This window comes from Ochlerotatus camptorhynchus, unplaced genomic scaffold, assembly GCF_037179485.1.
Source record: "Ochlerotatus camptorhynchus isolate MF236.1 unplaced genomic scaffold, CSIRO-AGI_Acam_v1.1 ptg000070l, whole genome shotgun sequence".
Classification (NCBI taxonomy): domain Eukaryota; kingdom Metazoa; phylum Arthropoda; class Insecta; order Diptera; family Culicidae; genus Ochlerotatus; species Ochlerotatus camptorhynchus.
In genome coordinates, this window is record NW_027040560.1 from 8,217,348 (window position 1) to 8,289,436 (window position 72,089).

Consider the following 72,089-nt stretch of genomic DNA (forward strand, 5'->3'; position numbering starts at 1 on the left):
TTTCGCCTTAGGATTTGAAGGTTGCATTTGTTCTTTGAATTCATATGAAAATCACTTTCAAAATAGGTCCGCAGGATGAAAGGCACGACCAGATTTACCGCAACCTAAATTGGAAGAAAAAGACTCAAAGCGAAGTAATTCGAGTCAAAGCATCCGTGCCGTTTGCCCGGAATGATGCTGGGATGCTTTTCTTAACCCATCTTTCCTTAACCACGCCAACGCCAGCATTCCAAGCTAATGTAAAACCAGATTGTGTGTTTGTTACAATACCGAGCTCCACATATCGCTTCCTAAGATATGTTCAGTGCACGTGTTCCACCTATACCTGCCGGGTTGGATTGCCGCTCTGATTGCCCGATTGTCGACTTTGAAGTCATGAGAATTCTTTCCCTGGCCTTACCCGGCTCAAGTGCTCAGTTCCTCACAACTCGCATGGCCAAAGGTGGTACAGGAAAATGCTTTTAAATTCGAAACACATGTACACAGTGGATTTGTACATTTACCTTTTTCTCGTTGGAGCATCCAAGGTGACACATATGTGGTTGCCTGGGATTATATGGCACAAGATGTGGGGTAGACAACAGTAGGATTGAGAGAAACATTACCGACTATCGCCTAATTGCTGCGCCGTACGAATTTGAGAATACCCAACCGACAGCCCTGACAAATAGGTTATGTTTTAATCCTTACGACTTTCGTTGATCCATCTGACTGCGAATGGTTTTTGGTTTGATCTGTGAGATGAAACTTAATCTGACCCGTAACTGCTGTTGGTTTACGATTGACTCGCTTGTTTTCGTTCCCGAGTGCCGCCGTCGTCGTCGTCGTCGTCGTCGTCTTGGGCGGAGAAAGTAGGTGGGAAACATCTGACCCAAATCGATAATTCAATACGATTCCAGTTATGCTTAGTATCGTCTTAGGTATTTTTACTTTCTTCACCGGTGAATCACTAGGAAGATAAGTGCTGCTCGAGCGTCTGGATAAGAAATAGGATTTTATTGGATGGGAAGAGGAAATCTGCTTTGGAATGGGCCTCTGTAGAAAGCAACTAATTCTTGAACCACTTTGGATCCGGGTCGTCTTAATGGGTTTGTTGTTTTGAGCTTTGTTGATTATTCATCTGTGGTCCAATGCTTAGGATGCTTTTCGTCGGTGGTTCCAATTTATAGGCGATGTCGAAAGAATGGAAAATGTGAAAATTAAAGCAATATACCACTGAATGTATGAGAACTTTAATAAATTTCAAATTAATAAACCGGTCTGATGTTCTTTGATATGTACCACGAAATCAAAATGTATAAAAAAAGAAACAATCAATCATTCGCATCCTTACATATTTTTAAATGTTTGAATTATGTTTTCTCATGTAAATTTTGGCATGCTATAGTCAATATGTAAATTAATAACTCGGCTGTGTAAATTTTTTTGCATTTTTTTTTAATAATTCTTGTTTATACAGTCATCGGCATATTATAAAAATTCTGTTTGATTCCGCGGAATTTCGCCACTATCATTACGTTTCGCTTTCGGGATGTATTCAGAAAATCCGTTTCGTTGCGTATCGACTATAAAAAATCTTATATTGCATACCCAATTGCATGTTTATTATTTAAAATAGTAGTTATTTTCTACATTACTATTTCTTACTCTACAAGGCGTTCCCCTAATTGTAGTGTGGATAGCATAACTATCAGGCGTGAACCTTCGAAATTCAATAGGGGAATGCCCGTATATTTCCACACAGTAGGGTAGAGAACTACTTCGGCATAATCGCTCATTTTGGGCCTATCAAGCAGAAAACTTCAAATAAATTCTTGATTTCAGAGTTAATAAAGTCACAGTTTGGTACGATACTTTAGTTAATAAGCTACCAAACGAAGTCAATGAGAACGCGTGATATGAAGATTGCACCCATTATTCCCAAAAATCAAAAGAAGCGCTCCGACCGAATCATGTTTTATCTTCATCCGATAGGCCGAAGTGAATTCATTGGCGTTTCAATGCGTTAGGCTGAGTTTAGAATCCGTAGGCCGAGTATGGCGTCAAGAAGAAGTGTTAGACTTTTGACAATATCTCAACAATTGGTTTCTCTTTATCAAATCTTACGGTACATACGGAAAGGTAAATAAATTTAGAAGCCATCAGTAATAATAACATTCCGTTTGGTGCTAAACTGCGCTTGATTAAGAAAGACTAAGTGCGGGTTGTGCTTAATAGGCCGGAAATGGTGTAGTTAACCCTATTTCGAAAACAAGTTTTTGTTGGCCTTTTCAGTTTTACTAATTATACACAAATATATCAATTTTCTTTAAGCATATCAATTAATCATGTTTTGTTGTTTTTGATATCATCACATCCAGAGAGCTAGTCACTTTCGAATGTATGGGAATGGTAGGAAACCATTTGAAAATGCATGAACATTTTCAGTTTTTATTCATTACCGTCTTATGGGCAGTTTTAGATGCACAAAAATTACACGAGTACATTACTAATAGCGAATTCGTTTATTATCGGGGTTGGAACCAGTTCCAACACAGTGCGAAACCGAACTTTTTGTCAGTGCGAACCTCAACTTGAGCTGGGTTTTAAAAACAAACGATCAAACTGACGTTTGTCAGAAAACAAGCAGATCCAATCTTGATACCCGATCCAGTTTGGAACTTAATAATAAACGAATTCGCTATAAGGTTATAAGGTAAACACTCGTTTATTTGTTTCCTTCTGTGAAAGCATGTTTAGTCACAAATCGTGGATTTTTTTATATTCTTATAATGCAAAAAAAATTCCTACCACTGAAGGGGCAACATCTCTCGGATCTTCAGAAAAGCTACTACTCAAATCATATAATTAATTGTAGTACCGTGCCAATAACCTAATCAAACATATAGATGGCATTGCACTGAAATATCGATTCACTTTGTGGATTAAACGGCGATCTTCCTTAGCATGGGTATTTTGCCCCATCTCCCCTGCATAAATTCAAACAGGATTTGCGGACAAAATTGTTTGATTTTCGATATTTAAATGGATGACCAACCATGATAAAACCAGCCTTATTCAACAAATAGCAATATGCTGAAATGAATAAATATTGAGTAACCATCGTACTAATTGAACCGGCTTCGGAATATTCAAACTGCTGCAGCCTCAGATCGGACCGAAGCCAAGGTTGGTATTAATATTCCATCAAATCGAAAAGGCTCACGTGTACACTGTGCACCGGTTGCACACCAGAAGCAAGAACCTCAATCTTTGATCCTGTTCGAATGTTCTCTTCTTTTGACACCCACGTACCCTCCTATAGGCAAACAAACATCCTTCTCATGATTCCAAACACAGTTTTGTTTTATTTATGATTTATTTTCCTCTGTTTCTCACACGCTCGCTCACTCTCCAACATATCCTTCGAAGTATTTCATCTAGGATCGTTCATCATCATCATCACAGCAATATATGTTTAATAAATGTTGATTGAAAGGAATAAAATATAAAATAAAAGCAAACTGGAAAGAGCAGGGTGGCACGCGGCTATGTAGTAACAACAACAATAATAAAACCGCTGGCAAACCTGGATGATGTTGACGACGGCGGTTATCATACACACCCACACACCGTATAATCTGTGGTGAAGGTTCGCCGTTTGCCACTTTTCTCCGTTGATAAACGTAGAAAAAAAATTAGTTGTTTCGCGGAAGAAAGCCTCTCCCTCTCTGCCTCAGCTCTGTGTGTATTTGTGTGTATGGTCGGACCCCCAGTCCGATTTACGTTACACACTTGCGTCGATACGAATGACATCTCATGGAGCAGCAATCCTCCTGGCGGGAGCACTGTTGATGAAGAGAAGAAAAGAAAAGAGGCAAGTTCAGCGCAATACGACCTCAATAAGATCTGTGAGTACTTGAACCGCGAGTTCGTTCGGATGGTTCGTGCGATTTGCGGAAGAGACGGGACAACGACGTCTTTCATCCGCTTGTGGTTGGCAGCAGTGGGAGTGGGAGGATTAGGATTCGCGATGATGTACGGTGACAGGTCGATAAATGTTTGCTGGATGGGAAGCGGCACATCGGCGGCAACACGAGAGTTAATCAAATATTCATTTATATTGGTACACGTCATTTTCGATTGTAAATCACGCTGAGATAAGCGAGATGCCGGAGGGTTACTTGAGCTGTAAGCCCTTGATTGAATGCGGGGATTTTGGTGGGGGAGCAGGTTGGCGATTGCTGTGTTATGGGTGGGCTTAGGAGTATTGTTAATAGAGCTGTATATTGTTGTAAGTGTTCTGAGTTCTGTGAAACATAAATTATGATTGTGAGTCCAGCACAATTGGAAGTAGATGGTTAAGCAGAATGATTCCTAAAGTTCAAATTTTCTATTTTTACTACTCGAAAAACCCGCCTTTTGCCAAATAAGACTAATATACGACTGATATTGGGTTTCCGAGCTTTCATGTTAGCCAATTATCAGCCTTATATTTCAATAAGATGAATTAGTAGGCTTATTGGTTACTTGCATAATCTCAAACAGTTTCAAACAGGGTGATCAGGAAAATTTCATTTTGAAATTCCGGTTTGTTTTCTTAATTTCCCAAGATGAAATCTAAAAAATCTCGGTTGTTATTATTCAGCAAAAAAAAGGAAAGTAATGAAATGATTGACGTAGTATTGCGCTTCAGACGGAAGCGTGTAGCTTTCAGTGGAGACACAAGGGAAATGTTCCACCAGTTCCTGATCCGGCAGAGGGATAAGCAAACCCAGAGATTCGTTTTTCGGGAACGACAGGGACATACACCACAAATATTCGTTATGGATGTAGCTACGTTTGGAGCAGCCTGCTCACCGTGTATCGCACAGTACCTAAAAAACAAGAATGCGGAGCAGTTTCCCGAGGCTGCGAAAGCTATCATCAATAATCACTACGTAGATGACTATCTCGATAGTGTGGATACGGTTGAAGAAGCGGTGAGACTGATCGAAGACGTTAAATACGTACACTCCATGGCTGGCATGGAAATTCGGAACTTCGTATCAAATTCCACCGAGGTGCTAGAACTGATTGGTGAAAGCAGCAAAGTCCAGGAGAAGTCAATGAATATTGAAGCGAAGGTCGAAAGAGTACTTGGAATGGTGTGGGGACCTTCGGAGGATATCTTCAGCTTTGACAACAGCTTGAAGGTAGAAGTACGAAGCATCGTTGAAAGTCAGGAAGCACCTACCAAACGTCAAGTGCTACGAACGATCATGTCACTTTTCGATCCGTTAGGACTAGAATTTGGAGGACTGGATCGCTGTGGGACGAATCGATCAACTGTGAAATACTAGAAGACTGGCGCAAGTGGAGCGGACTTCTAACAAAAATTAACGAAGTTCGCGTCCCAAGATGCTTTTTTCCAAGACAAGTGCCACACCACAGGATTCCCAAATACACGTCTTCGTGGATGCGAGTGAAAATGCGTACGCTTGCGTTGCGTACCTCCGTAGCTTTTTCGACGGAGCACCTCGATGTACACTGATAGCAGCGAAGACAAAAGTAGCGCCGTTGAAGCTTATCTCAATTCCACGGCTGGAGCTACAAGCAGCCCTAATCGGTTCCCGACTGTTGGAAAGTATCTGCAAGGCGTTGGAAATACCAGTGGCTGCTAGATACCTATGGTCTGACTCTTCGACAGAGATCCGAAACTCGACGCTACCATCAGTTCGTTGGCTTCCGGGTTGGAGAGATACTGTCCACAACTGGCGAAAAGCCTAGCCACGAAATGGGGAGACGGACCCAGCTTCAATCCACAGGACTGGTGGTACACCGGACCGAAATTTTTGAGAGAATCAGATGAAACCTGGCAGACAGAAACAAGGAAGGAGTTTACCACCGAGGAGGATTTTCGCGCTGTCTTTCTTCATCATCGAACCATGCCACAGTCGCTAATAAATGTAGAACGGTTTTCCAGATGGTCTAGGCTTCATCGAACAGCCGGGTACGTAATCAGGGCGATCAAAAGAATCCGGGGACTAAAACCGGAGGGTCATTTGACGCAAGAAGAATTGAAGAAAGTGGAAGTACTGATTTGGCGACAGATGCAGATGCAGGAGTATTCGGACGAGTATGCAACGCTCATATACAACAAAACACATCCAGAAGCGGAACCGAAGCTGATTGATAGAAAATGCGCGCTTTACCGAATGTCTCCTATGCTAGACGATGACGGTGTCCTCAGAATGAATAGCCGCATTACAGCGGCACCTATGTTGGCATTAAATGCAAGGTACCCAATCTTTCTTCCAAAGGATAATCGGGTGACCAAGTTGCTCGTAAAAAGCTACCACGTTCGTTTTTTGCATGGAAACCACCAGACTGTCGTGAACGAGATCCGGCAGCGGTACTGGATTCCACAACTACGCGTAGTAGTAGCAAAAATCGCCAAGCAATGCCAATTCTGTAAAATTAGAAACGCAGCATCGCAGACTACGATCATGGCACCACTTCCAGAAATTCGGTTAACCGCGTACATACGCCCATTTACGCACACTGGGGTAGATTATTTTGGACCAACTTTCGTAAAACGGGGTCGCTGTTCACATGCCTGTCAGTCCGAGCGGTGCACCTGGAAGTTGTACGCAGCCAGTCTATCCAGTCGTGCGTAATGGACATAAGAAGATTCGTGGCGCGCAGAGGTTCACCAGCGACGTTTTACTCCGACAACGGAACTAATTTCGTCGGAGCAAACAACTTGTTGCAAGAGCAACTCCGAGTAATCTACGAACACTGTGCAGCAACGTTTACGAATTCAGACACGAGATGGCTCTTCAATCCACCACTCGTGCCCCACCTGAGAGGACCATGGGAGCGCATGGTAAGATCGGTGAAGGCAGCCATGGCAGCGTTAGCAGAGCATCCACACCATCCCAGCGATGAGGTTCTGGAGACTGTAGTGCTCGAAGCTGAATCGATAGTAAACTAGAGACTACTCACGTACATTCCGCTAGATCACGCAGAACAAGAAGCACTTACGCCAAACCACTTCCTACTCTTCCACGGAATGAAAGGCGTGAACCAGCCTCTTCGGAATTTGGCGGAAGAATCCGCAAACCGCTAGAAACTGGCGCAGCATCTGATCGACACGTTTTGGAGTCGCTGCAGTCGCGAATATCTGCCCACGTTGACACGGCGCACCAAATGGTTCAAGCCGGTGAAACCGGTGAAACCCGGTGACCTGGTGGTGGTAGTCAATGAAGGCAAGCGTAACGGATGGACTCGAGGCAAAGGACGGGCAAGTTCGACGGGCCGTGGTGAACACGTCAAGAGGAACGATCAGCCGAGCCGCTACCTTGATGCATCAGGAGGACCGGAAGTGTATGTCTCGGGCGAACCGGAACTGCACGGGCGAGGGGATGTTGGCGAACCCACTGGGCAGTCGTCACGGGCTGTCAAGTGAGTTCCGGTTCCGCCCTTTGCGTGACTCGGTAAGCAGCATGACAGATATGACAGCAAAGCATAAAATGTAAAAATGTTAAACGGAAGAAAAAGGGAGAGTGAGAAAATTGAGCTGAAGAGAAAAACAAAGAAACTATCAGAACAATTGGATAAAAGATCTAGTAGGGTCAGTATAGAAGAGTGTAATTTGGATAATTAAATTAAATACTTGAGTGAATTTGTTGGGGCAACCGAAACAGAAGCGCTGGGAACACTGCCTGCGCCATAACGTTCCATCGCTTTCCTGCTGGGCTCATCGTTGACAGCTGTGCTGTCATACGATAGACGTCATCGCCAGCATAACTGGATACCGTCCTAAATTTAGGTTGTCCTTTTGATTGTCTAGTTAACCTTTTACCACTATAGTCGCGTATTTTAATAAATGTAGTTTTTATCGTTTACGTGCGCGTTAATGTTATTTTACAGTGATCAACTATCACGGCCACCTCTGAACAACGCGTCGTAACAGTGGCGACGAGGATGGGATGCCGGAAACGTTGGTGTCAGATAATGGCACCCAATTCACAAGCTCGGAATTCGCTCAGTTCTGCAAGACGAATGGAATCGACCACGTAACAACTGCACCGTTTCACCCACAATCAAACGGCCAAGCAGAGCGATTTGTCGACACGTTCAAGCGAGCGATCAAGAAGCTTGAAGAGGGGAGAAGTTCGACCGATGAAGCCTTGGATACGTTCTTGCTGGCCTACCGAAGCACATCTAACCGGTCAGCGCCAGAAGGTCTATCCCCGTCGGAGATCATGTTCGGACGACGTTTACGCACCTGTCTCGAACTGCTACGTCCATCACCAGAACGTCCACCGACCAGAAGAAGTCCAGTATGAGGTCCTTTAGTCCAAGTGATCTCGTCTACGCCAAGATCTACACCAAGAACACCTGGAACTGGGTTCCTGGAACGGTTATTGAAAGAGTAGGACGAGTGATGTACAACGTGTTGACCGATAGTCGTCGCTTAGTCCGATCGCACCTGAACCAGCTGAGGAGTAGAACGTCAGTCTGCTCGAATCAAGGTCCTGGATCCAGCCAGTCATCGAAGCATAAGCAACTTCCGCTGCAAGCTCTATTCGATACGTGGAATCCAGCAACTACGACTGCAAGCGACATTATTCGAACACGAATTCCCAACGTTGTCTCCACCTACTAGTCCGGCTACCAGCACGGACATGTCGTCATCGTCCTCGTCTTCGAGTACCACATCTTCCAGCTTCGAATCGGCTGCTGCAAGCACACCAACGGTGCAGCCAAAAGTACAGCTACCAAGGCGTTCTTCGAGACTTAGAAGACCGCCTCAGAGTTTCAACCTGTATCATCGGTTCTAGAGGGGAGATGTTGGGGCAACCGAAACAGAAGCGCTGGGAACACTGCCTGTGCCATAACGTTCCATCGCTTTCCTGGGCTCATCGTTGACAGCTGTGCTGTCGATACGATAGCCGTCATCGCCATCATAACCGGATACCGTCCTAAATTTAGGTTGTCCTTTTGATTGTCTAGTTAACCTTTTACCACGATAGTCGCGTACTACAGTGATCAACTATCACGGCCACCTCTGAACAACGCGTCGTAACAGAATTGAAGCGAGAACTAATTTGAAGTGTGGATAATTGGAGCAAGAACGGAAGCAGACAGAGAGGAACGAAGAGGAGCGTTTCGAGCGTCAAACTGTTTTAAGGAGCTGTGTCGAGACGCTGATGCCAACCCCTGGGGCGACGCATACCGAGTCGTGATGGCGAAGATCAGAGGTCCAACGATGCCCGCTGAAATGTGTCCAGAGAAGCTGAAAGTCATCGTGGAAGGACTATTCCCGAAGCACGACCCAACGACCTGGCCACCTACACCGTACGGAGAAGGAGCGGGAGATAACGTCGAAGTCACCAACGAGGAACTCGTAGCAGTGGCGAAAGGATTGACGGTGAAGAAAGCTCCCGGTCCGGATGGAATCCCCAACGTAGCGTTGAAAGCGCCGATCCAGGCACCCCCGGACATGTTCAGGATGGTGCTGCAGAAATGCCTGGACGAGGGTCACTTCCCTGACAGGTGGAAGATACAGAAGCTGATGTTGCTGCCGAAACCAGGAAAACCGCTGGGGGATCCAGCATCGTACAGGCCTATATGCCTGCTGGATACACTCGGAAAACTCTTGGAGAGGATCATCCTAAACAGGCTGACGAAATCAACGGAGAGTGAGCACGGATTGTCGGAAAGGCAGTTCGGATTCCGGAAAGGGAGATCGACTGTGGATGCAATTCGGACAGTGGTCGAGAGAGCCGAGAAGGCGTCCAAACAGAAGCGGAAAGGAGATCGATATTGCGCCGTGATAACGATCGACGTCAAGAATGCGTTCAACAGCGCCAGCTGGGAGCCCCGAGCAAAGCTGGATATCAAATTGAAATCAAAATTTGCTGTTATGATGTAACTTATTTTGAATACTCCAGTTGATCTCATTTTGGTTGACTTAACGGATAACACAGCAAAAATGAGAGCAAAATTTTACACTGTTGACTCAAACTTAAATTAAATTTTAAACAAGACGTTAACAGCAAAACTTCAAGTTAAGTTGCTTTCATTTAAAAAGTTTTGACTGCATAATGAAAGCACAATATGATATCAGACTTATGTCGCGAGAATTGAAATCAAAATGAGTTTTCATTATGATAGGAACTGCAAACTTTAACCTCGGGAGGCCATCGCCGAAGCGCTGCATAGGATGAGAGTCCCTGATTACCTGTGCAGGATCCTGAGAAGTTTTTTTTTTCCAGAACCAGGTTCTGATCTACAAGACAGACATCGGCCAGAGATCAATTAATATCACAGCGGGAGTTCCACAAGGCTCCATCCTTGGTCCAACGCTCTGGAACGGGATGTACAACGGCGTGCTAACGCTGTAACTGCCCAAAGGAGTTGAGATCGTTGGCTTTGCGGACGACGTCGTTTTGACGGTAACAGGCGAGACGCTGGAAGAGGTGGAAGTGTTGGCGACCGAGGCGATCAACATGATTGGTAACTAGATGCAACGAGCGAAGCTGCAGATAGCCCACCACAAAACGTAAGTGTTATTGGTCAGTAACTGTAAAGCGGTACAGCGGGCAGAAATCACCGTCGGGGAGCACGCCATAGCCTCGAAGCGTATGTGGAAATACCTGGGAGTGATGATCGATGACCGCCTAATCATCAACAGCCACGTCGAATATGCCTGTGAGAAGGGTTCAAAGGCCATCAACGCGATAGCTAGAATCATGTCGAACAACGCTGGTCCCAGCAGTAGTAAGAGGCGTCTTCTGGCCAGTGTGTCGTCATCGATACTGAGGTATTGAGGTCCAACCTGGGTTGCAGCACTGGAAACGAAGCAGAACCAAAGCAAACTGAGCAGTACGTTTCGGCTCATGGCCATGCAAGTCGTGATTGCGTACAGAACCATCTCGTCGGAGGCAGTATGCGTTATCGCCGGAATGATCCCTATCGGCATCACCTTGGCGGAGGACACCGAGTGCTACAGGCGGAGGGAAGCCGGAAGAGCACGGAAAGTTGTGAGAGTGGAGTCATTGGCTAAGTGGCAACAGGAGTGGAACACGAGAGAGAACGGTAAATGGACACATATACTAATACCGATTCTTTCGACCTACAGTTTTTCAAAGTGGCCTGGGGTCAAATTGACCCCAAGGTACAGACAGACTAAGGGTTAAAGGAAATCTGACGCAAGTTCGAATGAAATTTTTTACAACTTTTGGTGATTTTTATCGAAAATTTACAAAACTTTTGAAGAAACTGGTTACAAATGAAACCATAATGTACTTTAAAAGATATTGGCCATTTGCTTAAACATAATTATTCCCAACTGTTATCGTTTTTTTTTTTTAATTAATTGAAATGTTTTGATTGTTTTCTTTTCTTTTGATTTTTAATTTTCCAGTACTCTTCATAAATTATATCAATTGTCCACCAAAAGCAAAATCAAATCAAAATGTTCAGTAATTTCAGTGAAATTATCCATCGAACATAAACAAGGATTAGTCATTTCCATTTAATTCCAGTAACTTAATTGCTTATCCTGGATAGATACACATACTTCAGTGTCCGGTACTAAAACTTGGCTCGTCCGTAGATTTAGCCGAGTATTAGAAACTGACTGCGTATTGTACACGAAATACACGTCTCTGTCTTTCTCTGTTTTTTTCTAGAGAGTAACCGAGCTTCCGTGAATAATTGCCAGGCATGAACTTCTAATTTCCATTTTCCCTGTCCCACAAGTTCTCCCAAAAAGTTCAACCCGGGAAATAACGCCATAAAAAAAAACTTTATTGCAATTAATCACCACACAGAAAACTCCCGCATCGCGTAATCAAATCTAGGCACGCAAACGATCGTTTTCCGCTTTCGGCACTCAGTTGGTCTCGCTCGACCCGCAAGTGGAAAGCGAAAGTGTGACGAAATCGTTCGGGATACAAATGACCGACCCGTTCGTTGTTACAAGGGGCAGCTAGCTGAACCTATTTCAAATTCAGGGTTCACATTTTCAAACGCTAATTTGTCCTTGTCAGCAAAATTTCGATTTAGGTTCAGTAAAACCAGATAGAATTTAGAGTATCATGCGTATGAAGACAGTTTTGAAGTAGAGTCTTATAATTACAAGTTCACTCACCCCTTCACCAACGACTGCACAGTGCTTTTCGGCTCCACTCCGCGCTCCAATGTTGGCCCGTTTCAGCGAAGCACTGGCGCTGGAATCCCTGGAAGGTGCCGGTGCCCCACCGCCGAAGCGCGTTATCAGTTCATCCAAACTGTTGACCTGCACGAACGGTCCGTTGGCGGCGGAGGGCCGTGTCAGTTCCGACTCGGGAACTCCAAGGTTGATTTGAGTCGCGCAGAATGATTTGAAGCAAGCTCCCGAGCAGCACTCTTTGCTGTGGAAGCACTGATAATGTGGGGAAGATATAATGAAAGAAAGCAAAAGAAGAATTATTAATGGAATTAACCAGAACCAGAATAACAAGTTTAGAAAAAAAAGGCATCACGGGTTTTTTTTTTCAAATGGCATGCGTCACTGGAGCAGGGGTGGATGCGCCTTTTGACGGTCAAATCGGTGATGAAGAACTTCTTGGAAAAATGCCTCGTTTCCAATTGGTGTTTACCGCATGTGGTTCGAATTGCGTTTCAATCAGCCATTGCCATCTCAATTGGCTATTATCGTATTTCAGATAATGTTTTCAAAACAACTACCAACACCCTTCCGGGATGAACACCAAACTAGTAAACATGAACTCGCGCCTAAGACACTTAGCTAGTTGCGTCTTAGCATTTTCCTAAAACTCGTCCAATCATAAAACCAACTTACGTAGTGTCCATTAGTGAGACATTGCCTGTCGCTGGTGCCGAAACGATTGGACGTGTCGATGTTATTAATGGCAGGTTGTTGAACTGGAATTCCCGACGATGTCAGCTGCTGTGTTCCTAGATTGTAGTTCTGGACGCACTTGTACGAGAAGCTCAGACAGCTCCGGGAACAGCAATCGGCTGCCGTGAGGCACTGCAGATTTTTATTCGCATCGTGAGGAGAGGGTGCAAACATGGCATGACATGAAAATAAGCAGAGAAGAAGGAATCAAATATTAATGAGTTAATACCGTCTTAAGGTCAGTTTGCCGGTTGCATCGCGAGAGGTGGGGATTTTAGCGCTGTTTGGCACGGAAAAGATTGTCGTCTGTGTAATTGAAAGCTGATGGATATAATTACATATTCGCCAACTGCGGCGCATTTCTGCGGAGGAGATGAAGACGAGTCACTGGTACCATCAAAGCGATTGGCGAACCCACCGGAATTCATAACGGTGTTTACAGGTGTTGGCCGGGGCAGTAAGAAACCCCCGGATGTTTGCAGTTGTCGATTGGTCACGCATTTGTACGAGTAGCTCAGGCACGATCCGGAGCAGCATTCGGACGAGGTTAGACACTGTTGACGAGGAAGGCAATGAGGGTATTTGTTTTGGTGATTTTGATGGATCTCTTGTTATTGCCGGGCAAAGCCACAGAGAAAGCGATTTGGGATAGAGCGTCTTGAAGTGGGTTTGGAAATTAGTGCGCGTTTGGATTTTGTATGATACAGAAAACTCTTCATGCGTGTGAAAGGATTATCAAGATTTAGAATTATTAGCAGTCTATTATTAGCTGTTAGGACATAACCATACGGAAACTAGATGATTTGGTTGCATTTTTTTTTTGCGGAACTTAAAGCCAAATTGGAATCAAATGCTTATATTGGACAAACTATGCAGAACAACTTTGTTGAAGATCGCAAATCGATTCAACATCTGTGTAAAATGTTAATCATTATTTAATTCTGGTCTAGTGCTCTGCGTGTTCCTACCAAACGTACTTTAGAACAGCGTGCTTGCGCTTGAGGTGCCCGCTAAATGATGTATGTTCTATATTTTTTTAACTTTTTTTTAACTGAAATCGAATCAATTTGTGGTTTTTGACAAAGTTGTTCTGCATAGTTTGTTTTAATCTTAATCTCAGGTATAGATTAATGTGTGTATTTTTTTTTCATTCTCCCGCAAATCCAGATGAGAACCAAATTCGTCCAAATTTGGCACAGTTGTTGAGGACCTAAATACAAATAGAAAAGCAGTGGGAAGCAGGGGGTTTTAAACTTGACCCTCTGTAATGAAGATATGTTTTTTGTATGGTTCGAATGGTTTGAACGAAAACAAGAATGTGGGTAATAGGTAATAGAGAATTGAATGGAGATGAAAATTGAAACAGATTAATTTTGATGAGTATGGTTCTTTGGCAGATTCCTATAATGAGAAAAGCTCGCTTTTTTTTTAGCAGAATAGAGTGGAGGTGATACAGAATCACAGATGTATGCAACTCAGTCCGCATCGTGCTCTCTTGCCGTGCGGATCTATTTGCTTTTTGCTGAAGGAAGTGTTACTACTACAGGGTGTCTACTCAATCCAAGGAATCAAATTCCCTGAGTTTTCCAGGTTTTTCCAGGTCGGATGAAAAAAATTCCAGGTGCATACAAATTATACACATTATTATTTTATCTATTTATCCATCTGGAATCCATTTTATGTACTTATTGATTTATGTTATTTTCGATTGTTTAAACTTGGGCGTTGGTACTTATAAGTCGGCACAGCAAAAAAGTGATTGAATATTACAGCAGAACAGATGCACATAGGTTGTTTAATATTAATTTGTACAATTTATGTTTAGTAAATGCACCAAAAGTGGAGATACGTTAGTACAATGTACTTCTATAGCGGCTTAGGGAGATTCTATAAGCCACCATAGGAACACATTGCTCTAAAGTACCTCCACTATTGGTGCATTTATCCTACACATAATTTGCGAAAAGAAATTATATCCATGGGTGTAATATTGTATTTGGTTTTTGCAATCACATTAGTTATTCAAACAGTAGCATGCATTACGTTAATCAAATATTACATTCTTTTTTGGTATTTGTGTGGTATTTTTTTTTAAATCAAGAATATAAATACAAGCTAGAAACCTGTCTATACTATTTCCATAAAACGATATATCAAAATTTGATAACAATATGCTTTCAAAAACAAAATATCATTTTGATAATATGTTTGAGTCCAACTCTGTTTGGAAGATCAAGACAGAATAAATCATGGTTTCACATGTCTAAAATCTCTTAAGATCCGTTTAGACTATCTAATTTTGACCGCCACCATAGTGAAAAATCTGCTCGAATTTACTTTTGAAACACTTTGTCGAACCCCCCTGTTTGCTGGTGTTCACACTGCTTGCACATCTATAAAGAACTGTCAATTTAGATTTTAATACAAAACTGTATCAGGAATCAAAAGTAACTACTTCCATTACCGGAAAATTGCTCTAATTTCGGCAGACGTATTTGCTTTTATTATTTTAAATAAAATGAGAAAGAGAAGATGAACTTTGTGGAGTAGGAAATGGTTGCTCAGGAGGAACATCGGCAGGGATCTGGCTCATATTGTCCATCAAGAGCTGCGATATGAAGATGAAAATGAATTTCAAAACTTCGCCAGGATGTCGATACCAACTTTAGACAAGCTAGTGGGAGAAGTTCTTCCTTGAGTTCTGAAAATTTCTGTTAACAACTCAATTCTTCAAGGTCTTCAAACCTTCTGACGTCCCTGAAGTTTTGTTTCTGTTCGCCGGTAAAATTTCTTTAAAGATCAACAATCTTTCCTGACAATCTACAAATTTCTCGGTAGTTCTACAGATTTCTTTGAAGTTCTGTGTGTTCTTCAGAAGTTCTGAAAATTTTCCTAAAGATCTACAAGGTTCCTGAATCCCTGAAGATTGAAGATCCTTGAAGATCAAAAATTATCTCTGATGTTCACAAAATTTCTAATAATCTACAAACTCCTCGAAAGTTCTGTAATTTTCTCTGTAGATTTTCATGGTTCAATTAATATCTGCAAATATCTCTGAACATCTATACAATTTTCTAAAGAATTAAAAGATTATCTAGAAATTTTTGAGCTTTCCGGAAGTTTTAGGAAGTATTCTGACGTTTTTTTTTTTTATTTTTTCTGAAGCTGTGCAAATATCTCTACAGATCAGCTAACTTACCTGAAGTTCTGTAAATGTCTTTCAAAATCCAAGAACTGCAGTAAAATTCTGAAAATTTATTAAAACATCTGCTAATTTTTGAGTAGATTTACGATCTACCCTCTGAACTTTTCTGAAGTTTCTAAAATTTATTTCAAATTCTGTAAAGGTTTTTTGAAGTACTGTATTTCTGCTCTAAAGATCTACGAACTGCCTTGAAGTTCAAAAATTTTTACAGTAGATCTTCGAACTTTTCTAAAGTTCTTTAAATTTCTTTGTGGATTCTTGATCTAAAGATCAGTGAACTTTCCCGAAGATCTGTGAATTTTGCTGAAGTTTTGCAAATTTTTCTAAAAACGTACCAACTTTCTGACGTTTTACAGACTTTTTTTTAAGGTCTACGGACTTCTCTTAAGGTCTACGGACTTCTCTTAAGGTCTACGGACTTCTCTTAAGGTCTACGGACTTCTCTGAAGTTCTTTAGATCTATCTATTTCCGACTTTCATGGAGTTCTGCAAAATATTGTACTTTTTTACTTCGCTGCGATTTGTTTTTGGAATTGAGGTGCTTTACTGACATATAACGAATTTTTCTGATGATCACACATTTGTGAGAAACTGTGAAACTTTCTGTCAAATTCCTGCAAATATCTTTAAAGTTTTGTAAATTTGTCTTAAGCTCCGTAGCTCCATTCCCAAGATCTACAAAAAAAAAAAACTTGAGGCTCAATAAATTTCTCAGTAGATCTGCAAACTTCTCTGATGTTTTGTAAATTCCTCTCGGGTTACCCTGAAGATTTAAAAATTTCCTTGAAGATTACCTAAAGTTGTCAAAATTTATCTGAAAATATTTGAGGTTCTTTGAAGTTTAAAATGTCTCTCTCAAGATCTACGAATTTTCCTGAAATTGTGTAATTTTTTTTAAGTCGCCGAACTTCCCTGAAGTTTTGCAATTTTTACTGAAGATCCATTAACATTTCTGACATTCTTGTGATTTTTTCAGATGTCCTGTAATTTTTTCTAAGTTCTGTAGCTTTGTTCTGAATATCTACGAGCTTTTCTATTGTTGAATAATGTTTTGAGGATCTCCAAACTTCTGTGAAATACTTTATATTTCACTGTAGATTCTTGAACTTGTCTGAAGTTATGCGAATTTCCCTGAAGATTTGCAAAATTTCGCTTATAGTTTTACAAACTGATTTCAATTATTTTTGCTTGCTTGAAGTTTTGAAAATTTCTTTGAACATTTATCTGAAGATCTACGACCTCTCTTGTGATTTTGTTTTTATGAATTTCTGTTAATTACTTTTAATTTGTTTGTAGTTCTGTTCTCAAGATCTACGAACTACCCTGAAGCTCAACAAATTTCTCAGTAGATCTCCGGCCTTCTCTGAAGCCCAAAAAAAATTCTCTGTAGACTCTCAGACCTGCTGTCTGGCATGCTTATTCTTATACAATATATGCGACGTATGCTTCCTTTTGACAGTTGCCAGTCTCTCTTTTTCGGCTGTTTCCTTTTTACGACGATTTTGATCCTCCACATACAAATCAGCGAAGAGCGAGCGTGACAAGACTCTCTAATGAACTTGCCTCGTTCGCACACGTTTTCTTAGCTGTCAGATGCTTGTGAAGTTCAGTCTCCTTAAGAAACGTTTCGAGAAACTGAACGAAAAACTTCTTTTGAATTACGAATGAAGTGATAATTGGAAAATTCCCTGAGTGGAACCAAAATTCCCTGAATATTCCAGGTTTTCCAGAAAAAAATAAATTCCCTGTAAATTCCCGGTTTTCCAGGTTTTGTCAGGTAGTAGACACCCTGTACTACCTAAAGCTACAACAAATTTAAACAGCACTTTTCAGTGCTCAACCTGTAAAAAAATAGTTCTACCTTGTTCAACTCTTATTCCTCTTCGATCCTTGTTTGGGCCTTACCCGTGGTAATCCTTCTTGGATATCGATTTGGAAAATTCCTCATTGATCCTTCAAATTCTTATAGTAATCTGCTTGGAGGTCAATTTGGATAAACGCAAAAGAAAGGGGTAAACTCTTGACCCCCCTTCTGATGAAATTAATTTGAGTAATCAATTTGATTTGATCACGGATGATGAGAATGATCCATCATCCAAGAAAAATTCTAGTAAACTTTCCCGGCTTAATGCCAAGAAGGAAAAGATTCCCCCTATTGTGATAACCACTTCCGATTTCCATGCTCTTCGCATGGAACTTTTGAATTTTTCACTACAAATTGGACGTCGGGGTGAATGCCGTGTATTGGCTGAAACCTTGGACGGATTTAAATGTCTTCTCAAGTATCTTACTGAGAAGCAGCACAAATGTTTTACTTACGACACCAAAACTGAACGTGTGTTCAAGGTTGTCATGAAAGGACTGCCCAGTGGTGAATCCCTGGATCAGATCAAAGATGAACTGGTAAAATTACTTGGAGTTGTGCCACTCCAAGTAATCAAAATGAAAATGTAATCCTGTCCTGGCGATTCGCACAACGAGATATCTAATGATTTTTATTTAGTCCACTTCAAGTCTAGTGAACTAAACAACCTTAAGGCCTTAGAAAAAGCTAGCCTTATGCTCCATGTCCGAGTGAAGTGGGAACACTTCAGGAAGACTGGAGGAAATTTCCAAAACCTCACTCAGTGCCGTAAGTGCCAGGCATGGGGTCACGGAACTAAAAATTGCTACATGCCAGCTAAATGCATGAATTGTGGTGATTCCTCTCACGCAAAGGACGACTGTCCTGTGAAGGAAGATCCTAAGAAATTTAAATGTTCATATTTTAGTGAAAACCACAAATCCAATTTTTGGGAATGTAAGACTCGCAAAGCGATCCTACATTCTCGTTCTAACCGTCAGGTAGGAAACGCTCCACGTTTCCGACCAGATACAAATTCCTCTGCTGTTAACAACGGTCAGCGAGGAACAAATTCTACATTCGTACCCGTAGGTACAAATATCACCCCTGCTTCAAATGTTTCATCTGTACCTACTCCCCTCGCTGCTAACAATGTTCAGCGAGTTAATGGAGCTACCTATGCTGCTATTGCAGCGGGTAGAAATCAAAATACTAACCAACGTACTAACGGAAATTTTAAAAATTTTCAAACTGGAGTAAAGTTTGCTAATAATATAGTCATGACTTTAAAATTCAGTAATGGATTTCAAAGCTTTAAATATTTTAAATTGGAATGCTCGATCTCTTAAAGATAATGAAGACGAGCTATTAAACTTTTTGAGAGTTCATAACGTGCATATTGCCGTTATAACTGAAACGTTTCTTAAACCTGACCATAAGATTAAGAAGGACGCAAATTATTTAATTTATAGAAATGATCGTCTTGACCTGTGATGGCGTTGCCATCATTGTTCATAGACGAATTAAACATAAAATTCTTTCTTCATTTGAAACCAAAGTTTTTGAAACTTTGGGAGTTTCTGTTGAAACAAAATTTAGACAACTTACGTTAATAGCTGCCTATTTGCCATTCCAATGCGTAGGCCAGCAAAAGAATTTTCTCAAGGGTGACCTCCAGAAACTTACCCGTCATAGGTCTAAATTCTTCATTATTGGTGATTTTAATGCAAAACACCGCTCATGGAATAATGCTCAAAGCAATTCCAATGGTAATATTCTGTTTGATGATTGTTCTGCAGGTTATTACACTATTCAATATCTAAACAGCCCAACATGCTTTTCTTCTGCAAGGAATCCCTCAACTATTAACTGATTCATGTCAACTTTGTAGCCAATTGGTTACCCATACTGACTTCGGTTCTGATCACCTTCCAGTAACTTTTGAAATTTCCCAAGAAATAATTTCTAATCCTAACAGCTCTACTTTCAATTACCATAGAGCTGATTGGAAGCAATATCGAACATTTATGGAATATAACTTCGATCCAAACATTCCTTTGCTAACCAAAAATGAAATTGATTATGCTCTTGAATCTCTGACTACTTCTATAGTTGAAGCAAGAGCTGCCTCAGTACCAAAATGCGAGGTTAAATTCAATTCAATTATAATAGACGACGATCTTCAGCTCTTGATCCGTCTTAAAAATGTCCGTAGGAGACAATATCAAAGAACACGCGATCCTGCCATGAAGGTTATCTGGCGGGATTTGCAAAAACAAATTAAAAAGCGATTCTCTGCCCTGAGGAACAAAAATTTTGAAAATATTGTTTCGAAATTAGACCCGAGTTCCAAACCCACTAGAGGTTAGGTTGCACAGACTGAGAACTTAAAAACACATTGGACAACAAACGACCAGTGAGGCGATTTCGTTTAACAAAAACTTCCATCGGCTGCAGCGAGAACCAAATCCATACTTCGTGACAAACACACTTTCAATACGCCTTAACGATGGGTGATGTCACCAACACTAACCGGATAATCACGAAGTCCTTAAATTTTTCCGGCTTGATTCAGCTTAGGGAGGCTCCTACCACGAAGCCCACATGTATTTAACGCTTCGTCTGTGGCAAAGAAAAACTTACGTCAATTTGATCCCAAATTCAAATTGTCTTATCTCAGCGAATGTTTTCCGCAGTGGACTTCTAGTTTTATTCATTCTAAAAATCAATTAAATTTTCTTTGTAAAACATTTTAAATTTTAAAAATCCGTCGATCACGCGCTGAGATATAGCGATTGGAATTTGGGGTAAAATTGAAATTTTAATATAGGGGAAATGGATGTAATGTCGGCCTAAATGTCCCTAATTTGGGCCCATACATAAATTCAGTAATAGACTAAACTTTCAATAGCGACAATCATCTAGATAAAATTGATAAATAGCAGATTTTAAGCGATGGGCCCAATCTTAGATCCATAGGCCAACATTAGAGCCATTTCCCCTATTATATATTATTTTAATTCTTATCAGTCTTTTTTTGGAGGGCCACATCTCTCGGAGGAGGGGTCATTGTAAAAATATACCCATGAAGTGACACATTTTGATGTTAGAGATGTTTATACCATGAAATCTCAACCATATAGAATGTTGCTTCGTTCCGCCAAGAAGCTCAGAAATACAAGGTTTTTTATGCAACTAGGCATAATTTATGACAAAACTTACTAACACTAGATGCCGTTAAAACGAAAATGATCAAGTTACGCCTTCTAAATACACATTATATAAAGCTATATACAGGTCCTGCTCATATGGCTGGTTCCCGTCTTGAGCAAAGTTGTTCAGATGGACAAGACCTGTCCTGAGGTAAAAAGTTTGGTTCAAAATTCACTCACCAGGTTGGGCTAGTGTGATATTAATTTTGAACTGTTTGCCCTAAAATAACTTCTTGACTAGATAGAAGGTTCCCGTCTTCGGAAAAGTTGTTCAGAAGGACGTAAAGAGTTCAGCTCAGCATTCACTCACCAGGTGGCGATAGTGTGACATTGATTTTGAATTGTGTACTTTATTCTGACATATGTACTAGGAAGAAGGTCCCATCTTCGGTAAAGTTGTTCAGATGGTCAAGACCAATCCTAAGTTAAATAATTTAGTTCATCCCATTGAGCAAAGTTTTTCAGATAGACAAGACCTGTCCTCAGGTAAAAAAAATAGTTCTGAATTCACTCACCAGGTTGCGTTTGAGTGACATTCATTTTGAATTGTTTGACAAACTTAATATCTTGACTAGACAGAGGATTCCCGACTTCGGTTTTTCAGATGGACAAGACCTAATTTATGGTAAAGAGTTTAGTTCAGAATTCACTCACAAGGCAGCGCTAGTGTGACATTCATTTTCAATTGTTTTCTCTAACCAGCTAGTGCCACGAGCCGAAATGTGTCGGGATAAGGAAGGGGGTATCTTAACGGACGAACGTGAGGTGATTGAAAGGTTGGAAGCAGCACTACGATGAACATCTGAATGGCGCAGAGGCGAAGGTCCAAGGCGGCAGGAGGAATGGCTTCGTCGGTACAGCGGATCAGGGAGACATGCCAGCTCCCACGATAGGTGAAGTTAAGGATGCTATCCGACAGCTTAAGAACAGCAAAGCAGCTGGGAAAGATGGTATCGGAGCGGAACTTATCAAAATAGGCCAGGATAAGTTGGCCACTTGTCTGCACCGACTGATAGTCAGGATCTGGAATACAGAACAGCTACCGGAGGAGTAGAAAGAGGGAGTAATATGCCCAGTATATAAAAAATATGACAAACTAGAATGTGAGAATTATCGAGCGATCGCGGCCTACAAAGTGCTTTCCCAGATCATCTTTCGCCGTTTATCGCCGCTAGCAAACAGATTTGTGGGAAGCTATCAAGCTGGTTTTGTGGACGGACGATCGACAACGGACCAAATCTTTACGTTGCGGCAGATTCTCCAAAAGGGTCGTGAATATCAAGGCCCTACGCACCACCTATTCATCGATTTCAAGGCTGCCTATGATACTATTGACCGTGAAGAGCTATGGAAGATTATAGACGAGAACAGTTTTCCTGGGAAGCTGACCAGACTGATCAGGGCTACGATGGATGGTGTAAAGTGCTGCGTGAAGATATCGGGTGCGTTATCGGAATCGTTTGAAACTCGCAAAGGACTTTTACAATGCGATGGTCTTTCCTGCCTTCTGTTCAACATTGCGCTAGAAGGTGTTATGAAACGTACGGGCTTTAACATGCGGGCACGATCTTCAACAAGTCCAGCCAGTTCATCTGCTTTGCTAACATTGTCGGAAGAACGTTTCAGACCGTGGCGGAGCAGTACACTAGGCTGAAACGTGAAGCAGAGAAGGTTGGATTAAAGGTGAATACGCCGAAGACAAAGTATCTGTTAGCTAGAGGAACCGAGCGGGATAGCGCATCTTGGCAAGCTATCAAGTGAAACAAATAATCTCGAAACAACGTGAAGCAACAATGCGAACTGATGAGTAAATTCTGGGCTAAACTACTTACCATAGAATTGGTTTATTCTATCTGATCAACTTTGCTTTCTATCGAGTCAAGATGTTTAGTTAGTTCAACCAATTCAAAACTAATGTTACACGAGCGTCAGCTGATGAGTGAATTCTGTGCTGAAATTTTTACCTCAAAATAATTCGTGTCCATCTGAACAACTTTGCTGAAGACGGCAACCTTCTATCTAGTCCATCTCAGCGCAAACAATTCAAAATGAATGTCACACTAGTGTTGCCTGGTGAGTAAATTCTGAGCCTAAACTCTTTACCTTAGAATAGATCTTGTCTATCTGAACAACTTTACTCTTGATGGGATCCTTCTATCTAGTTCATGTGTTCAGTTAGGGTAAACAATTACAAATGAACACCACACTAGTGCCACCTGATGAGCGAGTTCTGAGCTAAACACTTTATCTTAGGGTTTATCTTGTACATCTGAACAACTTTGACGAATATGGAAGCCTTGTATCTAGTACATAGGTTAAGTTAGGGAAAACCAAGAAAAATGAATAGCATACTAGCGCCGCCTGGTGAGTAAATTCTGAGCTGAACTTTTTACCATAAAATAGGTTTTGGCCATCTGAAAAACTTTTCCAAAGACGGGAACTTTCTAACTAGTCAAGGTGTTAAGTAAGGGTAGACAATTGAAAATGAATGTCACACTAGCGCCATCTGATGTCTGAATTATGAACTAAACTCATTACCTTAGGATAGGTTTTGTAAATCTGGACAACTTTACCGAAGACGGTAAACTTCTATCTAGTACATATGCTAGGTCAGGGCAAACAATTCAATATGAATGTCACACTAGCGCTGCCTTATGAGTGAATCCTGAACTAAAATGTTAACCATAAAATAAGTCTTGTTCATGTGAAAAAAAAAAAATTGCCGAAGACGTGTACCTTCTATCTAGTCAATATGTTAAGTTAGGGCACACCATTCACAATGAATGTCAACTCTTTACCTCAGGATAGATCTTGTATGATCAACTTTGCTCAAGACGGGAACTGCCCTGTGCGGCATAATAGTCCCATTAGCATTTTTGGCGAAAATGAGTTATGCATTGGAATCGATTGTCAAGTACCATCACTTTCCAATGTACACGAAAAGTGTCCTTACTTTGTTCAGCAAATGTAATGTCGCGAAAAATACCAAAACTATGTTGTCCCATCCATAAGAGCCCACGAAACTAAAAATCTTCAACAGCGTTTTTCTCAGCTTGCTCAATTTGATCATTTTCATCTTAGCGTCATCTAGTGAGTATATTATGTCGTAAACTATCCATAGTTTTGAAGATCTTCTATTCATAAATATCTTTGCAGAAGGAAGTAACATCCTATATGGTTGGGATCTCGTGGTATAAACATCTCTAATATCATAACATGCCACTCCATGGGTATATTTTTACAATGACCCCTGTCCTAAGAGATCCACCCGTCTAAAAAAATCTAATGAGCTATGAGTTGTACATAAATTAGTATATAAAATATGACCATATTTTAATTTAAAAGCATACAGGAGCCATACACTGAGGCAAATAAACTTAAGAATTCCATAAGAACCACTTATGATTTTTCGCCATAAGGATTTATATTGGAAATCATAAGTTTGATCTATGAAACATAATGCATAAGTCAAAGCAATGAAATTCATAAATCAGTTTATCAAACTTAAAAAAAAAGTTATTCCTCGCTCACGTCTATCAACGCTTGGGGAATCGGATAGACTAAAGGCGTATAAGAATCACCCAATGTACTACGATCAGGCATTGAAAATCATTTACATTCATTTCATACATTCATTTACATTCATTTGCCTCTAACTTTTTTCATCAACAGCATTCCGCAAAATGATGTTTAGAGCTTTTGTAGGTTTTGATATTAGCTAAAACTTTTGCCCAGAAATCAAATCTGTATCTTTTATGCATCACGAACTAGAGCGGGCAGAACATGTTACTGTTTTTCAGTGAATGTAAAATACATTCACTTAAAAACAGTAGTGGCTTCTGTTGGCTCTGGTTCGTACGGATTTGAGTTTTTAACAAAAGTTGTAGCTAATAACAAAGCCTACAAAAGCTCCATGCATCAGTTTGCGGAATTCTGTTGATGAAAAAAGTTAGAGACAAATGAATGTAAATGAATGCACGAAATGAATGCAAATGATTTTCCATGCTTGACTACGATAGTCGTGTCTTATGAAGTCAAAATTGTCTAGGTTCATAAGTTTTACCTTACGGAATTCTTATGTTGATTTGCCTCAGTGTAAAGTTGATTGGTGGGATCATTTATAAATTACGTCATGGGTAATTAATGGAAGGTTTACTTTTGACTTAACATACATTCTGCACCCCTTTTCCACATCCGGACGAGGGCGTTGTATATACAAGAATTACTGAGCAGAAGTGGGATGTAAAGTGAAATCAAAATGGAAATAGGGATGCGCACAGCTTATAAACAAAACAAAAATAAGACTTATATCAAAGCAGAGTTAAAAACAGACGATTCGTACAGATAGCAAGCATACAGCTGAAATGTTATCACATGCACTGGGTAGACTACAAAGCACCATGCATTTTTTTTGCTCGAAGAAAGTCACGAAAAACTTACATATTCACCCAAGGCGGCACACTTTCTAGGCGGAGCAGTGGTTCCAGCCGTGATCGGTACCGTACTTTGGTCGCCTTCGCCGACGCGATTGCTCAAATCTATGGTTGTTCCAACCGTGCTGGAGCCAGTAGTCGGTTGTTGTGGTCTTGCTGGTTGCTGTTGAATACCGGACGTCCCCGATGCCGGAGGCTGTGTTGGGACACACTTGTACGAGAAGCTTAAACAACTTCCCGAGCAACACTCGGCGTGGGTAAGACACTGAGGTGAAACGGAGAGTGAACGCAAGTCAAAACACTATCAATCATATTTTTTTTCTGTTTGCACATTTGACCCATCCCTCTTGAAAGACGGTGGAAAGGAGGAGGAAATACAAACAAACAGCACACGGTTATCAGCTTTCCACGAATAACACATTCAATCTGCTCCAATTTTTGAAAAATGTAATCGCCAGTTTGTTTGAGTATTGATTGCTCACCAGGCAATGAGTCCATGTAAACAAATTCATGGTGATAATTACTCTGCTGATAGTTAATTCGTTGATTGCTACAAATAGAGGCTACTCAGCAGTTCTCTGGAGCTAATAGGTAATTGTACCGGTTGGTTGGGGGAACCACTCTAACCTTGCGAGTGAAAGAATTCCGCAGATTGATCGAGCCGATAGCGATTACGTAGAACCCAGAACAATGCGGATCCACCACACATCGAACCATGAAATAAAGAAGCGCGCGGCTGTTGTGGCCTTCAAAACGATCTACGTCGGTTTCACGAAAATTATTTATTTGCTGTCTTCTTAATAGAGTAAGTTGGGGCAAAAGTTCGCTTTGAGGCTTTTGAAGCCCGTGCAAAATAAAACGCATTTCACGCTTGTCTTTTAGAGCCAAAAATCATAAACATTGTTTGTGGAAAACCACTATTTTCGAGTGGAATTAGTTATTCGCCAAGTTCGGACAATATCTGGACACAAACTTAGAAATGATCACCGACTTCGGTAAGTTTTACCGACTTCGGTAATTTTTACCGACCTTTCAACAGCTGAACTGTTCGGTTAAAAATCTGCCATTTTAATTAGTTAGTTAGACTTTAAAACAAGGTTAACTTCACCACAATGGCAACACAGTTTTAAAATTAAAATTTAGTAAAACGGCTTTTGAAATGAGGGTCAAAGTTTTAGCTGTTGAAAGTTCGGTAAAAATTACTGAAGTTGGTAATAATTGCTAAGTGTGTAAGCTTCTCAAAAACTTTCATTAAGTTTGCGAACTTTTGTCCGATTTCTTAATTGAACTTTTGCTAAACTTCGTTTTGAACACTCCCGCGAAATAATCGCTCTAGCCACGAACGAACCGAACATGGAATTATTTTGATTTAAAATGCTTGGAGTTTTGCGATATTTTAATATTTTCAACTAAGGCAGAACTTTTGCCCCACCTTACTCTATATTGCCCGCATAAGTAATGGCTAGAACGACCGCAACGTGGATAAACTCGGCTGAAACAATTCGACACGGCTGAAGATCGGTTACGTTCAAATGAAATGATTCAACAAGCTATTCATATATGGATCACACAGGTGGTGCAAAGGTTGGATAACTACATAAAACCATTGGTTTGGCACTGGCAACTTACATATTCGCCATTTTTGGCACAGGTTTTTTGTGTGATGCTTGCTCCTCCATCGTCCGGACCACCGAAGCGATTATCTGTTATAATCGGAGCTGGAACGAATATCGTTCCAACGCTGGCACCCGGTGGCACTGGAACGCATTTGTACGAAAAACTCAAACAGCTACCAGAACAGCATTCACTGTGGGTTAAGCACTGCAAGGTGTAAAGAGGAAATTTCACTTTTCAATGCTACAACAGTCGCTAGACCAAAAAAACAATGTTTAATTACATATTCTCCGTTCGCCGCACACTTCTGATTGCCCTGAGCCTGGCTGTGGCCAATCAGCACTGCCACTGTTAGAAGCAAGATCAACTGCTTCATTTCCAAAACTGTGTAGAACAACTTTCAACCTTTCCTTCACTAGTGTGTTTTTGTTTCACTGCACAACAGGTTTCCTTAAAACCTCAAAATCTGATCGTTCTCTTCCGAGAGTATACCTGAGAGTGCAATTTCCGACTTGTGCTTACGACCGACGATTCAAGACTGCAGCTCGAGACGACACAGCATGGAGAGCATATGCTACCTCTTCTCAGTTCTCCCTAGCGAACGATCGTCGTCGGGTGGTTGAGCTTTCCGAAATCGATCGCAAAGCATAGTCAGCGATGATCGTCATCAATGACGTCATTGTAGGGGTGCCGGGACACTGCTTGGGTTTTACGTGTTTTGTTTTTGTTTTTATTTTCCATTTGCTTTGGACTGCTTATTTCGAGTTTAAAATGCATGGGGCAGTGTGAACGATATTTTAATTCTTTAAGTTGTTTTTTATGTTATCCGTTTTCAACGGTGGAAAGATGGGTGGGTAGTGGGTGATGAACGACTTGCAGTTGATGTTATTTTTTTTATTATTGCTGCTGCGTTCGCTACGTTCTTTGGTGTAATGAGCCAATCGACAAAACCGGCATACCATGGGTTTGCATTTGGATGGTAAGTTATTGTTGTTGTTGGCTGTCATGGAATGATTTTTTGACGTAGGACTACGTCTGTGATTTCTATATGGGGGTACGCTTTGTGAAAACCAAAAATGGAACATGTAACAAAATTATGAAAGATTTTGAACGTTAATAACTCAGCTGCCCCTGAACCAATTTCAATAATCTTATCACCAGTCGATTAGAAATATTTCGACGCATCTTTTAAATTTAAGACTTTATCATTTTTCAAAATGTCACTATTTAAAATTGCACGAATGTGCAACTGTTGGTATGATAATTAATATTATTACGGATTGCCTACGAAAAGCGATTTTCCTAACACAGATTTCAAAGTTGACTTTCATCCGCTCTCATCAAACGGTGTTTATTCAATCACTGCGTGGTGAGTGGTGGTGTTCTTCAGTACACACCGAGAGGCTCCCCGCAAGCAGCTAGCTATCAAGGATGGCCTCGAACGGCCTCAGTTCCAATCACCGTGTGTGGTGGTGTCAGCTCGTTGGCATTATCAGCAGCAGCAGCAGTGCTTTCGGCGCGTGGTGTTGAACATTGTTCTCCAGTACACAACGAAAGGCTGCCTGCAAGCAGCAAACTGCAGTCCACATGAGCATCCATAGAAGGAGGAAGAAGCCGCACCGCTATTGATCGGAATCAGTAGCTCTTCGTGAGTTTCTGTGGGCCATCTATGTCAAGCGCGTCATACTAAAGAGTATGAACAGAGAGAACTCCGCTCAAATTCCTATTCCTACACAAAACACAAGCTCCTGCTGCAGGTAACATATATCATATTTTTTATATAAGACCACTCAGTCCTACGTCACCATTGCGTACAACGCCATACGGCTGTCCATTGTAGTTTTTGGTTTAGCTTGATTGTTATGTCATTTTTCGAAGAATCCAGCTAATACTGATTAATATTATTCCATGTCCACTAACCTCGAGAAAACCGCGAGTAATCGGTTCAAATCCCTTAATTTTAAATTTTAAACAATAATCATGTATAACGCAAAGGATTACTTGGCTCTGTAAAGTTTATTCGATTGAGCTGTACAAATAAAGTAATTAACAAAAAACAAATATTCCATGCCCCTACTATCGAACTCATTAAATTTTTGCTATTGATTAGTGGAGAGTCTATTTCAGAAATCCCGGAGATTACATTTATGACTTGGAGTTTTAACCAAGTTACGAATTTATTTATATGAATCCGGAAAATACCTAATAAGTGAATACATGTTGAGTAATGTGCCATTTTTGGACTTTTTTGGAGCATTTACAATCATGAAAAATGTATTAATTTATGGTGAAACATACATAGATAAAATTACAATTTCACACTCTACGTGAAATCATTTCAATTGAGGACATGAAAGTATGTCTAAATGCATATAAATGTTCAATATTTATGAGCTCCGATGAATTTGTGAGATATTAGGCTAAGAAAAATAATATAATAATAATAATAATATTATTTTTTAAATTCTAGAGTGTTTATAATTTGTAAAGTTTCATAGATGTGAAGATTTGGATGGACCAAAGTTTGTGTTTATGTTCTCAGGGTTACAAATCAAGACTAAGTTAAATTCCAAATTTCCATTAGATAAATTTTCATAGTCAAAAAAATAAATATATAAAAAAATATCAATATTTTGTAGAATTCTTCGGGTACCACAAATAGATTGTTCCAGTGGTGAGCGAACATGATGAAGAAGAAGAAGATGGCTTTATCACCGAGCCCCGTCTCGGAACGAGTGTATTGTTGATGGACCTGGTCTACGATTCAATATTGGTTCCGGTGATGATAAGTATCACACAAAAGGTAAAATAAGTAGCACGATCCTCATCGAAATGTAAAAAATATTGACAAGAATCATAACAATCAACGCGTATAGGGGAAATGTATGTAATGTCGGCCTAAGTGTCCCTAATTTGGGCCCATACATAAATTCAGCAATCGACTAAATTTTCAATAGCACCCAAAAATATCCAATGACGCGTTCATCTAGATACCACAGACAAACAGACGTAACTCTTCATTGTGTATCTTCGTTCACGCATTTAACGGTTGATTTGAATACAATAAGCTCCGCGAACTACTCGCCGAAGCGCTGGCATCGGATCGCTTTGACGTTTCCATACATTTTATAAAACTTGTATGAAATATTGTTTGCGAGGTAGCGAGCAAGCTTGTTTTCCGCGAGAAGCCCGAGAGATGTCGTTACTGAGGTCCTATGTTTTGAGGTACTATGTTTTCAGGAAAAACTTTTTCAAAGTGTTACGTCTGTTTGTCTGTGTAGATACAATTGATAAATAGCAGATTTTTACCGATGGGCGCAATTTTAGATCCATAGGCCAACATTAGAGCCATTTCCCCTATACATTGAAATACATGTATAAAAGGGAAGGGACGGTCCAACAGGGCACCCGATTGAAGCGATTTGGACGGGGAGAGTGAGAATGCCAACTCCCGGTTGATAACATTTCGTGGATAAAGGGCGGGCTCTTCTCCCCACTTATTGGGGCATCTTCATGTTTGCGACTTTGCCTATCGATCTACCCAATCCGTTTTTGGCCCTTCATACAGTGACATGTTGAGGACAATCAGAGGTTATTAAGCTTGACCAAGACAAACAGAGAAGAGAGCCCACTGCTGTCGGACTTAGTTTCCGTGCTACAATGGGTGGTAAACCACTATCATCATCATATCAACAAAAATATCAATATTTTGTAGAATTCTTCGCTTACCACGAATAAGGCACTACAGTGTGGAGATCCTGGATCATTATAAGGTTTATTTCTAGATAGAGCTGGAATTAGGGCATAACAGCATTTGTAAACAATGAATTCTCTCGATAATTTCTCGAAAGTCATGACTCGCCCTGGCAAATCGATATCACCATCGAGTAGAGGAAGACATCCCCTACCCGCAGGATATGTTGGTTTGTGTAGGCGTGCCTTGAGTTCTTAGAAATCAACGAGAGAAGTCATTGGTTACAAAAGATGTTACGCCCTAATTCCAGCTCTATCTAGATTTATATTATTGTGAGACTTACGGGAATTTACGTATTCTAGTTGATCTAGGCAGCGTCCCCATTTCGTTAAGCATTTTCTCAGAGTCACGCATACATATTACATTTTTGTTTGTATACATTTATTTGTTGCTTGCTTTTCTATCTAGTCCAATAGACATAATTGTCCAAAACTATTTAAAAGCCTTTGTACCGAATTTCTCAGGCGAATGTGATTATTGTCGACAACATTTTATTCTTCGGTAACCTTTCTATTTGTGTTATACAGCTGTTCTATTATCGGCAACTCAAAATCAACCGTATTTCGTACTTCGTAGTCTTCGTACACACCAAATTTAAGTTTTCAATATCAGTAAAACGGATTCCTGGATCATGACCAGCAATGCAATGCTTTACTGAAAAACAGCAAACGATATTTTTACTGAAAACATCAGCTAACATAAACTAACACCCAGTAAAAGAGCTGTCAAACTGTTAGCATCACAGTCACAAGTACTTTTGCATTCGTACACCACCATTCAAACCACAGGAGGAGGAAGAGCTAAAAAAAACTACAAAAAGATAAAATTATGTAGGTAAGGACACTGCCTCGGACACTGGTTATATTTAATAAACGATACTTGGAAAGGAGTCTGGCGATTTTATCTTTATTATGCGTATATTTACAGAAGCTGGCGTAAAAAAAAAATCAAATTCGATTTACTGAATTTAATTGTTTAATAAGCAAAATGCTGCCAAATGTCAAAATTTTTAATTTCTGAAAGATCAGTAAAAAAATATTGCTGATTTTCAGTAAAAGGTTGTGATTTTGACAGAAGTTGGAATTGCTGAAAAATTCAGTAGCATTATTTTGCTGGAACGTTTGCTGATCTTTCATCAAGTCTAAAATCTGCAAAATTTAGCTGATTTTCAGCGATTTAAATTTGGTGTGTATATTTCAATCAAAGAAAATTCGGGCTGGATTGCTCAGTCGTAAAAATTAAATATTATTGAAGCTGATAGACTAAGGAATCGTTTGAATGCATTCAAAGAAGTGTTTTGATGAGATAATACAGTAAAATTAACATTTGAATTTGAATTGCCGAAAACAGTCAATGGGTGCAGAAGCCGACATTCACCCTGTATAGTTGAGATCAGGCTTCCAAATAGTACAGCCTTCTCGCGACAGTTGGTTTATACCTGAATTGACTGTTGCTTTGTGTGCATTACTACCAACAATCAATACGAAACTAACGATTTTAAATTGGCTCACCACTTTAGTAGCCTATTGGTCCCAAGCAAACGATTAACGTACCCTATTCTAGTTGAAATTCTATTACTACACTATGTTTGTTTTGATTCGCTATGAAAGTTTGACAGATAACATCAGGGGTGTGTGGATTCATGCAGAAAATGCAGGGGTGCGTGAAATAGCTTGGGACTGCTTGGGACCGTTGTTCTGGTACTGAGTGAGCCAAAAATAATAATGATTTTCTTCGGGACCCAGTGGTCTTAGAGTTACCTCTATGTTACTACCGCTTGCTACCGTACGTTCAGATCTGAATTCGAAAGTGTATTGGCAACAGCGCAGGCACGAACAAATGAAAGCTGTATTAGAACAGTCGCATCTATACCCGCTTTGCTAAAATCGTCGTGCTTTTAACGTAGTGAACCGAATGGGCTGTATTTAGTGGACCCTACACGATTTCTTTTATTGGCAATAATCTATATTGACGTCAATACATCGAGATTGACAATATTTCTGAATTCACATCATCAATATTCCTTCCCTTCGCGTCAATATATTGCTGCGTGTGGGGTTTGCTATGACCAGGTTTTCAATATTTCTGTCGTCATGACAGCCTTCACAAACCGACGACATCCCTCAGCTAACCCAAGTGGCTGTCACGAAAAGGCTGTCACGAGACATTATATACAATAATCAATTATTGATATACGGCAGTGGAGTATGGAAGAAACCCAGAAAAATTATCCCAAACAAACATGTCGGTCCGATGTCGGATCAATGTAAGGTCAATTTATGATCGACGTCGGCCAAATTTCGGGTAGATGTTGGGTCAATTATGATTTTATGTCGGGTCAATGTCGGGTCAACATCGGTTTGGGGTTTGGTAAAAGTCAGGTTGGTGTCGGGTAGGCTTATATTTTTCGCCGGAATGTCGGAATGTCTGATCTGCTCAAGGCGACACATTTTTAAAAAATATCGGATGGAAATTTTGCAATGGGAAGCACGAACGTGATAGCAACCGAACGAGCTTCGGCGTCACACTGGCTACTACACCTGAGCAAAGCCTGAGATCAAATTGAAATCTAAATTTGATGTTGTGATTTCGCTGATAATGATTACTCAGGTTGCTGTCATTTTGGTCATTTTAACGGTTAAAATATCAAAATTGAGTGCCATAAAATCTTCCTGTGACATGACATTGTGAACTAATTCTGCTATCATTGAAAGCAAACTGAAAACTAAAAACAAGTATTCAATTTGATTTTATGCTAAGGCAATGAAAACAAACCCGCAACAACATATTTTTGAAGAGCAAATGTGCAGCAAAATGAAAACAGAATTTGGTATCAAATTTGTCCATTGCGTAAGCTGAAATCAAATTATGATTTCAGTTTGATGTTGATATCAAAACTTGATTTCAATTTGCTGTCATTTTGATGCTGGACTTTGCTCGGGAGCAGTCTCACGACATACGAACAAAATTTCAAAGACAGCAGTAACGAATCGGCAGTTTGACAGACTGCTTGTTGTATGTACGAGGAACGTTACCAATGACCATCCGAAGCTGTCATCATAGCCGAGCGAACAAAATACATGAATAAGAACGAGCTGTTGAGTACTGCACAAGACGGCAACGTTGCATGTTGTATGATAGCCTCACTGTGGGCCGTCGCTTATAGCTCAATCTCAAGGCTGTCGTAGGAAAAAAGAAAGCGACAGCCGTTGGAATACTGTCGTGAGGCGGTACTTTTGGTATGCCTGGTTGAGATACCGCACTTATATAAAATAAATCTAAGATTTACGGTAGGATTAATTCCGTTTTTCAGAAAATGAAATATGCTCAAGATTTTGAGAAATCGGTTTTAAAGATCTTGGCATTAAAAATAGGCTTAGACTGAAAACGATTTTTGTTGAGATATTGGAACTTAGTAATTATTTTGCGATAACAGGCATCGAAAAAATTCCTAGATCCCAGAGTAAGATGAACAAGAGATTAAGATTTTTTAGTAAAACAATAATATTATTTCTTCTTCTTGTTCGCATTTCAAGCTTATTGCTTAGCGCATATTAGCTTATTGCGTGCTCTCAACTTAGTGTTCTAAATGCACTTTCACAGTTATTAATTGAGAGTTTTCGATGCCAATACCAATGCATGAATTTGTATATTGTGTGGCAAGCACAATAATACTCTATATGCCCAGGGAAGTCGAGAAAATTTCCAACCCGGTTTGGTAATACCGTGCCTTTACTGACTAGGCTATGAGGCCCCCGCTTAGGATTTTTACACAACCTGGGAATTTAAAAAAAATACTAAAAATAAAAAAAAATCAGTTTTAAAATTTGAAAATTTTTCACGATTCAATGGTTTAAAATTTAGAACTTGAAAAATTGAATCTGCTATTGGTAGCAATTTAATTCCACTTTAACGGATATCAAGTTTAAGCGCAGTACCATGATGAACTAATAGAACCTTGTCGGAGCATTAAGTCTGTAAACCACAGTCCTAGAATAAATAGGATTATCTTTGGTATTCCCTTCAAATTCTCCTTTCGCAATGCCTTGAAATCCTTTAAGGAATTTGTTTTCGAAACACCATTTTTAAATTGTTTTCAAAATATTCTATTAATTCTTCTCAGAATTCTAAAGGATGCTCCAAGTTATTTTTTTAAATTTCTATTCAAAAATCCATTAAAAAATTAAATGTTATTTGATTCTCCTAGAATCATTCTCATTTTTGTTAACCGTCCTCGTAGCTCTGGTCCCTCGGAATTCTTCTCGGGATACGTTTTAAAAATCTGCTCAGAATAACTTTGGATTAATCTTTAGCATATTCTTAGATTTTGTTTCCTTCTTTATGATTTTATTTAACCTGCGGATTATTGTCAACTACTTATGGAAGTAACTAGGATATAAACAGAGGAAAGGAAGTTGAGGATTGTGTTGCGTATTGCAAAAAAAAAAATAATTCGTTTCAGAATGCTGTAGATATTATTGTTGGAATTCACATGGATTTTTATTCTTAATTCTTAGAGTACCTTTCAAAACTATCTTCAAATTCTGACAATGCGCCAGCATTTCTGCTCTAAATTCCCGTAATTATTTTTTATACAATCCCTTGGAAGTATTCATCGAATTGTTTTTCAATTCTCATCAAAATCCATTTAGAATTCTACCGAAGACAACAAATCAAGAAGACTGGCAACTCTTCCATTTTCCCATACGAATGCTATGAGACAGGTACAATCGCGTCATCTGCTGCTCAAAGGTAAATGCTTCGAACGAATTTGATAGCAAAGATTACCTCCTCAGAAGATGGGTTTGTGCATTTGCTCATTTTTCTATGCGTTGCTTCCACCTTCACTCAAGCGCAGCGCTATTGTATTTTTCGCTTGAATTCTGGCAAAGTGGCCAGTCTTCTTGATTTGTTGTCTTCGATTCTACCCAAAATGTTCATGAATATTCTTCGAAATTTCAGACAATTAAAAAAAAAAAAACCGTTTCCAAGAACATTCAAAATATTCCGAAACTCAGAATCATCTAGTATGTTTAAGAATGTTTGCCACCTTCAATATTTGTGCTTGTCACAATGAAGGGAAAATTTCTCCATGTCTTGGAATCTTAAAACTTGCTATCCCAGAATTTTGAAGATTATTTCTGCAAACATATTCTAAGTCAACGGTCACGAAATCCTATTCCTGGTTTTTTTTTCTTAATTAAAGGATTCCAAAATTCTTAGATTGATCTTTACCATCAAATATTTGAGTGCATAGCCAGAGCAGCTCAAAAACGTTCGATCTAATGGTCTTAGAAAAACATGTTTCCGCAACTAAAGCGGAGACCTCGAAAATAAAAATAATTATAAGATCTAGAAAATAAGGAGGGGGGCTGTGCCTACACCATGCCTCCCTTTGGCTACGCCTACGTCAGAGGAAATTTTGTCAAAATGAGACACTCGTTGACTGCAAAAACAAATAGCTTATTGTGAGTAACTCCTTGGGTCTTGATAATTGTAAACCACAATCGATGTCTTGCAAAACCCTGTGTGCTGGATATCCATGTTTATCTCAGGTTCTGCCGTGCATATTTTGTAATATTAACAAGGCTGCTCTATAACTGTTCTGTTGTTGATGGTCTGCTGATGCTGATTGCATGCTGATGGTGCAATTAAAGTTTGAAGGTTGTAAATCTTATTGGGGTAAGTGGTGCAATTACATTCCCAACGACAACGGAAGATGCACAGATGTAAAGAGTAAATTTGAATAGAAGCCTGTTTGTGCAATACGTCATACCTATGGGCACCTACCTTAGCGACGATACACAATATCAACAAACAGATACGAATGATCACAAAATAAATTCAATAGTTTCACCGCCTCTGCCTCTGCCCCGGCATGACGGTAAAGCAATCGATGTTGTTTTACTTCCTATCCGTAACACAACGTAAAGGTTCCGCTCGAGCACGATCAAAGACATCCAGTTGATTCGATTAATTCAAAGTTTACGTTCCTTGAGTTTTTCCCTTTGAGTTACGTTATACTTAGGAATAAAAAAAAAACAAATCGTAGCACTTAGGGATGGCATGAATAGTCTAGGGTAGTTAGCATTTTCTAACAATTATGTTTATGTGACGAACAGAATCTGTTAAAAATTACCGCTCATATTGATTCGGTAATGATGAGTAATATTAAATTAATTACACAGCTAAAGCAAGGTGGCACATTGAGGTACTTTCTGGCCTTAGTTGAAACATACAGCAATAAAACATTAATTTTACATGAAAGTATTTAATAATACATTAATTTGCATTGAATTTTATATGCATGTGTATTTTTACATAGCAACCGAAAGTTCAATTGAAATTTATTTAACTAAGGTATAAAGAGCAACGACATAAATTTTCATGAACGTGAAAATTTTTGCATTAATTCATTGAATTTCAAATTATTCGACGAGTAATTTTTAATCTAAAAACCTGCTCCAATTGGTATTGTGAGTGTGCCAGTTGAGGCACTAGTGGTCCAGTTTTTTCGCCCTAGGGCCTACATCTAATTTGGAATAAACGCAACTTTGATTTATGTTCGCAGTACAAACACGGTAAATGCTCATATAGATCAGTGCACGGTCCCTAACCTCACACTGTTTTCAACTTCTAGAAGCCCAGATATACTATACTATACTATTTCTCATTTCGAAATTGGTGTCTTCTCTTCTTATTTGGCTTTATAACGTCCCTACTGGGACTTTACGCCGGCCCTCAAAACAGAGTGTTCTAGATGCACTTCCACAGTTGTTAATTGAGAGCTTTCTTAGCCTGTACCCTTATTATGGTCACTTGTTGTTGATGATCTTCTCAATAAACTAGTGGAAGAAGGCTTCGAAGCTATCGGGTTTGCTGATGACGTGGCAGATAGAATGCAATCTGCATTAAACTGCACATTTCAGTGGTGCCAAAATGAAGGGTTAAATATAAACACATACAAAACAGTTTTGGTTCCATTTACTCGCAGAAGACAAGTAACGAATGCTCCCTGGGTTAGTAAAAAAAAAACATTTGGGAAAAAACGGGCACTTAATCCTTAAATGAGTCATTGGATCTACACGGTTATTGTAAGACCTAGAATAGTATACGCTTCATTGGTTTGGTGGCCTGGTGGTGCAAAGCAAAGCGTGACCCAGAAAAAGCTAGAGAAATTTCAACGTTTGGCCTGCATGGCCATAACAGGAGCAATGCACAGCACACTATCAAAGGCCATGGAGGCAGCTCTCAATATGCTCCCACTGCATCAATACGTGCAAATGGAAGCTGGAAAGAGTGCACTAAGGCTACACAGAACAAACGTCTTTCTTGAAGGCAATCTTCCAGGGCACCTTAGTATACTGAAAGATTTTCTCATTAATCCATGAGTAGTAACCCAACAAACAATTTGAGTTGATCAACAGCTGATTAAGCTATTTTTTAGCTGAAGAAGCTTGTTTTTGCCTGAATAAGCTCTTGTTCAACATTCAATGTTTGTTAGGAATGAACGAAGACTGGAACTAACGATTTTAAATTGGCTCACTACTTAAATAGCCTATTGGTCCCAAGCAAACGATTAACGTACCCCATTCTAGTCGAAATTCTAGTACTACACAATGTTTTTTTTTACTCGCTATGAAAGTTTGACAGATAAAATTAGGGGTTTGTGGATTTTCCTATGTTTCGAGGGGTGCATCGATTAGCTTGGGACCGAAGATAGTATCAGAGCTGAGCCAAAAAGTTGAGCACGTTTCTTCGGGACCTTCTAGTCATAGAGTTACCTCTATGGTACAACCATTATGCATGCTTTTATTCCTCATTTTGGTGATTTTTCTTATAAAGTACTCACTCAAAGATCTAAAATTATGGGAAATGCTCAATAAACATGTATATATAGTTTATTAGGATGCGTTTAGATTTCTGGTTATTGGCAATTTCTTTATCTTTAAGAAATGAAAAGATAAGTGGCCTTTCGTGCTTTTTTGTTTTTATTACGAGATAAATCAAAATAGCAACTATTAATTACTCGGCTTCAAATAAGTTCCAGCATAATTCTGCCAACAGAGATACCAACTTTTTCCTGCATACCAAGCTTTAAATGGTGCAGCAATCTAATGGAATCTTTCGCCATGTTCATCGGTTTCGGTGCTCAATTGTTTTTCAAGTTGATCGAGATGGCAATGCAGGAAATGGATTTTTAGAGACATGTGCACATTTAAATCGTTGAACACGATTATCATACTCTCAATAATTGATCGGAATATTTTTTTTTTTTCTTTATTTGAGAGATTTTTAGCCATAGGCTAGTTCATCTCTATTGATCGGAATCTTGGAGACCGATTTGTTCCAAGACAATTATGAATCACATCTTTAACGCATCTCCAGGCAACTTGTTCCTTTGGCAAAATATTGATTTCGAAGACTGTACTCTTCTCTAGCTTCCTGATATCCGGGCCATTAAGTATTCCTGCCGAACGAAAAAAAAAATTCTATCATATAGTTATTTACTTGTTACCTTCTTTAAGTTTAGCTGGACTTAATTTCGGGAACACGTCACGCAAACATTAAAATGCTGACATTTCCTTTTCCAATGACTTAATAAAGTTTTCAACTATCCCTAGCTTGATATGAAGGGGAGGAAGTAAGATTGAGTCTCTGGGAACGAGTGGTGGATAGATTACATTAGATTTCCTTAGCTGGTGTTGTCCACGCATTTTCCAATCAGTTTTCAAGTACTGGTTCTGCTTATAGCGTGTGTCCCGCAAGCACAAGTAACACATATGTATGTCCAATTTGCAGACCGCATAATAACGTGACAACCTTAAGGTGTGCATAAATACGCCACAAAATACACTTTTCAACAACAGCACAATTATAATTTTTACGGGGGTATCCATATTGAAAAATCACCCAAAAGAGGTGTTAGACAGCAAGATATCGTTTTCAAATATTCTAGAAAAATGTTCCTTTAATCGTTTCCTAGAAAAAAAAAACTTTTTAACAACAAGCATACGATCATCATCGGGACAACATACCAAAATTCATAAAGAGGGCGGTACCAATAAATTTGGACGTGTAAGGATATAAGTATGTTCTAGGATTTTACTCAGAGGACAACAATAATGTCAAATATGGTCAATGAAAATATTTTGATTGTGTACACAACAAGAAAAGATTGTAAAGTTTGTATTTGATACATAATACCTGCCAATTTTGCTACATGAGAGTCGCGATAAGCGATTTTGTAATTTATCTCACCCACTCTTCGCTCTTCACTCTTCGCGAAGAGGCGATCAGAAAAACGCACATTGTGACTCTTTCAAAGCTAAATTTGCAGGTTTGATGTGTCATACACAAACTTAACCATCTTTTCTTATTACTTACACATACAACATATAGGGCTACCATATCAAAAACTAGAAAAGGAGGACATTTCATTTGAAGTTTGGTGATTAAGGAGGACAATGATTACTTTTCTTAACATTAAAAGAGGACAATGAGTTTTTATCAAACGTTTTAATAATATGTGCGCTATCACAAAATTCATGATTTGCGAAGGTTCAATTGATATTGTTCACAACTTGTGGTCGTTATCAATTCAATTCATCTTCTCTTTGTACTTCTGAAAAATGCATCAAACTAGCTTTCACAATTCATGTTTGATTCTTGGAAATGATCTAGTCCAGCTGATTTGCATGAAAACTGCAGCTTAACAGCCTTAAAGCCATCCCAACTTTTATCATTGTCAAAATCAGTATACAGTGGGGGAAATTCGTTTAAACGCAATGTCATTTTTGCGTTTATTTTCAACACAAAAGATCGAGACAAAAAATCAAATATAGTTTGTCATAGCCCATCAGAAGTCTCGTATTTGAGAACACAATTTGAACGGAGGTTCATTGTGGTCTCTGAAAAAATCCAATAAAGGTGATTTTAGAGGGGAAATTCGTTTAAACGCACACTAACGTAAAGCCGCATTGAGCGTACCTATGCTCCTGTTATCTTGCGCATCTGTCATATTTACACTGTATAGCCCTCGTTCGCCATTAACACGAGTTTAAATTTGCGTTGCGCGGTAGTTGTTGCTTGTTTTCGGCAAAATGGGTAAAGGAAAGTATTTAAGCCAGTCGGAGCAAATACTGGTTCGAGAACTCAAAAGTCGCGGTGAGAGCAATCGCAAAATTGCACGTGTGATCCACAGATCGGAAGCAGCAATCAGGAACCTGCTGAAAAAAGGCAAGACGTATGGCGTAAAAAAGAAAACAAAGGGAAATTCGAAGATCACCAACCGTGTCCGAAACCAAATCATACAAATGGGAGACTCTGGAAACTTCTCTGCTGCGCAAATCAAGCAAGAAATGGGGCTTTCCATTTCTAAGAGGCGTGTACGGCAGATTCTACATGGAAGTGGCCACTTAAAGTACACCAAAAAAGCAAAAAAACCCAATCTTCAACCGGCCCACATTAGCGCCAGATTGAATTTCGCTAAAAAATACATGTCTTGGACTACGGAATGGGACAATGTTATTTTTTCTGACGAGAAGAAATTCAATTTGGACGGCCCAGACTGCACCGCATATTATTGGCACGATTTGAGGAAATCTCCGCAGGTTAAGTTGAGCAGGAACTTTGGAGGTGGTACTCTAATGTGTTGGGCCGCTTTTTCGATCCATGGAAAGACCCCTATTGCCACCATTTCAACCAGGATGAATTCGGGAAAGTACTTGGAGCTTCTGGAAGATGTTTTGATCCCGTTTACTGAAGACGTTATGCCGGAAAATTTCGTATTTCAACAGGATAATGCAGCAATTCATGTCAGCAAGCAATCTTTGAAATGGTTTTCTGAACGAGACATCAGTCTTTTGGATTGGCCAGCTCGTAGTCCGGATCTAAATCCTATCGAGAACTTGTGGGGCATCCTGGCACGACAGGTTTACAAAGGCGGAAGGCAGTTTAAAACAGTTCGTGAACTTGAGTCAGCCGTAAGAGAAGCCTGGAGCTTGATACCTGATACAACTCTGCAGAAGCTGGTGAAATCAATGCCGAACAGAATTTTCGAAACTATTCAGAAAAACGGAAAGCAAACGAAGTATTAACTATTGTTTATTGTTGATTTTTGAACTGTGAACTCGATTTGATTAATAAAACTAAAAGTGCGTTTAAACGAATTTCCCCCCCAAAATCACCTTTTTTGGGATTTTTTCAAAAGTCATTATGAACTTCCAATCAAATTGTGTTCTCAAATACGAGACTTCTGATGGGCTATGACAAACTATATTTGATTTTTTGTCTCGATCTTTTGTGTTGAAAATAAACGCAAAAATGACATTGCGTTTAAACGAATTTCCCCCACTCATCGCTGATTGAAACCAACATGGAACACCTAAGCAACCTGTTAATTTTACCATTGATTCAGCATAGGACTCTAATACCCCGTACAGACTATGGATTATATAATGTAATATAGGCTGTCTTGCAATGTGCACTCATACATAGGATTTCCAGTGAAAACTAAATGTATGAGTGCTCATTTCAAGACAGCCTATAGCTATAGCTTAGCGTTATGTACAAAATAATTCCTATCATTCCTTACATTCGACTTCACGCTTCACGTGCCTCTTCGCTCTCAGTATGGCAGCGGCCAAATCAAACATAAGTATTCAAATCGACGAAAAATGCTTTTGTAAACAATCTCTTCAATCGACGATTTTTCTTAACTGCTAACTCACCCACGCAAACAAAGACCATCATCAGGTAGAAAAATCTTTCCCCTACTAGCTGGTGTTGTTAGTTTCTGTCAGTGAGCTTGCAGTTGCCACAAATCGTCGATTGAAGTGATTGTTTACAAAATAAGATACGTCGATTTATATAGTTCTGCTTGAAATACCCATAGAACCAGAACGTCAAAATCGAACGCATGTTGGATTCAATCTGTGTGGCTGTGTTTCATTTGGTGATTTTTTAACTTAAATTTGACAGATATAAAATTTTCAAACCTGTTATTGTACCAGACTTATTTCTGCCAGACCAGGAATCAATTTTGTCAAATTTCTACTAAAAAATCACACGATCAACAACAGAGAGATTTTCAAACATTATAATTTATTTTTGAAATGTCAAATTTAAGTAAAAATTCAGAAAAATGGAACACAGCCTGAGGTTGAGTTCCATTTAATGAATTTTCACTGACTATTCGAAAATAATACATAATTTTCGAAAATTCCTCTGTTGTTTATCGTCTAATTTTCGAGAAATTGTTTGTCAAAATTGATTCCTGGTTTGTCTGAAATAAGTCTGGTAGAATTTAAGTTAAAATTTACGAAATGGACGGCAGCCTTGACCGCAGTCTAAATGTAGCGGAGTTGGCAGCTGTAGTATACATCAAATGGCATTTGCTAGATAAGATGAAGTTGCGACATAATTAAACAAATAAGCTCTGAGTTGGTTGGAAATGCTAACATGAAGCTTTAGTGTGATGATTAGCTAGCGCGGGGACTTGAAGTTACGGGTTAGGCAAAAATGTGCGTCTATCTTGAAAAACTGTCGCATTAATGGCCCTTCGCTCATTTTCAACTTCTATTCAATTTTCATACTGCCGTACTCTAACGGAACTATCCACCTACCCTCTTCTAAAGATCATTCTCTAGCTAATAAATTATCACACTAAAGCTTCATGTTAGCATTTCCAACCAACTCTGATAATCGTTAACTTCGCGTATGAAGTAACATAAAAACACTTTGAAAATAAGCTCTGCAAACAACGCTCTTTGAAAAGAAATTTATGAATATGTTATTGGAAAAATTGCAAGGATTGAAAAGGAGGATATTTTCGGGCAAAAGGAAGACGTAGAAAAATTGTTGAAAAAGGAGGACATGTCCTCCTTTAGGATACCATATGGTAACCCTAACAACATATCATCATATTATCTTATTATTCCATAATTTCATAAAACATTTTTTTAGTCAAAATGAATGGAAGGCACCCTGCTTTTGGGTTATTAAAATAATTACTTTATGGAAATCTCAACATACCAGCACATATTATGGTTTTTTTTTACAGTGAATTTACATGAATTATAGATTTTTAGGGATTTTTTCTATAATGTTCCTCAAGTCATTTTCTACAAAAAAAAAAACTCTTGGACGGCAATGTCGTAACATGCTTTAGTTAGGCAGTATACGACCGACATCGGGACAACAAACTAAAATTCATAAAGAGGGCGGTACCAAAAAATTAGGACGTGTTAGGATATAAGTATGTTCAGGACTTTTATTCAGGGGACCACAAGAAAGTCAAATATGGTCAACTTTCTCAGTCCTAGAAAAAAAAGTTCCGATTTGTTGCACAGTGTTACTAATAATGTAAGGATGTAAATGTAAAGTGTAAAGTGTGATGTATAACTAACACGATTAACAATAAAATGGGATTACGAGAAAAATAAAGGACAGATCTCACCCGATATGTTGCAAACGAATCCATGACATCACGATGATTTCGAGGAGCTTCAATAGATATGTTGCCGCTACTTCTTCAACCGGTGTTAAAAACAGCACTCTCACCTTTTGGTTCTCACACAGCAGCAGAAACGTATCAACCACGAAACACACTCTAGCTGCTCCAACTACACTGAACCAAAACATCAGCAATACTTCGAATGATTATTGCATTGCTCGAGCCCTTTAACAATATGCATTCGAATTTCGCATGATTTTCTTATGGTTGAATTCGTCGTCAGATGATGAACATCCATATGACTGTCATCCAAATACAGGATGATTTTCGTTTGAAAATTAGCTATAAAACATACGGCACTCAGAGGACAATCATTTAAGAATAGTGCAAGTGCTTTTAATTAGATTTATAATTTGATTATCTACATTTCTATACTGAATAGCCATAATAAGCCATTCCATAATGAATACAAAATTTTTTCGTGGTGAAGGAAACCTTTAGCCAAACATTGGTTTTCATCCTTTACCTATGTTCGAAACAGCTCTGATAGCGATGCATATGCTTCCACCTCGTTTGTCAGCTCAGATCAGCAAATGACATTCGATAGAATTATTAACATCATCGTTTTGAATGATTTGCGTTATGGGGCTGAACCAATACCATATGCATTTCCATTTAGTATGACAGTCATTCTGCAGAGAGCATTACGCATTTCAACTGAAGGCCCTATCCCTTCTCATAACAATTTTCATCCTGTATTCTAGAGGAAAATCATCTGATTTCAAAACAACCGTCATCCGTTGCAGGTATCATTCGAAAAAGCGATTTCGGTGATTTGTTTTGAATGGTCTGAGGTTTCATTCGATCAAAGGATGATGTTTGTGTACAGTGTAGAGGGATCTCAGCAGAGAAAAAAAGGACTGCATCAACTTTCCATCACCAATCACTCGCGACGCCAGCTCCTCACTGGCCGAATCAACTCGCGACCAACGCCGAAATCAGAACCAAAAACTCCAGCGACGGAAAACCCACGCGTCTTATAGCGGCCACGGCACCCTTCGATTACATTTCTGAAACACAACCTCAACACACAAACACGACGATAACAACATTCGTCCGGGAGGCGGAACGCCAGCACGCACAAACAAAGGGAAGACAAAATGCACACACAGAACACGGCACGAGCTGAACTGCTAACGTTGAAAGCCAAACGCGAACTGTACCTTGGACTGAAACAAATTCTCAGTTAATGGATATTTCTAGATAAACATTTCAAAATGTCCTATCTGCATTGATCGATTCTCTTCATGGACTTTCTCTTTCGTCAATAACTCAGCTGCAAAACCTTTCCCTTTTGTATTTGACGTTTTGGACGTTATATGAGAACCTCCTTTATCAAACTATGTGGTAGAATTGACGCGAAATCTGTTTGCATAGCAGTGGTTATGAAAAGAGAAAGTCGATGAAGAGAATCGATCAAAGCAGATAGGACCATTTGAAATGTTCATCGAGATTTATCTGTCCAAATTTAATTTCAATTTGTTGACATGAACTGGATGAGCACCGATGTATTTTAAATATTTAGTGAATAGTCGACACAGCTCAGCGAACGTTGAATATGCTTGATGGAATAATTATTTTACTTCTGTTTTTTCAAACCAGTTTAGTATGCCTAAGAAGCATATAATTTGAAGTATTTCACTAAATACACATATAATATACTTGAGACTCAGACATTAAGACATTTCACTCATGTAGAAGAATTATAGAAAATCTGCAAAACTGATAGATTTAAAGCTTTGTTCAAAAATCAGGAACTTTTATAGAAGAAACCAGGAAAACCGGGAAAAACCACGAATTAAAAATTAAAAATTATCCATTTGGCATAATGTTCGAACAAAGGTGCCGCTGAGTCGCAATTTGCATGGTACGTTTTTATGGATTTCTCGATAACGATATAACCAATCGACTTGATTTGAATCACATTATCCGTTTCAAGTCATAGGTAAGCGAATGGCATACTTTTTAGAAAAACAAATTTTTTGATGTTAATACAAACATTTTTTAAATATGCTTCCATGCTATAGTTATGAATGACATCACAGTCAATTTTTTAAAAATATTTTTGCATGTAAAAAATCAAAAACTTTGTAATTTGTTTGCACGTTTTTTTTACACGTTACATATCCCCCGTGTAAAAAAAAGCCATGTATGCATGCATTCTGAGAAAAAACTGGCTTGTACGCTGCAGTCCATTGCAATAACTGCCATTACATTTGTTGCATGAAACATATGCAGAGAATGTAATGAATTCAACCTTACATTGGATGTAAAAGAAATTTGCTTTGCGTGCACCATCGAACTCAGTCACCATCGCTGCCGAAAGTATTCACCACTTTGCAATATTAAGTCCAACCACAAACCTTTAAAATAAATTCCCAAAGTTCCGAGGTTCCCAAAAATTAGTGTACATTATTTCATAAACTTTAAACACTAGATGTTAAATTTCTTTGAATTCAATATGATTCATTGACGTTGTTTGCAATCTTTAATTCGATTTGCATTATTTCTGGTCAAGTCATGCTAATATGTCTTCCTTTTTTTTTATTTGCAGGGTACTATAGCTTCACACAATATCATATGAAAAAAACTGCAATGGTAAGCTGATTATTTATTTTGGTCTCACATACTTACGATATTACTTGTACGGCGCCTGTCAGCTTTTGGAGCACCCGTATTAATAAGCTGCAAATGAATGCATGAAGCGAAAAAAAAGCGCTGCGGTTAATCACGTCACCAGTATTATTCATGCGACTTCATCTCCAATCCCAACAACCGGTTCCGCGAGATGCAAACGAAGCTGCGCCAAAAGTACAGCTAATTAGAATGGCACAAAGCGAACGGGCTCATTTTCAGATCCACTGCCTGCCCTTGACCATTTCAATTGACACTCATTGGGATCTGCATTTTTTTGTTTTCATTATCCTCGATTGTTTTTAAGCCCGGCGAATTTCAGTGTATTTCCGGCGACAAAGCCACACCAAAATGTCAAAAGAGCGACTTCGATTCGCTACGACGTTTCTGTTTGTGTCTAATCAGACTAAGTTTCTCCGGTTCCCCTTTTATCCGTTGGTTGATGATAAGGCATTCGTCGTAAAAAAAGCGATCCAGTTTGGGTGGGGTTTCCCCCTCACTCTTAATTCAAGCGCGTCCCAGCGAACGATCCTACCTTCGAAAAGTTAAGTAATGCTTTGACGCCATTAGTTTGGGGGTTTTTTTTTTCTATCACAGATTTCCGACAACTTTCTCGGAAGAAACTTACTCACTTCGGTTGTAGCGGATTGGGAAGCAGCGCTCGTTCGTCGTTAATGAGTATAATACCGAAGCATGCACCGAGAGCAGCGCCATTCTGTGCTTATCTTTGATCTCTGCCTCGGCATGGAGCGCGAGAAAAGCTTCACCTTGGTCGGTGTGTCGCCGCCTTCCGCTCCCGGCACAGAATCACGCGAATATTAATCGATGATGAGTGCTGCGATGTGTTTTACGAGTAATTAATTTGAGTAAAGGTTAAACGATTTGTTCAGCTTGGTACACCGACACGGTACGGCATGGTTGAGTGTTGGCATGGAAAATTAGCATTAGTCTCTGTCTCTCTCTCTCTGTATGTATATCCCATTTGGATGATGCCTTTCAATTTCAATTTGTTTATTTGTTTGCTTTGGCTTACGATGGATGCACCTGGGGTGGGGGAGTGCGAGGAGATCGACTCAACAATATTCGAGTTTCTGTCGTCTGGTGTGAGCGTTTAATAATCAATAAATGGAGATAATACCTTCAAACAGTGGAGAAAGTGGTGGGTTTTCCTTTGTGGTCGGAATAATTTATAACCGGATCCGATTACATGCGCTGGGTGTGTCAAATTGTCAGATTGCTTGTTTGATGGGATATTATTAATGTGTTCTTAGGGTGTATTATTAACTAGGCCCAACAATGATACGATCCTATATGACTGGAAGGGTCTCCATAAATCATAAAGGCTGCGAAGTACGGATTTGTTATGCAATCACAATCAATTAGCAATAATCTGGTATTTTGTTTCCATCAAGATATTGAACATCTGAAGGTTGAGCAAGGTTCGGTGTTTGTAGAATACAATGTTGAATAAGAATGTTTGAGTTTGTCTTTTGCGTGGGAACTATTCAGGCAACCTTAATATTAAATGTTCAATTGAGTGAAATAATAACTTACATTATGAATAGGCTTGTTAGTCAGTCAGCTATTTAGTAGATTGATCAGTTTGATAGATTAGCTTCTTGGTGAGTTGGTACGTTAGTCAGGGTCGCCAGTGAATTTTCATTTTTAAATTCCAGTTTTGTTCCTGGTACAAATCTTATAGAATTTCCGGTTGTTAATATTCAACAAAAACGAAATTGACACATATTTAAAAAACTGGAGATTTCCGGAAATTATTTGTGGAAAAATGATCTTCAGCAGCATTTTTTTTAAACTGAATGTATAATTCAACTCTGAGTCACGTAATTTATTACATATACAATTATGGATGGTTTCACATAATTAACTTAAAAAAAAAGATTCACTTAGTCCTAGAGGACAGATTTATTCGCGAAATTTACTGTTACACGATTGAATTAAGACTGCAATTCCCTGACTGCCTACTGAACCTAACTACATCGTAAGGTCCTAACTAGAATGTGCTATCTAAGAAAGACGACAGTCCACGTGCTGGCCATAGGTGCTCGATGACTGCTGACTCGTCGTCTGGTGCCTCGGTGCCCGTCGGTTGGCGCCTCGTGGGTAGCTGGTGCGATGGATCAGGGGAACGGCCGGATGTGCTGTGCTGCGTCAGCTTCTTGTTGGTTGATACTGGGTGTCTCTGTTGGATCGGGTTTGGGTTGCTAGGAGTGGTGGCCAGGTCCGTACATAACTATACATCTTATGTTTTCAAAGTTGTTACTGTGTAACAGAGTTATGGTTAAAGGTCAGTAGGCAACATTGTGAAGAATTTTGAATTTGACATTGAATTAAAAAAATTGTTTTAGATGAAATGAACTTGATACAAATAACGAGATGAACTAGCTATTGTGCTAAACAATCTAATGAAATAATTAAAAAAATCGTTATAAATGAAATTTAAAGAAAATTGTTGGAGATCTCCGATCAAGCAAAATTTGTTTCACTCCGTTGTCTGTACTAACATAAATCTTTAAAAGTTTGCGATTTAAGAAGATTCCCACGATTCTGGGGCTTTGACATTTATGTAGAATCTTAGACTAGGAATTTTCTTCAAAATCTGTGACTTATAAAAATCTCGTGATCCCAGATTTAGAGAGAAAATAATTACATGGTGAAATTTAAAAAAATGTCCATGATTACACAAGGTGGCGACTACCTGGAAAAACCTGAAAAATCAGGGAATATCAGAAAATTTCTTTGTGGACCTGGAAAATCAGGGATTTATTTATTTATTTAATTAAATCTTCAACATAATGTTGTACAGATATTTTCTAGGCTAGGTGTCGAATTCTATGTTTGTAAGTAGACTTACTAATGTTAAAATCATATACATCAAACGTTTCATTAAACACACGACAGCACAAAGTTCACGGTTCGTTGAATCCATAGTTGTTCCGATGGGTAGGTTGCCACAGAAGCGTGTAACTACGTAGAATTCTTTGAGGAGCATTGATGTAGATTTGGCTCACAAGAGAGTTGCAATCCACGTCACCGTTAAGCAATCCAAACACGAAGAGTCGCTGAAGTAGTTTCCTCCTTGCTGCCAACGTGTCCAGGTCAATCAGCCTGCACCGTTCTTCGTAAGGCGGCAAATTTACCGAATCGTTCCAGGGCAGAACACGTAAAGCGTATCTTACGAAGTTTCGCTGAATGGCTTCGATTCTGTTAGCTTGAATAGCGTGACAGGGTGCCCACACAACAACAGCATACTCTAGAAGACTGCGGACACAGTATAGTGATTTCAGCGCATAGATGTCCTGGAACGCGTTTGTGTTTCGTTTTGTTGCAAGTTCCCCGGTAGCGGTAGAGCTGAGCTACCACAGGACACACAAAACAGAACACTAATGGGCAAGTGCACCAACAAAACAAAATGGGGCCGAATGTTAGTTTAGCATTGTTTTATTCGCACCCAATCTCCCACATTCCTTCTCCTAAATCACGCTTCCTGCCACCTTCCTCTCCCTATCCTTCTTCCTTTTTCTCTACTAATTTCCTAGCTTATCGATATTACTCACATACATATCTTCTTCTTCTCGGTGCGGGGCACCATCTTCGTTGCCGTACACATGACACACAGCGCCGCGCCGTTCTCTTGCCTTGATCTATTCTCGACGACTCCGATGATGGCCTATCGCCGAAACAGTTTCGAAGTGGGTCTCGCACGACACGCCAACGTCGCTGGACTAAGACCCAGTGGCACAATCCACAAATCAGCTCCAATTGAGTCTCGCACGACACGCCACTGTCGTGGGAGTAACACCCTGTAGACTAGAGTAATGCAAAATTTGAAATTTTCGCTCCACAATACTTAAACGATTCCAAATCGGATCCTGACTAACCTCTCAAAATTTAAACCCATTTGGTGAGAAACTGAGATGGCACAAACCATTTGAAGTTTGTATGGGAATTACTATGGGAAAACCAAGATTTTTGTTCATGTCGATCTAATAATTCACCAGGTCGGTCTGCTTCAAAAGCCTTTATTTGTGCTTGTAGGAAATTTTCCCAGCTACAACTTTACTGAAGACCACTTTTTGATCAAATGCAAGGATCGAATGTTATCAATGGTTCAATGCGCTGATGTCTTATGATCATGCTCAATCAACTGCTCAGCAGGCAACATTGGTGTTTCTGGGGCGTTGAATAGGACACAAAAATCATAGCTACTATGTCAGACTGCAAAATACACTGTTGCCTACAGAGCAGCTGCTTGGTCATGTCATAAGTTTCCTAATCTCTTAAATAATTAATAACTTTTTCCTGTCTCGTTTTACATAGAAACGATTTTCAGCAAAGATGTAGCTGAGAAAATTTTCTATGATAATAGCTATCGAACTGTTTCGCAGCTTAATATGGAAAAAGACTAGAAGGCGATGAATAAAAAGTTGAGATTTCCCATAGTAATTTACATGTAAACTTCAAATGGCTTGTGCGAAGTCTGTTTCTAACCAAATGAGTTGTAACTTTGGAAGGCTTATCAGGACTCGATTTGAAACCATTTAAGCACTGTGGAGCGAAAAAGTCAAATTTTGCATCAGTCTACTGTAGACGCTTCTTCCACACGATCCGCAAAACACAGCTCCAAAGGGGGTCTCGCACGACACTCCACCGTCGCGGGACTAAGACCCTGAAAGCACTCGCCTGGTATTGGTGCTTTGTTCAAGCCAAGGTAGAAAAAAGAACCCTAGAAAAGTGGGCTAGTTTACTTGTCTGAAGGCATTTTCCTCGAGTTATTTCTTATCTCCGTGGAGGACCTCTTTTGCTCTGAATCCGGTCTGGTCCTCGCTTCTCTGCGTCAGCAATTGACTCTATTCCACACGAAAACACGTTAGTTGAAAGGCGAATGACTGAATGGTTTTCGTTACCTTATAATTTGAAGACAGCAGCCACTGAGCAGTTGCTGTGTTAGTGCTACGTCTGAAAGGTAATTAGCAGATCGCAGATCGCCGGATCGTTTGCTGTGAAGCAATAAGCATGTTTTTAGCGATGTTGGAAATCGCAGTAAATGCGCGTATTACCTTTTCCGATTTGTTGCAACTTTCCTCCCGGGATGCGTTCTCGCCGTGCCGGACGAACGTTGCTGAACAACCACACTGACGTCGTTCAGGTGGAATTCTTCGTGCAAAATGTCGACGGATCAAACGCGGATGGGCAATCGTACTCCCGTCGTAGAGAATCGAGAAACCGCACTTCTCCTCCGAACAATTTAACGCCACGCACTTCTTTCAACCAGCCAATTTGGTTTTTCGTAAACTGCGCTCGGTGCGAGCGACTCACTCACCGACGAACAATTACCTTCTGCTGACCGGAAATCTTCCTGCTGTTGATGTGCGTGAGGGATTTCATCCACCAAGCAAATTCCTAGTATGTGCGACGTTCCAAGAAACCTAATGTGGCGAATGCTTTTGCAGTTATCATGGAGATGTGCTCATTGAATCTGACTTTAGAGTCGATGATAACACCCAAATCCTTAACTGAAGAAACGAAGAGCAAACTACTGAGTCCTATCCTATAGTCATGTCGTAAGGGCTCGCGTGAACGGCTAAAAGATATTGCGCAGCATTTTGTGACATTAACCTGCATACCGTTCAATATACACCAGCGCAAAAGGAATCAATATCCTTCTGGAGTGCGCAACAGTCAAGTCTTGACTTAATTGTACGAAAGATCTTTAAGTCATCGGCGAACATAAGTTTCGAAGAATAAGAGGGAATGTAATTAAAAGTCAAGGAAATATTTCTTTATAGCAGAAACATATTAATAAGTATGGCTAAGTTTCAAACACTTTGTCAAAACCGAAAATGAAAAATGTAACAAAATTATGAAAGATATTGAACATCAATAACTCAGCTGCCCCTGGACCAATTTCAATAATTTTACCACCAATCGATCAGAAATATTTTTACGCATTACATTTAAGATTTTAACATTTTTCAAAATGTCACTATTGAAACTGTTGCTATGATAATTAAAATTATCACCGATTGCCTGTGAAACGCGATTTCCCTAACACAGATTTCAATGTTGAATTCCATCCGGTCTCACCAAACTGTGTTTATTCAATAACAAAACGGAAGGCTGCCTGCCAGCAGCAAGCTGCAGCCCACATGTGCAAACATAGAAGGAGGAAAAGGCCGCACCGCTATTGATCGGAATCAGTAGCTCTTCGTGAGTCGCTGTGGTGGCCATCTGTGTCAAGTGCGTTAAACTAAAAAGTATAAACAGAGAGAACCCTGCTCAAATTCATATTCCTACTCAAAACACAAGCTCTTGCTGCAGTTAACAAATAGGATTTATTACATAAGACCACGTAATCCTACGTCACCATAGCGTACAACCCCATAGGGCGGTCCCTTGCAGTTACTTTTTAAACTAAAAACACTCCTCCGAAATGCTTTGGGATTAGTCCCTTGGAAGTTCCTTCTGAATTTTCCTGAAACATTCTTAAGAATTTAATTTAATTTGTGCTCTATTTTTTGGAACTATCTTAAGAATTTCCTTGAAGGTCTTTTCTGAATCTTCTTCAGTATTAATTTGAAATTATCTTCAGAACGCCATGTAAATTGAGGTTATAAATCTCTTTAAATTATCCTTAAAAACTCATCCTCACGATTCAAGTCTCTTCTGAATAACCTATGAATTCAATTCAGAACTTCCTTTCATCTCCCTCTTGGAATTCACCTCAGAATTTCTTAGAGCTATATCTCAAAATTATCCTTTAGAATTTTCCATGTTTGTTTTAGGAATCGTCCAAAGCGTTTTCTTTGAATTAACTAATCAAATCTTCTTGAATTAACCCTACATTTCCATAGGTATTCTTGGCAAAATGCTGTTGAATATCATTAAATTGTTAGATACCTGAAAGTTTTTTCAAGATTTTAAAGCCTAGAAAATTTGTCAGTAGGGAAATGTGGAATCTTTATTTATTTAAATAGAGCACATTTTGAATTTTCTCTTAGTCCCTAAGAGAGCTCAGTGAATGTTTTTATGTTTTGGATCAAGATAAGTATACATATGCAAATTTTCTCAATTTTCCGCAATATACTTTTGTAATAAAATGACGGCTCTATTGGATAGGTGAAGCATTCCCATATATGATGGTGTGGGTGGTCTTTGGTTTGTGAGAGAGGATGAGTAAGTAAGTTTAAATGTCTAAGGCCGGTGACATGTTGACGCGGAGAGCGAAGTGATGCGCCCCGCGTGAAATAGGAGTTTTATCATTGATATTATGTATTGATATTATCTTCCAGCAGATGCTCCGGACAGCGATTTCACCATATATTTAAAAAAAATCCTATCCTGTGGCTTACCTTCCCTACTAACATAATTCCTAAATTCCCGAGACATTTATGAGGGTCGTAGAGAGTTCTCTGCATCTCTTATAAGTGAATGTTGGACAAACATACCTTTCCTATCCCTACCAGTTGCAAGGACGTGGCCAGGACAATCCTTAACTGTTGAAGAAGGATATGTCTTTATCTGGGAAATAGTAATTATTTCCTATTTACTATCTGTACAGTGATAGATGTCCGTCTTGCTCTTAATAGTTTTTAATTCATACTACCTACGATATAGTGCAACTTGATCGATGCTAATGCTAATGGAGCAAAAGCTATTCAAATAAAAGTGTATTTCGATGATTTTGAGCATATTATAAATTCAGCCCCCACTGGGTGTTGCCGCATTCCTGTGTTGAACCGAGATAAAAATTCAGTTCCATAGATACGCTAGACGTTGTTAGTTGTTACAAAATTAAGCTGCTTATGGGAATGTGCGTCTCTTAATAGATGTTATACCTAATTGCGTCTGACAAAATTTAACCTTCAAGTAGATTCTGCGTCTGCTCGATCCAGCTGTGTCCAACTAAAAACAATCCCTTGAGCGCATTGGAGCGCTTTTGAGTAAATTCAAGAATGATTAAAACTAGGTTTAGACAGGGCAAGCCAATTGATCAAGTCAGTTGAATTCAACTGACTTGAACGCGAATTGAACGTGTAACTCACTTGAATTGAAAAACAGTTGAACCAGGCTCAACTTTTCAAGCCAATTGAATTCAACTGAGTTGATCAAATGACTTGCCTTGTTTAAACCCAGCTTAAGAGTTAAGCTGGACTTAGACAAGGCAAGTCATTGGTCAACTCAGTTGAATTCAATTGGATTGAAAAGTTGAGTTTGGTTCAAGTTTCTTCAATTCAAATAAGTTAAATGGCATAGTTTACACGTTCAAGTCAATTGAATTCAACTGAGTTGATCAATTGACTTGCCTTGTCTAAACATAGCTTTAGGAGAATATAATTATTTTTTCTTCTAGTTCTTGTTCCTTATTGTGTCTTTAACAGCTTGATTAGCTCAGAGAACTAACTAAATGAGAATTTGGGATAATATTCTTGCTTTGGAGTTTTTTTTTGTATTACTTGGAGTAGCACTTTTATGATTGAATAATGATTCCAAGATACGTAGACAAGTGTTGACAGCATAGAAGGGCTGTATTTAGTATTCTAGGTTTTCATTGTAAACCTGGATAGCTCGTAAAATTAGCTTCACAGTAAAGTTTTAGTATGTTAATGTTGCTGCTATTGCAATTTAGATGGAATTAAGTTACAGATTTTTGGAGATGAAAGCGTTGTTTTTACTATTTCCCACCGGAGGAATCCACCCGTGAATTAGCTTTTGGTTAAGCGTATTATCCGGAGTAATTTTCTTACGGAGCTGGGTCTCAAAATGTGCTCAAGGCAAAAAAATATAATGGGATTAAAAACAAGTGTTTCATGTGTGAAATGCAGAGTGACCAGTGAACCGGGAAAACCGGAAAAAGCTGGATTTTGAAGTCACCGGGAAAATCCCATGAATTTAGTTGACAAATCTGGAAACTATACCTCGTCCTCTCTTCGAAACCAATAAGATTTCAAGACCCTTGGACTAGATTTTCAGGATAACTACAGTCACTTTTAAGAACTATTAAGAGAATTTTAGAATTTTTTTTCCAAAACAAATTTTAGCAGATTTAAGAATGAATTCTGGAGATAACACCAAGGTATTTCAGAGAATATTATTAAATTAACGAGGCCATTCTGAAGTCCAAGATGGCGGCCATCGGGCTGAGGTGAAGTCTCTAATACCCTACAATATAGGTATTTTCGGAACGGGAACAACTGCGATGGCGGATTTCAATTTGAGGATAAGTGTTAAATACCTTACAATATGGGTATTTTCTAAACAGGTATGACGCGTAGATGCCGAAAATCGATATCAGACGTCTTTTTGGAAACCAAGATGGGGTTTCACAAAAAGTGTCAAATATCCTAAGGATCTGGGTATTTTCAGAACGGGGACAATGCGTAGATGCTGAAAATTGATATTCGACGTATTTGTAGGGTATTTGACACTTCTTCTGAAATCGTTGTCCACCATCTTGAATTCCAAAATTACGTCGGACATTGATTTCATATAGATAGAGATCACCCCGATTAAAAAAAACACCCACATTGATCGACATTTGACAGTGTTTTACACTTTTTTCTGAATCAAATAAGCCATCTTAGATTTTAAAATTGCGTCAAACATCGGTTTCTGGCCTCTATACGTTACTGGGATTTTGAAAATATCCATATTGATGGGTATTTGACAGTATTTCTTACTTTTATGAAACCAAAAGCTACCATTTTGGATTTCAAGATGGCGTCTGGCATCGATTTTCGGCATCTACGTGACATCCTCGTTCCTAAAATACCCATATTGTAGAGTATTTGACACTTTTCCTCAAATTGAAATCCGCCATCTTGTAATTTTCAAATGGCATCAGATATCGGCTTCCGGCATCTAGACGTTACTCCGATTCTAAAAAAAATCGTTTGTATGGGTATTTGATAGGATATCCCACTCTTTCTTAAACCGGAGCCGCCATCGTGGATTTAAAAATGGCGTCAGATATCGATTTTCTTTCTCAAGACATCACCCCGATTCCAAAAATACCTATAATGATGGGTACTTGACAGTATTACCCACTTTTTCAGAAATAGAAAGCCGCCATCTTGGATTTTAACATGTCATCAGATATCGATTTTCATTCTCTATACATCATCCCGATTCCAAAAATATCCATATTGATGGGTATTTGACAGTACATCCCACATTTTATGAAATTGAAAGTCGTCATCTTTGATTTTAAAATGTCATCGGATATTGATTAAAAAAATACCCATATTGATGGGTTGGCGTCAGTATTTCCCACTTTTTTTTCTGAAGTCGGAAGCCACCATCTTGGATTTCAAAATGGCGTCGATCATCGATTTCCGTTCTCTAGACTTCACCCTGATTCCAAAAATACACATATTGATGGGTAAACAAACCACCCGACATTGATAAATTTGACATCCACGTGCAAAAATTTGCACAACAGAGTGAACAATCAACAAAGGTCAGAAAAACTACACGAATTTGGATCGACAGCTTCGCTTCAATGCTGAAATTCGCTTCAATTTCACAATGAAAGGCGAAATGAACACGAGTCAAACCAAAACAAACAGCATGAAAGCAGATAGAAAGTGGTTCTATTGATGTTGAATGGGATCTGCTCGAAAAGAAGACAGAATGACTTTCAATTGAAAGTGATGGTTGACAGCTTCGTCGTGACGATTTTCGATTGAAAGTGACATTGTTGGGCCCTGAGCTGGGGTTCTTTTTAGGTTAACCTTTTATTATACAGAATTGTGAGCTCACCGTTGCGGCCGTTCGATGGTCGACATGCGGGGGCAACGGTTGACTGCTACCTCTCGTATCTGAATATTTTTTTTATTATGTACTAGCTGAGTGTGCCCGGTCTTGCTCGGGATTCAATATTAGCTTGAGTTTATGTGCCGAATTAAAAAAAGCATGCTATATTGTACGTAGCCCCCCCCCCCCCTATTATCTAAGGGGCTACCCCCTATGATTATCTCCTTATTCCCCCACACTCGCCCCCACATGCCTAATTTGGCTTGATTAGTTCTCGAGTTATGCAGAAATTTCTGTTTCATTTGTATGGGAGCCCCCCCTTACAGAAGGGGGAGGGGTCTCGAACCATCATAAGAGCCTTCCACGGCCCCAAAAACCCCTGTATACAAATTTTCACGCCAATCGGTTCAGTAGTTTCCGAGTCTATAAGGGTCAGACAGACAGACAGACAGACAGACAGACAGACAGATAGACAGACAGACAGACAGACAGAAATTCATTTATATATATATATATATATAGATAGATAGATATATATATATACAGCAATTCCATAGAAAAAAGTTATAGTGGGTCTCAGAATTTCATGAAAATTGGTATAGTTCTTCCTTATCAAAAAATATTAGACTCGTATTTTTTTATTGCGCCATTAGAGTGACCATTTCTGTGTTAGGGTGGCCCAAAAAATCATTTTTTTTCAAAAATGTCTTTCTTCAAAAATTTATAACTTCTGAACCTCTTGACTGATTTTTACAATTGACCCTTCAAATGAAAGATGTTTTAATGTAGTTTTAAGAAAAATTATGAAACACTCAGAGATATTTGATTTTGTAGGAAAAAAATATGTTACAAATGCTTTTTCTTGATTTTCACTGCGAGGGTCTTCAACAACTTCTTATTTTAGTATTTTTAATTGAAAGATCATTTAATTTTACATAACAAGCAATAAATTAGCGATGTCGGAGAAGCAGTTTTGGAGATACAATTTTTTTAAAATAAAAAATTATTGTTCCGCAATATATGCACCACACGTGCATGGAAACGATGAAGACGCAAGGTAGTTCACAATGCGTCTCCATCGAGTCACAGCAGCTGTGACTAATGAAATCTATGAGTAACTTACAAGCTGGGTGCAACATTCAGTTCAGCCTGGAGGCTGTCCATAAACCACGTAGACCAATTTTTAAACATTGAAGATCCTACCTCCCCCCGCGTATACTTTACTAAAATTTTAAAATATTTTTACCGAGCGTATACTGTGGCTGGACTCCCCTCCCCCATTGAAGTCTTCGTGGCTTTAAAACAGGCCCCAGTTTGACATTATTAATTTTGGTATCAACATTCTGGGAGAAGTACTTAAATGCTACAAATAATGACGAGGTCGAAGAAAAATAAGTAAAACATGAAGCATTTATTTTCTTTAATTACAATTTCACACATTTTTCTTCCATTGAAAATGAATACCGTTTGACAATAATATACTTTTCGTTTTGAGGCTTAAAACTATGGAATGACTGTGTCCCCGAAATTTGGTTCACATGTATATAACGGTTTTTCAATTTTCTTTCCATTTTATTGTAATCGGATTCCGAAAAAAAACTGATAGTGTATTTTTGAATCTGGCTTAGAAATAGCCCATGAGTAAAGTTCTTGGGCCGTTGTTATATGGTGGCCTTGCAAACTCGCTTTCGCAGCGTTTCGTTTTAATACTCCTCCCAAAGCATCACAAGGGCCCTTTCCATGACAAGTTGCGAAAAAATTCCACTCGGCAGCAATGCCAAAATCTTTTTGCATGTTGCATAAATTAAAAGCGGTCATCTTATTTTTATATTGGCTTCCTGATCCATCTGAGAAAAAGTAAATCTGTTGTAAGCTTGGCAATTTACATTTTATGAACGCTAGACAATGCGTAAGAAATAAACGAACTGCGACATGATTATGTTTAGTGAAATCAGCAATTGCAATAACACTAGTAAATTTCAAATCGTTAGATTCTTCGTCTTTAAAATAAATAGCACAAGGGTGAATAGTACATTGGGCGTTCGCCCAATGAAAGCCTTGAACTGCATCCTGCACAACGAAAGAATAATTCTCCGAAAAATCACAGATTATGATGCATTCTGTAGCTTTCAAATTGCTTTTGACGTGTTTCATGTAATTTGCCTGTTGCTCAGCTATAAAGTTATGCGGCAATAAATTGAATAATTTTTCTAAAAAAGTATTAATAAATTCCTGTGTGTCCATTTCAACTAAGTTCATAATGCATCTCTCTACTTGACGCCATTGTTTGAATTGTATTGATTCAACATGTCCGTTACTAAGAATAGTCATTAGTTCTGTGGCCAAAATTTGCGTTCCTGAACAATTTTTGCAACACTGCAGCCAGCATTGTTCACTTGGATTTTGACAAATTATTTTTTTAAACAAATCGTGATAGGAATCAACACCATCTGGGAGTGATTGTCTGCTTTGTAGTGTTTTAAAAATAAGTTTAACGTTCTGATGATATATACAAACGCATACGGTATGCGTGCCACTTGTCCCTGCCAAAAATGCAGTGTTTCGGACGGTTACTGGCGAACATGGAAAATCCTATTTTAATACCAGGATATGTATTTTTAAAGATGGAGTACGCCTCCTGCAAGTTACACAAGACTAATCTTCTTTGTACGTAGATTTCGCCTTCATCATTTTTAGATATTAAATAATCTCTTTTCCCCGGACAAACACGACTTATATCGTCACTATTGTAAAAATCACGAACAAGCATTATCATTGGTTCTCCTAATGAAGCTCTGCTTAACCTCTTTACAGGCACCGACATTATTCCTTTCTCTTGCTGCAGTGCTTTTGCTTGGTTGGCCATATGTTGGGAAACATTGAACTCCTTCATAATTTTATATGTAGACCAACTTTTGGGAAGTGTGGTTAAAATCCTGTATCTCTCATTGCTGTCTCTTGTTTCTTTATATTTATCCTTAAGTTGTATAAGGAATTCATTTTCGTCCGACAAAGGTGCGTTGTAGGTGGTAACGATCGATTCAGAACTGGTTGTTTCCACTGATTCTGAAAATAAATATAAAAAATGATTGATTATTAGAAAAAAAAGCATACAAACGATTTATTTTTTTATTATTTACCTTGGCAGGGAAAAGGAACCATTCTGGACGGTCCCGCAACGGAAATTGATTCAATGCTGGTTGCTTCGATGGACTCTGAAAAATGATTGCAAAAAAGAAGAGTTTAAGTTAGTAGTTAGAAGAAAAGAATTGAAATTTGAAGAAGAATCACATGAATTTTCAAATAACGTACCTGCAGCAGCGATTCTGGATGGTCCTGCAACGGCTTCTTCGGTCACGGCATCATTGGGTTCATATAGTTTGTGGTAGCATCGTTGACAAATGAAGGAGCTACTCTCATCTATTTTAATCTTTTTTTCCACTGCATAATCGTACAATTTATTGGTGATTTTTCTGGCACATGAACTCAACATCCAAACATCACACATTGAACACTTACGTTTCATTTTTAGATATTCTTCAATTCAACTGTTCTAGTAGGAAACTTTGATTTCTAACTGATCATTTCTTTCATAACATTCGTTGTTTTATGTGAAGCATTATATCGTACCTACGAGTGAGTGATATACCTACGAGTCTAAGCTGTAACTCATAGGTATATCACCTGTTCGTAAGCAATGACGTCACTTCAAACAGCTGTTTCAGGTAAATAGATGAATATTGCGAACAAATACAAACACCACTAAATATTTCCAAATGTCACTAACACCGCGAAGCCTATTGGGCTGGAGCTTATGTAAAAGTCATTGCCTACGAACGAGTGATATACCTATGAGGTACAGCTTGGACTCTTAGGTACTGATGCAACATGCAAAAAATTTTGGCATTGCTGCCGTGTGGCATTTTTTCGCAACTTGTCATGGAAAAGGCCCTATGGGAGGAGTATTGAGACGAAACGCTTTAAAATTTGAGTATACGAAGGGAAAGGTAGGATCTGCAATGTTTAAAACTTGGTCTACGTGGTTTATGGACGGCCCGCAGGTTGAACTGAATGTTGCACCCAGCTTGTAAGTTACTCATAGATTTCATTAGTCACAGCTGCTGTGACTCGATGGAGGCGCATTGTGAACTACCTTGCGTCTTCATCGTTTCCATGCACGTTTGGTGCATATATTGCGGAACAATAATTTTTTATTTTAAAAAAATTGTATCTCCAAAACTGCTTCTCGACATCGCTAATTTTTTGTTATGTTATGTAAAATTAAATGATCTTTCAATTAAAAATACTAAAATAAGAATAATGAGAGAGAGAAGGATTAGTATTTTCCATTTAATTCCACTACTTTATTTGCTTATCCTTGACAGATACGCGTATTTCGTCTACAATGTGCAGACTTCTTCAGTGTCTTGTACTAATACTCGACTTAGTCACAAGACACTGAAGAAGTCTGCACATTGTAGACGAAATACGCGTATCTGTCAAGGATAAGCAAATAAAGTAGTGGAATTAAATGGAAAATACTAATCCTTCTCTCTCTCATTATACAGGTATTCCACTAAGACGCCCACATTCATCAGGATAAAATAAGAAGTCGTTGAAGACCCTCGCAGTGAAAATCAAGAAAAAGCATTTGTAACATATTTTTTAACTACAAAATCAAATATCTCTGAGTGTTTCATAATTTTTCTTAAAACTACATTAAAACTTCTTTCATTTGAAGGGTCAACCGTAAAAATCGGTCAAGAGGTTCAGAAGTTATAAATTTTTGAAAAAAGACATTTTTGAAAAAAAAAATGATTTTTTGGACCACTCTAACACGGAAATGGTCACCCTAATGGCGCAATAAAAAATACGAGTCTAATATTTTTTGATAAGGAAGAACTATACCAATTTTCATAAAATTCTGAGACCCACAATAACTTTTTTCTATGGAATTGCTGTATATAGATATATATAGATTTAGTTCACGTAAAAAAAATAAAAAAAAAATTTCTAAACCCAAATATCTCAAAATGTCCTTGCTTGAATTTCGAAAAAACTAATTTCATAACAAAGCTTATAAAAATTAAAACTTTTGGAATGTTTAAAACTTCGCTTCTCTAAGCAGCAACTACACGCCTACAGTTCTACACCTGCTTAATGCTGCCAGTTTTTTTAATACTACGAACAATTCAGCACTTTCATATATTGCACTTTTTGTACCATTTTGAACTATTGCGCAAAACCAAATTGCACAGTATTTTTAACGCACAGGCCAGAAAATCGATAAATTCAACACATGGTGGCAATGACAAGCAGCCTAGAACGGAGCGACTTTCGTAATACAAATATCCAGCAGAGTTTTTCACGAACGAGTGCTAACTACTTGCTGATTGCTATTATTTGCATTCACTCTTCCTATCCTCCCAGCCTCTGGGCTGTTGAGCTATTTTCTCTTTTGTACAAACATATATTGATTGGACCGTTTCTTCGCAGTCGACCAGAGGAGCACGCTAGCGAATAGTATTAACGAATTTTGTAAACATTGACACGACACACTTTTCCTTTTTAAGTAATCCGGACGAGCCAGGCAACCAGGAAAAGGGCAATACTTTGAACATTCACTAATTGTACTGAAACCAAGCTAAATGAATATTGGTTCACTTTCAAGACATTTCCATCCTCCTGCGTAAACCATCGTCGTCGTCGTCGTCGACGGTGGGGGCACGAAAGATAAATCTTTAACGCCTCTCAAAGTACCCTTGAAATGGGGTGCTACAGGTACTCTTCATCGCACCGTATCGCACTGACTGGATGATGCGAAACGACCAAACGAAAACCGTTTCATCGTTGCCGACAATTTTCCACGCAATTTCGTTTCTATCTTTCCCGACATAAAGGGTGAATTAGAAGACGTTCAAATCGAATGGGCTCTTCTTCAAGGCAGTGTGGTAAATATGGCATGTCACATAGCCCCGTGGGGATTGTTCCGAACGAAACGATGTGGTAGAAACCGCTTTCGTGATCCAATGTCGTAAAATAATTTACCATCACGCATCCTCGTTCCCATGAATCCCTATGGGGGTGGAGCCCAGTGGACCTGCTGCGGCTGTCGAATAACACGCTTCAGGTCCTCAAGGGTAGAAAGATGGACCGTTTCGACGATGAACATTAGGTTTAATTTTGGCACCGACTGGAGTCGGTTACCACAGGGACGTCGTTGCCCTTTCCAGATGGATATAATCAACTGGAAGTCATTTTTCGGTTTGATGAAAATGGCTTAATTTTCAATTTTCTTTAATTTTCCATGGCTTATCTTCGCCACGTGTTGGACGTCAGATTGCTGCTGTATATATCGCATCCGGATGCCATTCTTTTTTATATGGTTTCGTTAATCGAGAATTTGTTTTGGCACCTGTGGCAGTTGAATAAAATGGGAAGAAGGCGAAACATGGAGCTGGGAAGCCAATTGCTACATACTGCGAGAATTACACGGACCGGACTGACGGTGCAAGGTAGTGCACACAGCTGTAGTTTTAATTGGATTTATCGTCAGGAGAAGCGTCAGTCGAGGATGATAAGAGAAGTGCTGTGAAATTGTTTAATGCACGCCCAATGAGAGTAACTAAAATTGAATCGAATTTGTTTCAAAATTACAAAAATGTGGTTACTCATCAGTGCATTAGTATACTCCTAGACTGAGAACATTGTCGAATTTCCTTTGAAATTTTGAGATGAATTCGACTCAGCTACTGAGTTACTCTCATTGGCTATGAAATAATATATTTATCAGAAATTGTTGTTTTTATGCCTATATGTTTAAACTGCCTATATTTCCATATCAGTCCCATATGGAAAAAGTAAGCAATGAGGAAATGCAATTCCCACGTAAATATTTGAAAAATCATAGTTAATTAATTGATATTTTTTAAAGTTCAAATCAGTTACAATGAAGCTTGCGTGTTTTGTTATATCAGCGAAAAATATGGCGTTCCAAAAAGCAGAACTGTAACTTAATCTCTGGACGATCGAATTTCAGGATGGGACCGATATGCGATTACTTTGCTTAATGGGACAAACTGACTTGATGTTGTTTTAACATTTTTCATGATCAAAGCCCGTATCACGTAATATGAAAATCGACAAATGGGACTGATATGAGATTATGGGCAGTACAGATAATAGAAACATCCTCCAAAGCGCAAAATATACCTCAAATACTACTGTTGATATGCCAACTGTTGAGTAAACCGAAAAAGCGAAGTAAACTTTTGCGACGAATGTTGGAGTTTCTAGTTCCCGTTTGCTTTTAGTCGTTGTTATCCTACACCGATGGGGAACAAGTTTTCGATGTGCCGAAGCCAAGTTCCTTCCTTGGTGGATCATTTTTCAATCCTTTCTTGGGGGTGGTAGACTACATTTTCATCAACTGTTTTGCAACTACGAAGAGGGAGAAAATGAAATGCGAACTTTCCTTTCGTCCTAGGAGGCTGTGTCTATTTAAGAGCATAAATGGTTGCTTATACATACTGGTTGATAATATCCGGCAGTTTCTTATTTTAGGTGACAACAGAGTAGAATATGCTTCTTAATATATTGTTATTCACAAACGCTGCGTCACTATTTTGAAGTCAGTCACTATAAAGTCACTTTTTTTACACCAAAAATTCACTATTTCCCTAAAAACCACAACCAAAATAGAGTGAACATGAAAAATATCAACAACATGTTTAAATTGAATACTTGACACTAAGGAAGTGTACAGTAATTATGACAAAATATGCATATCTGTTCAAAAATTAATAACAAAAGTTAAAGAAACTTTAAAACACAAAGAAAAACACTGGGAAATGCCTTCAATTTCGATTGCAAATCGGGGAAAATTTACCTCCTTTCCTCGAAAATAAATTCATAACCTTGGAAACTTTTGAAGGGTATTTGTACTAGATTTTCAGAAGTCTGTGTAGAATTATCAAGAACTTTAAAAAAATTCAAAGGAAGTTTAAGACAATTTTACAGGAATTCTACGGATGACACCAAGATATTTCAGAGCAGAATACCAAAACAGACTACAAAAATTGTAACGATCAGGAATTTTGTAAAAATTTGTGTATAACTTAATAGTTTTAAATGGTTTGAATTAAATTCCTTAGTGTAGGTAGTAGGAAGACGCAAGCATTTTTGCTGAAATCTTTCCTAAGAGGGGTCAATTTAATTTATGGATAAGGTGGGAAAGGGACAGCCGCACGATTAAATGAGTCAAGTTATTTTTCGTTTAGATTCACGATAGGACACGAAGGATTTCGGGAAACGATGGACTTGCGGTTCGTCGGAGCTTCACATTTTTTAATCTGAGGATTCACGGTCTCGATCATTTCGTCCGTGACTTCCCAACGAACTGAAGTGTGCGCGTTTGTTCGTGGTTGTTGTTTTTCTAATGAAAGTATGTAATTTAAAGTGATGTTTAGTGTTTAAATTAAGTGAATATTGTTGTTCGTATCTATAGCTAGTAAAAACTAGGGTGTGCGTGAAGAATTTGTGTGCGATCAGGAGGCAGACTATAAAACTGCAGGTGATTAGATGTGCTCAGTGATGCAAAATATCATGACACTCACGTGACACTCGTCTTCCCACCAACCGACTATCGCTGACAGATCGTTTTGTCACGCAGTGAGAATTAGAGCCATGGCAACCAACAATCACCAGTAATGGTCGCTGCTCACAAGCAAAACGCTACACTCGCTGCAGATGATAAAAAGCACAACGAAAACAGTGAAGACTTCTGCAGTACGATCATGAGAAAAAGCGAAACGACAGAAGAAAATGAAAACAATGCCTACGCATTCCAAGTTCGTCTCGGCAGGCGCGACTGTGTGAGTTACAAACAAAGCAGGTGACATGAAACGGAAGCTGTTTGGTTCACTCACCAACACACTCAAATAAGCAAGTAAAGCAGCAACTGCTTCAAAACGAGCACAGATGAGTGTCGTGATTGTCGGGAATGACCAGATCGGTGACGGATCACAACAGAAGACGACATTCACCAGTTGCTTTTTACTTCTTTCGTCAACTTGAAGGATGGTCAAGGAGAGAGCTTCGACGAGCACATTAATAGGAATGTACAAAGCGTTACTACCATCAATTGTTTGGCGATCGTGATTGTGATAGGTTGCAACTCTGGATGTGCTCAATATGTGCTGTCCATGTCCGTGCCCGTACTTGTGCTCACTGTTCTGGTGAACCCATCTTTAATCGTTTGCAACATAATTCACCGTACCCGAGCGCAGCAACTTCTCCCCGACGGACGGAATTTCCCCGGCAATCGTCAACCGGCTGGAAGCGGACGGATCCGTTTAATGAATCTGTCCGAGGAGACTCAAGGGATCTCCACGTGGACACGGTGCACCCGTCGGTTCATCAACCTGCCAGCACGGCAGAGTAACCGCCATCGCACTGGCGTGTGAAACGTCATTGCTCGAGCTCCATTCATCGGATCACCGATCGATCACTAACGAGTGAGTCGAACCCGCCGATAGGTCATCAACTGTGATCACGTAAGCTAACGATTATCTGGTGAGTCAAGCCTTTTTTACTTTTGGAGTGTGGCGTCCGGCGAGGGCGCAACGGGGTGATTTTTTGCCAGTCAAAGAGTGAGGAGCGACTAGTGCCGAGTTTCCGTGACACGCTTTTCCGGAATTCGTGATGTGGCATTCCCGCCTGTATGCACGCGTAAGATTTCCTACGCCATTTCATTTGTCACCAGGAGGGCAGACTCGTTTAGAGCTGAGTGACCGGTAATGTGACGTCACACAAAGGAACATGTAAGAGCATATGAGCACGTTAGTTAGAGAGAGAGAAATCGCACACACATAGGAAAGAGGAACGAACACACACAAATTTATAGAAATCGATAAAAATAACATGTAAATAAATCTACGTAGTAAAGTCTAGTAATGTTGTTCCGTCAATATACCGTCTAAATTAGTTTGTAAAATAAATGTTTTCTTAAAACGAACCATCTCCCTAGCTTTAATTGATCAGAAAACCGCCAGTAGTCGGTCAAATCCTTTAATTTTAGATTTAAGGCATTTATAATGCATTTAAAGAAAATGAAAACTTGGCTCTGTAAAGTTTATTCGATTGAGCCTGTACTAAATAAAGTAATTAACAAAAAAAAAAAGCTTTAATTGATTGAATGCATCCGACATCACTTCGCGTTCTCCGTTGTAGTTTTCGAGTCCCGTCCTCTTGTTGAGAGTTTGAATGTTGGGGAGAGTAGTCCACTTCCAGATCGGGGCGACGTCTAGTGGCAAGTGACGAGACTGCCCATGAGGATAAATTCTCTTTCGTAAAGGTCTTTTTGGTATGGGTGAGCTCTCACCGACTCTCTGAGTGATTATCGTGTTTGTGATTCTACGGAGTTAATAGGGTTTTCCCGTTTGGAAAGTTTGGTTTGGTTAGTTGCAAGCCGGCTTGCCTGATCCGTAAATCCTTTCTAGGGAATTTAATGGACTCGCCCTTAGGAGAGTCCAAATATATCATATTAACAATATGATCCATTTATGCCTTTTCCAAATGTTGCAATGGTGACCCGCAAAGTATTGCTTCACACACCATCTAGCGTTGAAAAAGGTCAGCAACAATCATTCAATTACAATCAAGGGATGCGGTTATTACAAAAGTAAGAGTCAAATTATTTTCATTAACTAAATTGTGTATATTACTTTAAAATGTGTTTGACATGTCACTGTTGTCATCAAATAAAATAAAATGCTGAAATACATTCATTTGAAATATTAACCCTCGTGACGATAAACAAATACATTTGTAGCCTTTTATACCACAGAGGTGCTTTCATCGCTAAAAATTCGGTTCGCCAGCTAAGCGAAAGAGTGGATCATATTGTTAATATAATATATTTGGTGAGTCTCAACCGGGCAAATATACATTGGGCGTGTGGTCTCCCTTGTGGAGTGGCGCTTAAGCCACGGGTTTTAAGGGGTTACGCCTACCTGCAAGACCGAAAATGCGAAAGTTTGGATTTTTTTTTCTCGAAAACGACGCAACATATTGAAGATCGGTTTTCTGCCGTTTCTTGAACACACATTAAATGGTACATTTATCAGTCGATGCTGTAAAAACGAGGTCCTGGTGCCCCGCACGACTGCTCCCCGTGGACGATGTTCTAAAAAACGCTTTTTGCGGTGCCAACTGCGGTTTGTGATGTAATCATCTGAAATAAAAAAAAAACCATGCCAAATCGTTAAGCATGTGTTAAACTAGTCCTTGATCGTTCGGTTTTTTTTTTAATTTTTTTTTGACAAAATTGCGGCCTTGCAAAGTTGAAGTGCCGATTTTTTTATCCTTAAAATTTGTCTTTGATCGGCTGTAAAAAATCGAAATTAAATGATAGACGAAATCCGAACGATCGTGGACTGCACAAAATAGTACTGAAAAGAAATCAAATCGAATCGGACGAATCGAATGTATACATTTCGAGACATTTTTGGCACCGGTTTTGAAAATATGATTCTGAGATAATCGCGTTTAAAGTTTCAAGTTGGGTTTAGTCCACTATAAGTGAATATTTTTGTACGTCGCATAACTTTCACAATTTTCATCGGATCAACTTGATCTTTTGAGGAAATATTCTTGACTTTATATACTTTCGATCAGGACAATAAAAAAAAATCGATTTTTTGAAAGTTTGCAGGTAGGCGTAACCCCTTAATGGAGGATGAGTTTTATAAAATTGGATGCAACTTTATTACAGCGTAATATTTTTCTATCAAAGTAGAGGTTGAAAGCTATAGATTGACGTATAACAATTGTGTGTACATCTTATATTTATTGTTTAATTATTAAAATGGCTTAGTACCTCCACTACTGGCTTACCCACCCTAATAGCTGGCAGATTCTTATTTTAGTTGTTAGCAGAGTAGACTACGATTCTCAATATATTATATTGTATACATCCAATCTATTGGGTACCATTTCTAATTCATGACTGCTTGGTCAATTTCGTATTTCGCGCCTAATCGTACTCGGAGCTGGCAGCAAAAATAATGAAAAAAAAAATCAATTTGAGACCTACACTGAAAAAAATCGATTTTTAAAATTTGAAGTCAATTTAAAAAAATGGCCATGTTTGATTTGGATGAAACTTTGCCTCAAGTTAGGTAATTATGTTTTCTACCAACCGTCCATACATCGCGAGATGGGCACTTATAGGGAATTTTTTTTTTTCTTACAAACACTCTCATATCCGAACTGTTTTTTTTTTTAATTTGCCATTATCACACTAAATTAAACCAGTGAAGCTCAAAATCATCTCAGAATCCAATGAAGCTTAATTTGCGATTTAATTTTGTCTAATCAGCACTTAGGTTCACTTGGATTAATCGAGAATTTCGTATGAAAAGGGCTCATGATGCATTTCTTGCCAAATCGTATTCGGAATTGGCAGCACCCTCTCAGAGTTCAATAAAACTTTCTGGACATGTAGACCTTGTCAAAAAATCATTCCCTGTTGTTTACTGCTGAGGCAAAATCTGGTGATATGTGAGAGAAAAATACGAATTCTGCTACGACTTTATTCACGGACCAATACTTTGGCAATACTGATAAAACTGTTATCTGATCTTTTCTGTCAGCTTTAGGAGAATTTCACTTCTTCTGTAGCTGCACAATCATTTCTTCGTATGCCTCTACTTTGCTAATGTCTGCTGTATCTAGGCCAAATATATTTTTTCGCACTGCTTGTGTAATTTCTAGAGATTTTTTTGAACGATAATCCATGCTCCTCATGTTCCTCGATGAAATTGGAGATAAATTCAACGTTTCCACAAAGCCATTAAACTTCTGAATCATCAGGATGACTGTTCTTACCTAGCTCATCTACGGATTGATGGCCACTCGTTGATGGACCTGGATCATCACAATTCTGCTTGCCACTAGTTGACGGTTGGATATTTACCTCATTTCCAGCGGATCGGCGTTTTTTTTTCATACCTGGACTTCTATTATGGGATATCACGGTACGGCATGACTCAAAAATGCTCATCGCTTCATCAATTTTGTGGTTATATCCCATAGAATGTATTTTTTCTACCATCGTTGACGATATGGCCCGTAACTTATTTCGGTTGCATCTCGGATTATTTATATTTGCACAACATTTCAATCCTCTGAGTCTTAATTTACTACTTTGGTCCATGATAATAATTTTACTAAAACTTGTCTTCACAGCTTTCGTTATCAGATTGACTGCTGCTTAGATGAAATCAACCTTAGTTTTATAGTGCTCATAGGTAGAATGAAGTGTTAATGATGTTAATGGTTTAGGTATAAATAACAGAAGGGCACATAGAATTATGATGCGATAGGTTGACTTCCCAAATCGTTGTTGATACGAAAAAAGATCTCAATTTTATTCATACCTAATTATTTATGGATAATTTTAGCTAAGAATGCTGAGTTGCTACAGAAGTATCGAATTTCGCCTCAGTAGTAGACAATATAATCAATTATATTATTTTCTAATGACATAAGCCCTTTTCATATGGAATTCTCGATTAATCCAAGTGATTAGTTGCTGATCAGACAAAATTGAATCACAAATTGAGCTTCATTGGGTTCTGAGATGATTTCGAGCTTCACTGGTTTTGTTTTGTTTAAAAATGGTACGTTAAAAAAAGTCAGTTCAGACATGAAAATAGAAAGAAAAGCTTTTTTTTTTCCTTAAAACTACCCATCTTGCGATGTATAGAGGGATGGTAGCAAACATAATTACCTATCTTGAGGCAAAGTTTCACCCAAATCAAACATGGCCATTTTTTATTCGACTTTAAATTTTAAAAATCGATTTTTTTTTTCAGTGTAGGTCTCAAATGGAATTTTCAGAATTTTTTTATTCGAAAACTTGGACAATTTCCTAAAAGTCATCCATATTTGTAGGAGTTGTCATTATTCCATAATCTTTTTTTGAAAAAAAAATCGGCAGAAAAAGTTTGGCCCTTCTCAAATGATAGTCTAGATAAAATTTCGAAAAAATGAGTATGCAAAAGTGCTTATTTAGTCAAAGTCTACACATCCAGAAAATTTCATTGAAATCTGAGAGGGTGTTGCCAGGTTCGATTCGATTTGGCGCGAAATGCTTCTATTTTGAAGTCAGTCACGAAATAGTCACTTTTTACACCAAAATGTCACTATTTCCCTAAAAAACACAA

General features: G+C 38.9%; 1 protein-coding gene across 2 annotated transcripts; it reads right to left on the bottom strand.

Moving 5' to 3' along the window:
- Positions 1-3,339: 3,339 nt before the first annotated feature.
- On the bottom strand, positions 3,340-27,713 carry LOC135697471 (uncharacterized). Of its 2 annotated transcripts, XM_065217215.1 has the most exons (7): positions 27,468-27,713; positions 27,200-27,391; positions 25,578-25,835; positions 13,216-13,431; positions 12,818-13,009; positions 12,125-12,397; positions 3,340-3,827 (listed from the first exon to the last, which is right to left on the bottom strand). In XM_065217215.1, exons 1-7 carry the CDS (start codon positions 27,558-27,560, stop codon positions 3,762-3,764), a joined length of 1,290 nt encoding a protein of 429 aa, XP_065073287.1. In that variant the 5' UTR covers positions 27,561-27,713; the 3' UTR covers positions 3,340-3,761. The 2 variants fall into 2 exon arrangements, with proteins under 2 accessions (XP_065073287.1, XP_065073288.1); XM_065217216.1 differs by lacking the exon at positions 13,216-13,431 and having other exon boundaries at positions 27,468-27,709.
- Positions 27,714-72,089: the final 44,376 nt, after the last annotated feature.

What these genes read in the sequence shown, in the direction of transcription:
- LOC135697471 (XM_065217215.1), bottom strand. Translation starts at nt 27,560, where the DNA reads ATGAAGCAGTTGATCTTGCTTCTAACAGTGGCAGTGCTGATTGGCCAC. An exon ending in GTGCCAAAAATGGCGAATAT is followed by an intron (nt 25,836 to 27,199) that starts GTAAGTTGCCAG and finishes GTTTCACCTCAG; the next exon opens with TGTCTTACCCACGCCGAGTG. An exon ending in GTGCAGTCGTTGGTGAAGGG is followed by an intron (nt 3,828 to 12,124) that starts GTGAGTGAACTT and finishes CTTCATCAACAG; the next exon opens with TGCTCCCGCCAGGAGGATTG.